General features: G+C 45.6%; 1 protein-coding gene across 1 annotated transcript; it reads right to left on the bottom strand.

Moving 5' to 3' along the window:
- Positions 1-2120: 2120 nt before the first annotated feature.
- Positions 2121-35294, bottom strand: Nr4a3 (nuclear receptor subfamily 4 group A member 3). The gene is made up of 7 exons (XM_059255752.1): positions 35273-35294; positions 33078-34048; positions 28905-29034; positions 28283-28455; positions 16814-17013; positions 13728-13906; positions 2121-2465 (listed from the first exon to the last, which is right to left on the bottom strand). Exons 2-7 carry the CDS (start codon positions 34044-34046, stop codon positions 2218-2220), a joined length of 1899 nt encoding a protein of 632 aa, XP_059111735.1. The 5' UTR covers positions 34047-34048; positions 35273-35294; the 3' UTR covers positions 2121-2217.
- Positions 35295-60948: the final 25654 nt, after the last annotated feature.

Here is a 60948-nt window from a genome sequence, read left to right as displayed (position 1 = left end):
TGTTTAAAAGTCTATTTTCCTAGAGATGCAGTGAGTTGTAGGGAAGGACTGAGCAAATGTGAATTAAGTCCTAGTCTCAATTCTGCTGTAGCAGTCTGCCCTGCAATGGGCCCCACTTTTCTCCGTTGTGAATTTCAGTAGATCTGACCAGATGATGAGCCAGGCCCCTTCCAAGTCTGAAGTTCAAAATCCTAACATTCCAGGCCCTGTCATCTTGAAAGAAAAGTAATATCTTTCATAAAATCTCACACAAACAAAATACACGGTCAAATATCCGAATGATTTGGAAAAAAAAAAGAGGAAAGGATATGATTTGTTATCTGGGTTATACTTTGCAGCAATTAGGCAATTCATTTGGTATTTGTTTGATTGTATAATTTAATGACGATATAAACAGCATAGTTTTGTTATTTTTTTTAAAAGACTAAAGCAAAAATGATTTAAAGCTAACAAAAGCTACTGTGACATCAGTTTGACATTCAAAGTTTGATTCTTAGCAAAACGGCCAAAGGTATCTTGACTTGATACAGAGTATATAATATAAAGACTTTTAGACCTAAAAATCTTCAAACATTATTTGAATTTAGCAAAACATAAGCAAAATTTTCATATCAAAGTGCTAAACAGTGCTGCCTTAAAGGTCACTGCAAATGAAGGGTAAAATAATGGCGTGGGAAGTGACATTTATTGTACAAATGGTTAATAAAAAGACACATTATAAATATATATGTAACCTGCTATGTTTATAGATATATATATGCTTATTTAATTTCTAATTGGTGTATCCAAGTCACCACAAACACCTCATTTGATTATTCTGTAACTCAGCCTCCAGGAGCTGGTGGTCTTGCAATAAATACAGGCAAAGCTATTACAATATAACGTGCATACAAATGTTCATACAAATAAGGACACTATGCAACAAATTATTTCGTAACAATATGGCATCAACAGTAGAAACATATAAAAGGGGCACAAACACGCAATGTTGAACCGCAACCCACTAATCTTTTCTAGTACTCACATTAATACTATGGTTGTTTTTTTTAAAAAAAAAAAAAAAAAGATGATTTTCTTGCTTTCCAAAATTGTCTCTTTAACCAATAACAAAAATTAAATTTTATATATATATATATATAAATCCTTTTCACCTCTGGTGCTTACCCTGTATGACCCAGTTCCTACTTATTTGCATGTTCTCCTTGAGGGGAAGCAAATACTTGACTGATTCTCCCAACACTTCTTGGGCTTCTGAATGGATGAACCAGACGTTGCTACGACCTTAGTGGGTTTAGAGAACTCTGTCCAGGTTGATAGGATACAATGAATGCAGTCGTATGCAATGCATTTTATAACCTGATCCCCTTCAGGACAGCTGGATAGTCATCAGGAGTCAGATTCCATCAAGAACGGCCTGAAAGTCTTAGATGGGCCACACCTCCGAAGGGTTCTACAGGGCAGGTGGATCAAGCCTCTGCTAGGAAAACGAGCGTGCCATTTGCTAACATGACTGCCTCCTTATTTTCCTATGAAATAAGGGAGTGTTCACAAACGAGACTTAGTAAGACAGCACTTTAAAAATTGCACTTGTATATGGAAGCAAACAGCCATTATCATTTTGCTAAGTCTGATTTGTAGATAATTTTCCATCTTTTGCCATTTGTTTTTGTTTTTGTTTTTGTGTTTTTTTTAAAGAATAAAGAAATGAAGGAAAGGGAATTTTCTGACTTGCTTGCATGACGTATGTACCCTTGATACAGGAAGTATATCGTAAAGGGATCAGTCTTAAGACACAGTCTACCCTGGTGAACAGCCCTTGGCTGTTCTTGTTTTTAAACACAAAGCAACCATAACTGTATTCCCCAGAAAGAGTTTTTAAACAGTTATATTATCCTTTCCCCCTCTGCTGGGATAGCATCATTCAAAAGTGCTTTGTCAGCAATTTCTTAGAAAAGCCTCATCAACTCTATCCCCCCTCCCACCCCACCCACCAAAGCCTAAATATAAAACACAACCCCAACACAATACTCTGCAAGGTTTCTGGCTTTTGATCGTAAGGAAAGGCGCCAGGAAAAAAAGAAAAGAAAAGAAAAGAAAAAGTCTTTGCGTTCTATGGGAGCTGCTTTTCCCCTGAAGGAAGGACGGAGGGGCGGGTGTTCAGAACCATCCTTTTGCTAGCTTAATGATCAGATGCCAGCAGAGCAAGGGGTTCCCTGCTCAGAAAGGCAGGGTGTCCAGGAAGAGCTTGTCGATGATAGAAGGTGGGGCCACCAAGTCCTCCAGCTTCAGGTAGAAGATGCGCTGCAGGCCCTGGGTGCAGATCTTCCTCAGTTCCACCAGTGCGCGAAGGACCTTGGGCTCGGTGGGCTCGAGGGCCTGCCCCTTCCTCTGGTGGTCCTTTAAGCTGCTTGTGATCTTGTTGCATAGCTCCTCCACTCTCTTTGGTTCTTTTAACCCATGTCGCTCTGCAGAAGGACAGAGGAGGGTAAGTTTGGGGGTGCAGGTCAAAAGGCACTAGAAGTCCTATTCAAGCTCTTTCTCCTTTCCTGCCAGATGGGTTGGGCATTTTACAACTAGAGTGCCCTTTGTGGACTGGGTGTTAGCTCAGCTAGTGGCTCTGTCAGGACCTGCTTTCGATTCCCTAGAACTGCCAGGTGTGGTGGCACACGCTTATCACCCCAGCACTGGGGAGGCAGAAATGGGCATATCCCTGAGGCTTGCTGGCCAGCCAGCCTAGCCTACTTGGCTTGGTTAGGCAGGTGCAAACCTCCCACTAAACACATAGCCCCTGTGCTTCAAGCTCAGAGGAAACACTGAAAGTGAGCTTTGAGGAGTCCTGCTTGCAGTGGGGTTGGGCAAAAAGGTTTAGTTGTTCTCCCCAAAGCATAGAACCAGGTGGCAAATTTGGCAGGAAGACTCAAGAGGTATAAAATGTTCCCAGCCTCTGACCAAGCTATCCTATTCTTGGGAATCTATCCAAAGAAGAAAGCCAACTGAAAACAACAACCTTGTATGTATGGAAGTATTTGGGGCAGCATTTATCTATTTTTCACTCCACACTCAAGAACCCAAACAAAGGAAACTCTGGGAGAGATACAGAGTTGGAGAAGAGGGGAACTGTTGAGTAAATAATGCCATGGCCATAAGATCCTAAAACGATCAGGGATAAGTCTGAAGATTATTAAACAAGATGGAAAAATATAAGTAACATTAAATGAAGAAGAGAATATGAAAGAGTACCTAGGCTGTGATTGCATTTATGTAAACATAATACTAAAAATCTGGGATTGAGGAGACTGGTTGAGCAGGCGAGGGCATTTGGTGCCAACCCTGATGATCTGAGGTTAGTCTAGGGTCTCCACACGGTAGGAGAGAAATGACTCCTCCATGTTGTCTTCTTGACCTCCACAAATGCACTGCGGAATGTACATGCATTCACACATACACACGAAATACATATGTGTAAAATTTTTTTCATCAAAGGATGAAAAGAAACAAAGTGTGAAAATAGTCATGAGAAAACTGGATGGTTCTTTTACCTTTCTTTTAAATTTCTAGGTTAGTGCTATTTGGAGAATACTGTTAAATAGAACAAGGTGGGAGATAGTCCTTCATGAAGCCCTGTCATATGTATAACATGGTCAAGCACTAACTTGCTGATATTAAATTCTATTAGCACTGAGACACATTAAATCTGATTTACAAGCCCAGGAGAGGAGGCATCTCTCACAATCAAATGCCGGTCCATTAACAGAGGCTTTCCTATCCTTCCAGGGCCTCCTGTCTCACAGAGCATCCAAGATCCCACACTCATTATCAGGATGAAGAAACTGAGCAATTTGTCGGGTGTGATGGGGGGGGCGATTGATTGTGGGACCGTAGAGCCAGACTTTCTCATGGCCAAACTCACAGACGGGAGCATGGAGTTTTCTCTGCTCTCCAGCCAGTCGCCTTGCTCAATAACTATGGCAACCATTATTTATTCAGCGAATTGAAGTGGAGATCGATACCTCCTGCCAGCTGGATCAACCAGGCCTGGAATTCCTTGAGGAATTCATAGACACTCCTGTTAGGAGCCAAAGGCACCTCACTCCTTCTTTGTTGCTGTGGCCACTCACAAGGTCTGTGGCTTCTTTAGTTTTCCGTAGGAGCGAAGATAAAAATTCAGTCTCTGTGTATACTCCTGCCAGCAAGCAGCCAGCAAGGTTTTCAGATCACCAGGGAGTCACCAAGTGTCTGGAACCTTCTCAGCAGTTTAAAATTTCTTAAAATTCTAATCACTGACATTTAGTTGAAGGGACACCCTCCCCCTCCTCCTTTGAAAATTGGCAAACAGCTACAGAGCTGAAATGCAGAGTTCATAAATACAGAGAGAGAGGGGGAGTCAGATATTTGGGTTTCTCCTTTCCTAGAGAATTATGTATAGAAGATTAAGCTTTTTCTGGGCAGAAGGGATGCAGCTCAGTGGTGGAGTACTCACCTAGGGTGTGTGATGCACTGGGTTGGATCCTCAGCAATGAACTCGCCCCCCCCCCCAGCCCCATGATTTGACCAACAAGCTTTTTGCATTGGATTTATACAATATTCATCCTGCCTTTCAGTATTTTAACTCAAGCATTATGTTTCCAAGACGTCAAAACAGAATTTATAGTCACAGTTAAGTATTAGACATGCGTCACAAACATTGTGTGTGTACGTTGGAAGGGATTCGATCCTCTTTGTTTAAATTCCCACCTAAGAGAAGACTGTCCACTCCAAGGTACTACAAAACCAGAGTCAGGTTCCAGCTAGATGGGCAGGTCAGTCATTTCAACCTGCTGATAAAACTCATCTAATAGCCCTTAGTTTATACTCTTTTACTTAGACTATTTTAGCTCAGAAAGAGACAAGATGATCCGTTATCTTTAATTAATATGTAAGAAGACTCAAAAAGTTAAGTGCATTGCCTAGGGTTGAAATTCCCAAGTGGCCAGCTTCTTTCAAACCAAATCTGGGAGAACTTCACTCATGGGCGGCTGTATCTGCCTTTCACTGCCTCTAACGGTCAGAAAGTTTCTCCTCATTCTCATATAAACCCGCCCTCCTTTAGTATCCTCTTACTTTCTGTGAATCTAATTAACTAGTGGCTAATTACTTCTTTCAATAGATGTTCATTAAGTACCGGGTCTGTGGCAAACAGAGCTATAGACAGTGGGGGAGAGCAGTGACGAAAACAGCCCACTCTACCCGTGGGGCAGTTCCCATCTAAAGACAAGTTTGGATTCCCGTGCCTGTTAGCTATCCCTGTCACAAACGGCTCTGCCGGGCAGGAGGCAGACAGGATGGAGTTGGAGGGAAAGAGGAGGTCGGAGGAGAGGAAGAAGGAAGAGAGGAGGTGAAGAGAAAAGGGGAGAGAGGGAGCGGGAGGGATTGATTGAGTGAAATAAGGAGACACTTAAGTCTATGCTCATGTTCTTCCCCTGTCAGCTAGTTAAGATCCACTCATCTCAGATCCAGTATTCCCTCAAGGAAGCTTCCTTCTTGGCTCCTAGTCTAGGTCAGATTCTCTTTATAATACAGGACATGCAAGTCTGAAATCCGATATTCATGTGACAGTCGCCTCCCTCCCTCCTTAGATTTAAGCTCCCTGGAGAAATGCCCTGTATTTGCTCACTGTGGTCCCCTCTCCTGCACCAATCCTAACACATCAGGGACACCTAATACGCGTCTGATAGATGAATCTGTAAGACGGAAGACCAAAGCTGTTTAAGAAATGATTAAATAGACATTAAATGTGGAAGTGTCTCAGATTGAAAGGATGAGTTGGGAGTTGTTAAGACACTCACAACAGTAAAGAACTTTATAAACGCTCACACTTCCCACACAGACACTCCCTCTCTGCACCTCTCAGCTCTGGCAGCTACTAGTTGGGTGACTTTGGGCCTGTTTCCACCAGCTCTGGCAGCCATTAGCTGAGAGCGACTGGGCCTGTTTCCGTCAGCTCTGTCAGCTATTATCTGGGTCTGTTTCCACGCTTCGGAAAGGGGGCTAAAGTGGTAGTTGCCTCTTGTCTTGCTGTGAGAATTAAATGATCTTTACATGCAGAGTACTTGGAATAATGCCAGGCATATAGTAGGCGCTTAATAAATACTTGCATTGTATTTAAAACTCAATTTGTTACCATCCATGTTGCCCATGGCTCTGAATTCATTTGTGTGTAAATCTCCCTCCAAACTCTTCTGGGGATCCCTTCTCGGGGAGTAGGGGGGAGCTATTAATTTAACCTATCCCAGTAACTTCAGTTACTCTCTGGGTGGTGTTCCTTACATCTGTGTTCTTCTCTCAATTCCCACTTCCTCTGGAGAAGATCTCTACTATCTGCTGCCTATGTTGTTTGAATTGCTTTTGACTGGCTTCCTTGTTGTGATCCATCCCAGGTACTTCCAAATTTATTAAACAACATCAGGACCACACATGTAAAATTCTTGGCACACTGGCTTAAACATATTAGCTATTATTAATATCAAAGAATCCCAATCACCAATAGGTTCCCTTGTTCCTTAAAGAATGGCTCCCATCCCAGCAGCATCAACATAACCTTGGAGCTTGGGAGAAATACAGAACCCTGGGCTCTGCCCGAGGCCCACACAGCCAAAACATACAACACTATGTCCAGTGCTCTGTATGCCGGGCAGAGAAGCACAACCCTAGTCAATCCTTGTCCCTCAGAGCTGCTGGGCAGCATCTCTACCCTGTGTTCACCTAGTCTCTATAAACTTCACTTCCCAAGGCAGCTTATTTTAATTTCACATGGTTCTGCCTATGAGAACTCTCTCCCAAGGGAGGTTATTCCAATTTCAAACAGTTTCGTCTCAGCTTCTTATATTGAGCTAACTTTTGCTGTTTTACAGTTCTCACTGTGGCCTCTTGGCTGATCAAAGGAGCACCAGGTTCTCTTCCTTGGAGCAGAGAGCAGTGGATGGAGAAAGAGACAGACAGTGTTTAGCAGTAGCCCATCCCCCCAGCCAGCTTTTTGAGCAGGTCTTGGGGCACTGGCCAACTTAGAGATAGCACAGTTCCAGCCAACGCGGAAGAGAAATGGGGCTGTTTGTGAAACAGCAAACGGGACTTCCTGCTCTAAACCTCACCTCTTTCTCTAGGAAGTCCTGCTGCTGCCGCAGCCAGCCTTTGGCTAGGTCACATGTCCTTGACTGACTGGTGGGCAGTCCCAGAACCCACACTGGTCAGGAAGCCACAAGTCAGCTTGAGGTGTACAAGCGCTTTCCTGTCTTTGAGTGGGTGTCTGTCTCTCCAAGACCACGGCTCTTTAAGGGTAAGGGACTATGCACCTGGCATGTGGCAGGTGTACCACAGACATCAACTGAATCCATCTAAATCGAAATTAGGCAGCTCTTGGGAAGTCAGACTATTTTCTAACAACAATGTAGGCTAAAAATAGTTTAGGTTTTCCTAATTTGAGAGATTTGCTGATATTTACAAGCCATTTGTTCAATTAATATTGGTCACGTACTAAGGTAATTTTAAAGATCAATGAAATCCTCTTTGCCCTAAGACTTTGGTTTGGGCACCAATGTATACCCCAAGTGCCTAGAATGAGCCTCAGTAGGAAGTTGTGAGTGTGTGTTCATATGTGCTTGTATATATGTGTGGGTGCATGTGTACACGTGTATGTGGAGGCTTTATCATTCTGCGTCTTAATTTTTGAGACAGAGTCTCAGTGAATCTAGAACTCTCTGAGTCAGGTAGCTGGCTGGACAGTGAGCTCCAGGGATCTCCTCTCTCTGTCCTCTCCACATTGCTGGGGTTACATGAGTGCTAGTGATTGAACCCGGGTCCTCATGCTTACACTGAGGTCATTTCCCACTGGGCTATCTCCCCAGGTTCAATAAATATTATCACACTGATGTGAACTGAATGATAAAACCCTTGCCACCACAGAAAATCATGACACTGAAAAATGTTCACAATCAGTACATGGAGTGGGAAGGGGGAATGTAATGGAACTTCTTTAGAGTCTTTCCAGCCATTGCCTGAGGGAAAGCACGCATGCAGCATTGCATATTCAAAGACTGGAGAACAATAAGCCAAGATATTGGCATCACTGCCCTGCTGTCATGAAGCCCATAAAAAGGCATAAAGAAAGAAAAGCCATGCATGTATCATATATATGCAATTGTATGGAAACTAAATACATTCATAGATTCTGAGAACAGTTAGCTCTTGATGGAAACCAACATTTAGGATAATAACAGTGAAGGTTTGGATGATTTCCCCCTCCTCTGTAGGGCTACACACTAGTTTATTCTTTATAAGAAACCTACAAATACGTGTTATTATCGGCTATGATCTTACTGTGCTCCCATTCGTGGGCTGAAGCCTAACTCTCAATGTGGTAGCATTGGGGAGGGTGCTTAGAAGGGGCCTCCAGGAGTGCTAGACAGGAATTTCTGTTGTTTATAAGTTACCCATGCTGTGGTATTTTGTTATAGCAACCTAAATGGTCTAAGACCTTATCTCTGTGAGAAAGAAAACAATAGTTTTCAGAAAAAATGAGGGATTGCCCAAAATCATGCTGCTAGGAAGTGGCCAGATAAAGACTTGAACTTAGATCTCTAATCTCCAAATCCTGAAACCGTTCCCTTTCTTTTCCAAACTATATTATTCTGCCAAATTTCACCCATACTTCCCTTTGCCATGTAGCTGATAGCTGCATTTGATGAAAATTCAGAATGGCCAGGTATTCAAAGTGAGCAGAGGAGCTTTAGAAAGACAGGGGGAGATCAGCCAACTATTGATCCCGCCGCATTCCCTAGATCTGCCTTTCTTCCTCCTCTGTCTTAGAGGTCACGTCCCAAGAAGACCAAGAAAAACAGCTAGAGGAGAAAGGGCTCATTATTTTGCCTGACAGAATACTTGAGTCTGGAAAGGAATGCCTTGGGGAATTTTCAAAAAACTCCATTTGGCCATCAAAATGTCCTCTACAATCTGACTCCAAAGGACCTGTTTGATCACATTTCCCTATTAATCACTAGATGGGAAATAAAAGCTTATAGTCCAAGGTTAATTCACAGTATGAGGCCACAAGGTAAAGGTCTCAACAGTCAGATGTTTCTCTGAAAATCCTTTACTCTTTCCCGGAGCTCAGAGACACTCAAGCTGGTGTCTCCAGAGGGAACTCCTGCCTCTGCCTGTGTGCTTGCTCCAGAACACACAGTCATTCAGAATCATAGCCTGGACTCTGTGAAATGTTCTCATCTTTCTGCTCAGGTCATGCAGAAGGAAAGTCATTGGCCGTCTACGATTTTCCCACAACCGTGCTGGGATGATTCATGGCCATACCCTGGACCTTTGGTTCCCCTGAGTTGGAACGACCTTTATGTCTACATGCTAAAGCTTTGGGAATTTATTCATGACCAGTACCTCCAGTGTTTGTAATTCCCTAAAACACAGCAATTACCCAGACTTCCTCTGCACTGGGATTAAAGGCGTGGTGTCAGGAGGTAGAGGCAGGCAGATGTCTGTGAGTTCGAGGCCAGCCTGGTCTACATAGTGAGTTCCAGGACACTTAGGGATACATAGTGAGACACTGTCGCAAAAAAACCAAAAACCCCAAACCAAACCAAACCAAACCAAATCCAAATAGAAGAGCCTAAACACTAATCACCATGCACAGAGCTCCTTGTCTTCTGTCTGAGACTACAAACTTCCTGATAGCAGGACGCATGCTCAGCTCTTCTCCTCTTTCCCACACACTGACAGCCTGGCATGGAGAGGCCGCAACACCCAATATTTATAAAATGATAAATCCACACTAACTTTCTGTTTGGAGGATTACAAGCAGATAGCAACACACTGTACCCCGTCAGTGGCAAAGAAGCAAAGTCTTCCCATTGCTCCAGTGATTTGACTTTGGCAAGAGGCAACGGTTAGGGTAGATGAATTGGGGACCCAGAAAACATGTGAAAACCACAACTATAGGGAACTTCCTGTTACTGTAGGAAGGGAGAGTGATCAGGAAGAAACTGTTTCCTGTCCCATCTCACCACTCAGTATTTTGTGAAAGGATTAGAGAGAAAGGGAGGAAGAAGAAACTAAATTAGGGGAGACATCCATGTTTGAGTAAACCGTTCAATTCCTGAAGCTGTCTTCTGGAATTGAGACTGGCTAATGGTGTAAAACCTTTTCCCTTTCACAAGTCCCTCTCTGGTTTCAGAACCAACAGTTCTGTGGATGCATTTTCTCATTCCTAGGGCTCATCTGATGCCCCACAACCACTCTTTCTGACTATAAGGCTTCCTGAGATGCCAGGGCTCTTGGGAATGCATACTCAAATGCTAGTGGATATTCACAGCAGTGGGCATTGCTTTCTAGGCTTCCCCCCCCCCCGTCTATTGTCTAATGCTTTCATGCAACCCAAACCTTCCCAGACACCAAGTCCCAAAAGTTCTGTGAGACTGGAGGGCTAATTCTGCTTGTGTAATGTGTGCAGCACCTCTGACAGCTTACTCTGTGAAGGCTGGCAGGAGTGAAGGCAGGAACTGGAGTTGCCCTGTAGGAAAGACCTACAGACAAATCACTCAGCCCATTGCCGGTCTAGCATAAGCGCTTTGTAATCACTGTCCTCCGTTGAGTCTCTCAAGTGTCTAAGGAAGTAATCACCCAACATATACTATGCTGCCTGCTTTGTTTCGTTTGAGACAGGCTGGTCTGGAACTCACCATGTAGGACAAACTAGTCTTGAGTTCATGATCCTCTTGTCCCCCGAGTGCTGGAATTATAGGTGTGAGTCATCATGCCCGACTCATACTGCCTTATAAAGCTACCAACTTTTCTTCATGACAAAGAGTTTCACTTTGCACTGGTCAAGGTTTCCAAAGAGAAGGACACGCATGAGCCCAGCTGGGGGCGGGAGGGGGGGGGCTGGGGGGGCTCTGTTATTGCCACGCCAAGGAGAAACATCAGTAGATCTAATGTCTGTCATGAATCCAGTTTGGCTACATCATCAATGTAGTTTTTTATAACCTACACTGCCACCCTATGGAACGGATGTTATTATTCCTAGTGTGTGGATGAAGAAACAGAAGCGCAGAGAAGAGAACTGTGTTACTCAATCGCCCTTGCTGATGAAACATCAGACTCCAGATTAATATAAGGGTTGCTAGAACTGGAAACCCATGCTTTTCCTGCCATGCCAAACTGCCTGGTCCTCCAGCAAATGTCTACCTGAGTGGACAGTGGGCTGGTCAGCTCTGATCACAGCACAGCACAGATGGGATGCGGAGGCCAGCACCATCTTGCTCTTAGTTCCTCCTCTGGGCTCTTTAGGTACCCGGTGTCCATTAGCTTCCACAGAGTGAGACAGAACAAGGACTGGGCCTCCTGGTCAGGCCCTCGCTGTGAGCTGCAGTCCCAACACTGCCAACTCTCTCCTGCTCTCCTCCCTCACTTGGTGCTCAAAGTCAGCTGCCACTGGAGATCATTCTAGAATGCAAGGCTGGCCATCCTGTTCCTCTCAGGACAGATCCCACCTGCCCGACTAGGTGTGGACGGCTGAGGAGAGACCCTGAGTCCTGCACCACTCTTCCTGTCAGCCAGTGGCTTCTCTTATCACCATTTCCTTTGTGAAACTTAGGTCCGTCATATTCACCGCAGCTTCAGGACATTTTTACTTACGCCTATAATCCCTCCACAGTAGCCTGGAGACACGCTCTGCTCCCTCACCTGTGATCTCTTGACACTTGGTCCCCATTCAACTCTCTGCATCCTAGGGATTAATTTACACATCCTGTCTCCTCCAGGGATGTGTCATCATCTTTGAAGACGCAGTGACATGCGAGACAGCCCCTAGGCCAGTGAGCATATATTCAGCTCCCATTTCCATAGTGACATGGCAATGAACTGGCTTTGGTCGCAGAAAGCTAATGCAGGCTCAAAAGATTTCATCTTTTGTAAATGAGGAAATTCTATACTTTGCAGTTTTGGAAGTCTAACTGTCCCGGAAATGCTGGATGGGTCCGAAATGGAGCTGAAGAGCTAGAGGACAAGGTGATCTTGGGGCTTAGTCTCATTAGTCTTGGGAGTGATGCTCTTGTGCTTGGCTCTTAAACACCGATTTTTTGGGCGCTCTGCTCTGACATCAGAAAGCCCTGTCAGTGGAATCCGTACTCTTTTGTTTTACAGTCTTGGAAGACTATGGTGGCCCTAATAAGAGCTGAGCTTCCTACCCTGGACCAAAGACCAGGAAGAATTAGTCAGGCACATGACTGGCCTGGCCTCTAGAGGCACACAAATACGTCTAACTTTGGTTCACAGAAGTTGACCTGAGCAGATGCATGTCAATAGTGCTTAGACTAGTGGTTCTCAACCTTCCTAATGCTGTAACCCCTTAATACAGTTCCTCAAGTTGTGGTGACCCCTAACCATAATATTATTTTTATTGCTACTTCATAACTGTAATTTTGCAACTGTTATGACTGGTACATATCTGATATGCAGACAGTCTTAGGCAACCCCTGTGAAAGGGTCATTTGGTACCTCCCCCCAAGGGGTCATGACTCACAGGTTGAGAACCACTGAATCAGGTAGAGCAAGGCTGCATCAGAAAGGAGAGGCCAGCTATGCTGAGGACACAATCAGTACTCCCTACCTATCTGGGAAATGTTTCCTCTAGTCAAAAGCATATCCAGTCTGAAGTGGACCCTCAGCCAATCAGCCTAGCTGGGCTTGGGTCTGACCCAGAAGATGGGGATGAGCTTCACATCCTGTCACTATCTCCCTAGGCTCTGGTATCACTGATTAAGATGCAACCTAATAAGACACTTCAGGGATGAGGGATGAAGGAGACCCAGAGCAGCAGCACCTCCAGAGCACAGGGTGATGGGACAAGTAGTGGGTGAGTAGAATAATACAGAAACTGAACATTGTGTGTGTGTGTGTGTGTGTGTGTAGGGGGGCAGAGGACATCATTGGATCCTTGGGTATCTTCCTTAGGAATACCACCTACCCTCCCTGAGATAAGAGTTTCTCATTGGCCTGGAGCTCATCCAATTAGGCAAGATTTGTTGGCCAGTGAGCCCTCAGGGATCCCCTGTCTCCACCTCCTCAGTGCTGGGGTCACAGGCAAATGCCACCACATCCAGCTTCTTTACATGGGTTCTGGGGATTGAACACAGGTCTTTGTGCTTGCCAGGCAAGTCCTTTACCACCCCAGCCATCTCCTCAGCCCCAGAAACCGAACCAGTTTTATACTTCTGTTTTTGAACGTTTTAAAAAGCCGTGGACTTGAGTTGTTTTCATTTTGACAGATAACACATTAATTCTCAACTCCCTCTCAATCAGGATTAGTAAGTGAAGCTGTCTTCCATACGCCTGTAGTTCTTTACTTTAGGTCTCTAGGCAAGAACTGGGAAGGGGCCTATAGGAATAGCAGGGTGATTAAGATTATCTTCCTGGAAACCTTTTGTAAAAACAGCCTTGAAGTAGCCAGGCCAAAAGCCAGCAGAGCTCCAGAGCAATCGGGTTTTGTTGATAACTCAATAGTTCCAACCCTCTCTCCTACAAGCTCCTAGGAGTTAAGTTGTGGACACATGCTTTCCTTATTTAAACTAGATCAAATTTGGTGGACTTCAGGAAAGGGGCAGTCATTTCCTAGTTAGCTGTGCAGAAGCCCAGAAGCCACCTGGACACAGGCAAGAGAAAAGGGGACATGGTCGGAAGCTGGCACTTACCTGTGATCATGCTCAGTGCTGACAGGCAGGCTAAGGCTTGGATATCAAGGTTCAGGCTCTGCAAATTTAAAGAAAAGTCTTTAATGGAGTCGAGCCACTCTCCAAATCCACGAAGGCACTGAAGTCGATGCAGGACAAGTCCATTGCAGAACACAAACTTATCTTCAGCAGTGTTTGACCTGGGGGTGGGCAGAGGAGGGGGAGACACATTAAATAGGTCCTCTTAGTCTGGCTAACATGGCAACATCATAATTCACAGGGGCCAACATCAGCATGGGGCAGCACTGGAAAGTGTGTGCAGTACTGCCATGAACAAAGGCGTGCTCCTGGGACCGAACAACCTGACCGTCTGTCCGTGTCTGTCTGTGATAATGTCCTTAGGGAACATGGACAGACATACCTGCTGTCTAGTGCTAGAATCAATCAGCTGCTGGCTTGTCTGGGATGGAATGTGGAGAAGCAAGCCCTCAGAGACTATCTAGGGGCAGTGGTTCCCAACCTGTCAGGTGCAACCCCCTTGGCAGGGTCGAATGACACCTTCACAGCGGTCACCTAAGACAATCTGCATATCAGACATTTGCATTACAACTCACAACAGTAGCAAAATTACAGTTATGAAGTAGCAATGCAAGTAATTGTATGTTGGGGGGTCCCAGGAGTCCCTCACAACATCAGGCCTATTAGGGTTCCCTCACAGGAGTGAGGAGAGGGTCATGAGACCCTCACCTGAGATCATAGCCACTGACTCCCTCCTGCTTCGTACACTTAGAAGCGCGTAATACTGCCGCACCCTGTTACATGCAGTCAAGGGAGGTGTTGAAGTTAATAGAAGGTAGAAAACTGACTGGAAGCGGGGGTCCATCTATGCAGCTTTGGCAAGGCCATTATCCATGCTAGGTGTGACTTTTCAGCGATACATCTTTGGGGGGGCACACACTCCTGAAACCAAACCCTCACGTATGCCCCTATTAACCCAGTAAATGTACGGGTTCCCCATCCTGAACTTGGACACAAGCCTTTCTTTGCCCTGTTGTTGGCCCTTCTCTGGGGTGAATAGACCTTTGTTATGAGGTTTCCTCAAGAAAAGTCATACAATGGCCTCTCTCTGCAGTGAACAGGAGACTTCCCTTTGGGGCTCCCGAGTCAAGGCTGCTCCCTTATTTTCTTCAATGCCAGAAGCTGATAAGGCCGGAGGCTAGACACTACAGTTCCATTATGCAAATTCAAAGCAACAAGTTTCTCCAAGTGCCGATCACAGAGTCCGAGGTGGCAGAGAACACTACCTCCTTGAACTAAAATAAGGGGGCCACAGGAGGGTGTTTCTAAACTTGCTAATGGTTTATACTGTGTCTGCAACCATCCCCTTTCTCCCTCATAAAAGGGGCCCTGAAATCTCGGCTTGGCCATGATGGCTTAGCAGGGTAACCTTGGGCCCTCCTTTCATCTCTCTGGACTTCCTTTCTCTTATCTATGGAACAGGAATTTAATCATAATTTCCTAAGGTTGCAGAGGGAATTAAAGAAAATGAAGATTTTTTTTGAAAGCCCACGCACAGTGCCTAGCACACAAGAGGATTCAGAGTATTAGGTGTAGCTACTTCTCAATTCTGTGGGATCCTTACTCTAATCTTGGCTTTTCCTTAACTTTGAAATATCGTGCTCCATATTTCTCTCTCTAGGTCAATCGCACACACAAGCCAGTGTCTTTCTAACCACGCTTCTGGATGAATAGCTTTATTCATTCCTTCACTCAGCCGGTATTTACTGAGCACCAAGGATGAGCTGTTCCTGGAGACAGGCACTACAGAGAGCTTGGTGAAGTGTGGCGTCCACCTGCATGGAGCTTATCTTCAGCCTAATCCTTTGCCATGTGCCTCAGATGACAGGCACGTCTCTCCCAGCTCTCATGCACTGGATTGGCTGCAAATTAAGCTAAACTTTGGCACTCTAGCTACAGCTCTATCCCATCTCTGCCTCAGATCCCGCCATACAGGGGGCAGATGGACAGAATGTTTCTACCTCAGAGTTTGAACGTGGACATTCAACCATTGGCTTCAGAATCAAGAGAGTATAGCTAAAATGCAGATTTCAGTATTATTCTGTAGCCACTAGTTCAAGGCACAGGAGCTACACTTTACGCAGGAGTTTCTGATGCTACAATATGAAATGGAAACAGGTGGTAGAGAAGAGAAAGAGGGGAATGATCATTTTTCTTATAATATCTGGTGAAATACAGGTACTATCTCTGAAATATGTATTGAAATGAAGCAAGGAAGATGGAATATGCCCTGGGTGGTGAACAAAAACATCCATACACACACACACACACACACACACACACACACACACACACACACACACACGACATGTGTGGAGAGGAGCGTAGGTCTGAAGTTGAAGTTATTTGAAAAGTCACTTCCTATTGGGCATGGCAGTGCACCCCTGAGTCCCCAGCACTCTGGAGGTTGGAACAGGGAAGATTCCAAGCTCAAGGTCAGCTGTGAGTCTAAGGTCAGGCTAAGCTACCTAGTGGACCTATTTATCTATGAATGAATGAATAAATGAATGAATGAAGAAAAAAAGAAAGAAATGATAGCTAGCTAGCTAGATGATAGACAGAATTCACATCCTCCTCATGTTTGCTGCCACTGAACACTAAAGAGTGGACCAAATCTTTTGACCCAAGAACTCAGCTGTCGAACTTTCAGAGGCCCTTCAAGAATGTTGCAACAATCACTTGTGAAATAGAAACTCATAAGGCAAACCCAGCATTTCCACAAACACCATCTGCACCCTGAGAACAGTCCTAGAGCCACAGACTTAAGGGACCATCACATCCATCCTCTATTTTGCGTAGAAAAGATCTGGATTCCTAGTGAGGCAACACTCTGCTCAGAGCCTTATACTGTGTCTACTCCTGGTGGACCTCAGACTGGAACCCAGGATCCTGGATCCCACTCCATCATTCTTTCTAGTCCCCACTGCTCAGTGTTTTAATGTTTGAATACATTTCATCTCTATTTCTTCAATAAACCCCCCACTGTTACAAATGAGAAGGCTGAGGGAAGATAAAATAATAGAACATACCTGATGGAAAGTCTGAGAACAAACAGCTCCAAAAAGGCTGATTCTATAAGTAACGTCTGATCTTCTTTGGGGAGATCAGTGAATCCTGGGATCTTTTCTGCCCAGCTTCTGGACACGTCAATGGAGGCCGTCAGGAGGTTGTAGAACTGCTGCACGTGCTCAGCATCTGTGCCGGCAGTGGCCTGGTCAGTGGGACAGTACTGGAAAATAATGCACAGACAGCATTAACCTGATTGCATGGGGATGGCGCCATCTTTTGAGACTGGCTCTGCCCAGATGTCAATGCCTAAATCTTAGCCCCCTTTATAAAACCTATTAACATTCACAGCCTCATCTGATCCTCCAATGGCCCTGGGACATAAAATAAAATGAATTTATTGTTATTATCCAATAGATAAAAGTCCCTTCAAGTCTCATCAGTGCAGGGGTTTGTCGATGTCATCTGGGGAGTTTTATAAAGCACTAGTGTCTCAGTTCTACCCCCAGAGAGGCCAATATAAGTGATCTGGAGTGAGGTCTGCCCGTTGGGAACTTTAAAAGCTCCACAGATGATACCACAGAGCATCCCATGGGAGAAACCATTGCCCACATGGAAGCCATTGCCCTAGGGTCTTGGGTCTGAGTAGGCCTTCTGGCTCCATGGGTTCTGCTGTAGCATTGTGGCATACCAAAAAGATGCCCTCAGTAAGGAGCCAGAGATTTTTAAAGTATAGTTTCTAGACCAGTAGTGTCAGCAACACTGGGTATTGTGCTAGAAATGGCAATCCCAGGACTGCTTCATCAGAAACTCTGGAGGTGGGTCCAACAGACTGCTTCTTATCAAAGCTGAGGGTTCTAATGTACATGGAAGTGTGAAAATCACATAGTTAACCAATAGGAGAAAAGATGATTAACTTTTGCTAGCTGCTGATGGATTGCTATGAGATAAATCTGGAAGTGTATGTGTTGGGTGGGGAGTTCCTCTGTTGCAGAGCCCAGACAGCTGTATGCCACCAGACTTGGGGATTGTGACTGCTTGTATTAATCAAAATCAGACAAAAACAAAAGTTTAGTTTCTTATCACACTAGCCATATTTCAGGTGCTTAACTGTCATGTGGGGTAGGGTACATGTTCCTCATCACAGAAAGACATACTAGATAGCACAGACCTAGGAACCTGGGGGTAGAAGGTAGGGAGAAGAGGAAGACAGAGGAGGAGGGAGGAGGAGGAGGAAGAGGAGGGGGAGGAGGTCTCTTCCAAGCTTTGGGCTACTCTGGTAAAGGTACAGCTTGCCTGACTCAATGGAGGCAAAACCGCTTCTGCATCAGGCAGGATGATCTACGTGGCACAATAAAGACCAAGGGAAGACGATAACACAGAGATGTGAGAGCTGCAGTGTGAACAGGTGCACCACTGCCTTCCCTGGTGTTCACCTGGAAGAGCAGCTCTGTAGCCCCGCCCCTTGACCCTCACCGGGCAGGGCTTTTCCTCCTTATTTTATAGGTGAGGAGACTGAGGCTCAGACGAGCTGTGAAACTTTCCTGGGTTACATAAGTGACAACGGTAAGCTAGGGCTTAAGGCCTGGGATTTTAAGTCCTATGCCTCTTGACTTCGGTTTTTATATTTTGAGACAGGGTCTTACTATGGGGCCACGGCTGGCCTAAAACTCACTACATAGACCACTACATAGGCTGACCTCAAACTTGCAGCAATCCTCCTGCCTCTGCCTCCTGTGTACTGGGACTACAAGCTGACTGTTAATATGTCTGATGTTGGCTGGGGACGCAGCTTACTACTTACACGGAATGATTAAGGCTCTGATGTTTAATCCTCAGCACCCCTCACATGTTCCGAAAAGGCTTGGATGCAAAGGATCAGACTCACACCTTGTACATGTTAGGTAGGTGCTCTATCACTGAACTACATCCCCACTGACTTTATTTCTTTTTAGTGCAAGAATAGTCAGGGTGGGTGCCTCAGTTTGCCACAAAGCCCAGACCTGATTGGAGGAGAAACAGCTGACGAGCAGCCAATGGACAGCAAGGCACTCCTGCCTCATGTGAAGAGCCACTAGAAGTAAATGGGTCTGTTTTTTCTGTTTACCCAGAAGCAGTAAGTCAGGAATGTATAGACATCAGATGTTGAGCCCACAGACCTTTACCCTATTTGGGCTCCTAGTTAGTAAAATACTGTAGTGGGGTCCAGTTTTCTTCTCTATGGAGTAGAGATAATGACATCTTTGAAGCTCTTTTGTGTTTCCTTGGGAAGGGCCTGAGATGTAGAGTGAGTTAAAAAGCAGATGACAGTGATGTTACTGATAAAGCGTTCCGACAGGGTCACCACCCCTCACCTTCCACATTTATTGAATGGAGACTGCACTGTATTAAGCAGAAGCTTTCTCATTTTCACCTTAACCTTCCAAGATCTTGTAACATCAGGTCTAGTTCAGAGCCTTGCTTCCTTTGTCCCCAACAATCCCACAGTTTGCCTGGGATTTTATGAGGTCTCAGATACTGGGTGATATCACGGAGCATGGGAACAAGTCCAGGAAACAGAGGCAGCTCCCTTCTGGAGGACATTTGGAAAGACTATGAGACCCTGAGTGAGTCCGCCATCTTTTTTTTTTTTTTTTTAAACATGTACTCTCTTAACTGGAGAAGAGTTGAGAAAAGAGATCAGCTGTGCATCTCTAGACAAATCACAGAGCAACTGCTCTGTGCCCATTGTAGTCTCTGGGTGCCCAGCAGATTAGCTAATTGCTATGATTCCCCTGCCTTGTGCATTCAAAAGTTGTAAATACTGCTAAGTCACACCACGCATGATGTTATGGCCTAGACTTGGATGCTGGTCCTGCATGAGTTTGTTTTTCAATAGTGGGTTGAGTGGAGGGAGAAAAACCTAAAGGACTTGCAAACTCCCCACTGGGAATAGGAACTGCAATTTACCACATCCTGCATTGGCTTCCCCAAAACCAGGGCTCAGGAATCAACAACAGTTCTGTTTCCAGGATTTGCTCAGAACCCACCAGAGCAAGCAGTTTTCACCAGGGTTCTCTGCAGGCCCAAGCCCTGCTGGGCTTACAGTTCATGCCTCCTGCAATGGTAAGAGCAGTCCCTGCCTGCTTGGGGCATGAACTTTACTTTGACAGAACTCAACAAGGAAAAAACAAAACAAAACGAAACAAAACAAAACACAGAACAAAAACCCGCAGGCCCAGCTTGCCTGACTGTAAACCCTTTGGGATTCACCTGCAGTCATTCTTGTCCAAGTCCCAGAATTCTGGAACCAAAATCAGACGCAACCTGAGCTACCAGCAGCAGTTGGGGAGAGAAGGATCATATGTATGTGCCTCTGAACATAGAATTTCAAGAGACAGGCCAAAGCTTCCAGATACTCTGCCTGGCCGAGCCACTTAACTCTGGAAGTGGAAGAGCTGGACCCTGATCTGTGCCTGCATACAGTCCCTACAACTCTGGGCAAGATACCCTAAGGTTCATTGATTATTCCACTGAAACATAGGTCAAATAGAGAAAGATTTTTTAAACGAACGTTTCTCTCTGTCTCTGCTAGTGTTTAATGCCAGCCTATCAGGACACTTGACCCATCAGAGTATGGCTTTAGCTCTAGTCGAGATATAGCAGCACCTTCACTGACAGCCACAGCAGATGGAGACTTCTACAAAGGCCCTAGAAGGAGAATTGTTTGCTGTACACAACAGCAAATGGATACGGGTTTTAACCCAAACAGCCTGCACAATGCATTCAGCAGCAACTGTGGGGGTCAGGTTTCAGCAGTGGCCCAGGCCTATAAGTTATTCAGCTAGAGAAAAGCACTCTGAAAAATTAGTCATGTGATGCTTTAATAGCAGAATGGAGCTGAATATGTATCACACTTTCAGCCCTTGATAAATATGCGAAATATACGAAGGAAATGGATTCCCTCCCCACACCCCTCAGTATGTGACTTTTCTCTCAGCCTTCATATCTCATAGATGATAGATGTGATCATTATATGAGTCAAACTGTGTATACATAGTCTTGGGTTTTTGTACTTTAAAGAGTGCCATTTTGGGGCTGGAGAAATGGCTGAGTGCATAAAACACTTGCTATGCAATCATGAAGAACTTCTATAAAACTCAGGTAGACATGATGGTCCACCCATAATCCTAACCTGCTAAAGGTGTAGGAGACAAGGGGTCCCTGAAGCAAGCTGGCTAGCTAGATTAGCTAGCTCCAGGTTCACGAGAGACCCTGCCTCAAAACATATGGTGGAGAGTAATGGAGGAAGACACCAGATATCAGCCTTTGGACTCCACAAGCCATGTGCATGTTCACCCCACACATGCACCCACGAACATTGGAACACATGCATATACTACACATATGCTGATAAATAAAATAAAATTAAAGTGACATTTTAAAAATTGGTAGTGAAAAAGATTGGTGATGAATATATTTTTTCCCAACTTTCTTCTTTTTTTGATCTGTCTGTATCCCTCTATTAGAAAAACTAAAAGCAAAGCAAAACAAAACAAAATAAAAAATCAGAACCCAAAAAGTGTCCCTCCTGCCTCTAATGGTATTACTGCAGGTGATGTTTTCAGTACCTGTTTTCTCTTTCAATGGCAGGTAAGCTCCAAGAGGGCAGAGCCTTGTCAGATCCACCATCCATGTGCCCCCTGCCCTATATATTTGTTAAGTGAATTTAGCGCTTCCTGGAAATTTTATAGTTCATTCTTTCTCGTCCCTAAGAAAAACTGGGGCATTCAAAGTAAAGTTGAATTGTCATTATTAAACTACATTGGTGACTCCCAAACCTTACAAAGCCAAAGAATCATCTGAGGATCCTCAAGATAAAGATTATTTCTGGCCTCCTGCTTTCAAGTGTGACCGGGGGGGGGGGGGGGAGACCTGCATGTTAAAGCAAACACTGCTGTTCTTTGTGGTTGAGGCACTCTGGGTACCACATCCAAGGAGATGCTGGCCTGGAGGTAGTCTGGGTACCACACCCAGGGAGATGCTGGCCTGGAGGTAGTCTGGGTACCACACCCAGGGAGATGCTGGCCTGGAGGCAGTCTGGGTACCACACTCAGGGAGATGCTGGCCTGGAGGTAGTCTGGGTACCACACCCAGGGAGATCCTGGCCTGGAGGTAGTCTGGGTACCACACCCAGGGAGATGCTGGCCTGGAGGCAGTCTGGGTACCATACCCAGGGAAACTCTGGTCCATACTCATAGTGGAACTCTAGGTAGCAGCTGCAGTGATGGGAGGGTTAGGGAATAAGAGGACTAGGAGGGATCACAGCAGTGCACTTGGTCTAACCTCTCCACCATTCAAACTGCAGGTCTTCGTGGTGGGAGCTGGCCGATGTCACTCAGTGAATTGCCTGGGAAACGTCTTCCCCAAAGCGTCTTGAAACCAGTATTTTGCAGCCTTCATGCTGTGGTCTCTGTAAGTCTAACATGTGGTAGGCATGTTGGGTCTTAAGGCTATCTCATTAGCATTTAAGTGACATTTGCTGGTGTCTGGTTTGATGTGAACAATGGTTCTCGTAGCTGCAGTCTGTTACTGCACTAAGTGGCACGGATTACCAGAAAACATCCTAGCGTGCTGAAAAATACTTGGAATGACCAGCTAATGAGGACATTAAGTATATTTCCTCATTAGTAATTATGCGGGCGCTGAAGCCAAGCCCGGTATCTATATATACTCGTATTGCTAAATTAAAAGCAACTGTGGGGCAGGGAATAGCAGCATCGCGGGGAGAAACAAATCAAATGTGACATGTTTTGACTGCGCTGATGTACAATGATCTGAGCTCATTTTTGAGGGAGAGAAGTTTGGCCCACAGGAGAAGTGAAGGCTCCAGAGCCAGGAATGCGTCACAGAGCTCAGGAGTGCTCATCCTGGCCTCTTAAAACATTCACTCCCTCTGTGACTTGGAACACAATCCTTCCTTTTTCCACATTCAGGGAGAAAAGGGTTCACTCAGTTTCTACCTTTAAGGCACATATCCTGCTACATGGAAATTAAAAGGCACTGGCTGGCAGATGCTTTCTTCTCTCTCTGTTTACCTAATCACTTGGGGGGGGGGTGCAGCTAGTACTGTTAGTAGATTGTATTGGCCACATCAACTGTCAGGCTCAACTTGACAGGACAACTTCTTGTCTAACATACAATAAGCTATGAATACATACTAAGATGTTAATATCAGTAGTGGGGAGAGGGTTAGGGTAACTGCCAATGTACAGAAAACAATGTGTTTCTTTGTGTTTACTTCTGAATGAATTGATTTAAAAAAAAAGATAAAGGGCTGGAGAAATAGCTCAGAGGTTTAGAGCACTTGCTGCTTTCTCAGAGGACCTAAGTTCAACTCCCAGCACCCACATGAGGGCTCACAACCATCTAACTCCAGTTCCAAGGGATCAGATGCCCTCTTCTGACCTCTGCGGGCACCAGGTACCCATGCGGTACACAGACATACACACCAAGGAAAACACTCAAATACATTTAAAAAACATCTAATAAAAATGATGTAATACTACCATATAATATTATACCATAAACATGATGGTATAATATAAATACATATTACTATAATTGTAGTTTTTTTAAAAAAATCAAATGAAATTTCTACTTAAAAAAAAATACCTAGCCAGGCGGTGGTGGCGCACGCCTTTAATCCCAGCACTCGGGAGGCAGAGCCAGGCGGATCTCTGTGAGTTCGAGGCCAGCCTGGGCTACCAAGTGAGTTTCAGGAAAGGCGCAAAGCTACACAGAGAAACCCTGTCTCGAAAAACCAAAAAAAAAAAAAAAAAAAAAAAACCTAGTAAGTTGTCATTAACTAGCAGGGATAGTATGACACAGAAGCATCCCCTTGAGTGACTGTGTCTCATCTCAGACCTGCCACCAGTCTCAGGCCACAGAATTACCCCTGCTGAGCCTTCATTTATTTCTCTGAAAACACAGCAAGGGGGGGGGGGGTTGTCTTAGATGATCTCAAGGTCATTCAGTGCTGTGATTCCATAATTACAAATCTTTAAGGGGACGGTATTATACAAGCTTAATTTCAGGCAACGACAATCTTTAAATAAAGTACTGACGTTATAATTTTGGTGGCAGAATTGCGGGCTTATGTGAAAATATTTACGATGGTGTCTGACTCAAAGTCACATTTAGAGAAGTTCTTTACTTTTTCTTATTTATTTGTGTGTATGTGTGTGGGCACTCCAGTGCCATGGTGGGGGGTTTGTTTGTCTCCATTTATCATGCAGGTTCTGGGGATTGAACTCAGGCCATCAGGGGTGGCAGCAAAAGCCTTTACATTGAGCCATCTTGCCTGTTTTATTAACTTTTTGTTCTAAGTGTGTGTCTGTGTATCTGTATGTAAGGGTATAAGCATATGTGTGTATGCCTGTGTGTGTGTGTGAAGACCAGAGGCCAATGTTCTGTGAGTTCCTTGACAATTCTCCACCTTTAAAATTTTCTAATCATTTGAAAAATATTAATTCTTTGAAAATGTCATAGATGCATTGTCTTAGCCACTTTCTGTTATTTTGGAGACCCCATAACCAAGGCAACTCATAAAAGAAAGCATGTAACTGGGGGTTTGCACATGGCAGGGAGCACTGTGGCACACATGGTACTGGAGCACTAGTTCTGAGCTACATCCTAATCTGCAGGCTGAGAGAAAGAATCCGGGCCTGGTTCTTTAAAGCCTCAAAGCCCAGTGACACGCTTCCTCCAACAAGGCCACACTTACTCCAACAAGTCCATACCTCCTAATCCTTCTCAAATAGTGTCACTCCTTGGTAACTAAGCATTCAAATAATATGATTCTATGGGGGATGTTCTTACTCAAACCACCACATGCATACAATATACTCATCATATTCATCCCCAATTCCTCTTCCTAATCCATTTTATGTTTGGGAAAGAGTCTCCCATGTAACCTGGAGCTCACCACTGGCTAGACTGGATGGCCAGCAAATCCCAGCAATCCTGGGAACTGCCACCTCACCAACTCTAGAATTTCAAGTGTACGCTACTGGGGATTTGAACTCAGGTATTCACGCTGGGGTGGTATGCACTTTACCAACTTAGACATCTCCTTAGCCCCAATTCTAGTATTTTGATAGATAACAAAGTCATGGTACATAATCATGTAAGTTATATATATATATATATACATACATACACACACAAATATACACATTCTTGTATATTTCTGCAAGTAAGTGCTTATATTAAGGAACCAAAAAGTAAACCTCAGAATCATAAAGTCTTAAGAGTTGGAAAGGACTTAATGTCATGCAGACAACCTTTCCCTTTGTGGAGAAACCTGTCATGTGCTGTCCTTGATTACGCCTTGGTTTGCTGGCCTCACTCTGACAATAGTTGGTCTGGATCAGAGAACTTGCCCTCAGAGCAGCTTTGAAGGCATGCCCTTCCACCCCCGCCACCATCTTCTTTTTCTAGATTTGCCTGAGGGAACAGAAGTATTCTTTTTCTTTTTGATACAGGGAAAAGAGAGTGAGAGTGACCTAATTCCTACAAGGCTCCCTTCCCTCCCTTCCTGTCTATATATCTTCCTTTTTTCTCCAACCATCTCTTACAAGTCTCCAGAAACAGTGTAGCTACATTTCCCCTTAAATCTGGTCTTGGATTGGACTCAATCCTTGACGTGTGATCTGAAAGGACAGAGTCCATGGGACCATATGGAATTGAATTCTGGTCCCATACTTCTACTACCACAGCAGGTAATTTAGCCTCCCCCTCTGCTTCCACATACACACACTTGGTTGGATCATACTGAGTGTCTGTGGAATAAACTCCTGAATGAACCACTGACAAGCCAAGGCTCTCCCCTTTAACAAAATCTAAATGTTGAGCTTCACATTTATTTTTGTTAACTTTCTTCGTGATGGTTTCAGCCCTTCCTGTTCCAACCTGTCGAGATCGTTCTGAATGTTGATACTGACATCCATCATATTAGCAGATTCCTCCCAGCTTTCTGTCATCTGCAAATGTGATCAGCATGCTCCTGTGTCTTCTTCCAAGTTTTTGATGAAAGCTCACTGTATTTTTTAAAAAGTCTTTTAATTTAGTTGATTTGGGTCCAATTTTTGATAATTTTGTAGAGCTAGCTAAATGCAGGAGAACCCAAGCGATGAAGTTCAACCTGATTCCAAAACAATGCAATTAAAATAAATATGCTTTGTAAAATTGAGCTAGGCCTTGTAGGTAGCATCAGCATGACCCAGACTTTGGCATTGGCAATCTGTATTTGGGGCAAAGCTAACAATTAAATTGGATAAATGTTTGTTGATGAAGATGATGACTCCAGACTAACAGACTGAACAGTGCAGAGACAAGCAAACACACTGGATTGATTTTTTTCACTGTAGAGACAGTTCCCAGCTGGGACAACTCAACGTACTGGGGAGATGTTGCCACTGCATGAGAAATTAGGCCATGGAGACTGATAATTAGATAGTTTGGGGATACAACATCATTCTGAGGGAGGCAACTTTTCTGGACTGACCATCAGTAGCAATGGCAAATGCCCTGGGACGATGCCAGATTGCATGCCACAGTTTTAGCTAAAGCAGCACCTATAAGCTTCATTGATGCAGATGAATTGCAGAGGGAGAGAGAGGCAGAGGTGCTTTGGGGAGGAGAGTCTTCATGTCGAAATAGTAGTTTCCACCCTCATTGCAACCAGAGGCTGTGAAGTGTGACTCCTAATTTGATAGATGTGTTTTGCTTAGTGACCTTGGGCCAGTCAACTCTTTCACTTCTCTTTGTTTTGATTCCCTTATTGGACAATGGGGATAATACTACTTATCTTAACGGTGTTGGCCCATGACACTGGACTGTGTAGTGCCTATACTTACTAGCACATTTGATAAATGTCCAAAGAGTTTGATGAAAGTAATGACATACAAGGTACCATGCTGAAGTTTTGACAAATGTCATCATATTTAATCTTCACAAACAATCTTGGGAAGCAGATAATATTACCAAGTAACAAAGATGAGGAAACTGAGGCATTCAAAGATCAGTTTCTCAAGGTCACCCAGCTAGTAAATGTGGGCAATGGGATTTTCATCTAGACTTGCCTGCTTTCAAAGTCTCAGCCCTTAGTCAATGCATTATTCTGTTATACTATTATACTGTTTGAGACTTGACTTTCATCAAGAGATGCTACTTACAATCAGAATAAGAGTCCTCAACCTTTGGTGCTAAGGATCTACCATGCTACTTACAGGGAGGCTTGTGATCAGGTGTAGAGAAGGCTTTGCTGCCTAGGATGAGGGTAGGGAGGGGGCAAGAGGCTCTCAGAATGTATGCCATCATCTCTGTCAACACTACAACCTAAAAGGAGGTCACATAGCAAAGGCTTACTCCTGTTCCTTGCCAAGCATTCACCCAGACGCTGGAAATGCTGAATTAGCCATGGGGAAGGCAATCAGATCAACCAATGGGAGATCCCCACACTGGCCTTTCTTCATTTGTGTTTCTAAGCTTGTCTTCAAGTGGAGGTAATACCCCTTACAGCTCATAGCTCTTTCAAGGGTGCAATTAGACAGTGTGATACAGTGTCTAACATGAAGACTTATTCAGTAACTAGGACTATTTTTTTCCTCTTCCATCTGTACTGACTGTATTTTACTAGAACTCTGCTTTTCAAAGTCCTATAAAAATGGCCTTATCATGCTGCAATTTTTCTCAAAAGTCTTTTATGGCCCTTCTTAGGGAAATTTGCAGGCTTCATACTGGTGAGATTTTTTTTTATGATGTCCTATGTTAAATTAAAATGTTGATATGTTTTGGTTGACTGAAATAACAACACTGGTAATCATTTATGTTTTTCAAAATGGTTTTTCATCCTTGTGTGACTGATGCTCAGAACCCTCCTCTGGTGTTAAATACGGTAATCATTTCCACTGCGGGGAGGAGAAAGTCAAGAACAGGAGCCAGGTGACACAGGCAGGAAACAGAAAAGGCAGCATTCCATCCCAGACCTCCTGATGCCCCTGATGCCAAGGCCAGGGCTTGCTTCTCCCAGGGTCTAATCCCCCCAGTCAAGCAGCAAATTAATCAATGAGGATGCAATTGGGTAGCCTGCTTAAGGATAACCTGGGGTTCACCCAGAGGGTTTGTTCACAATAGTCACAATTTCTAAAGCATCAAAAAACTACAAATTGTAGTTCACCTGTGCAGCTTTTCATTGGCACCACCAGGGATCCTGCAACCACACGTGTGGCAGGTGTAGCCCTGTCAGGGTCATTGTTAAGGCATTTAGAGAGTCAATCAGGCCAAAATTATTTGGGATAGTGAATGCACTAGTTGCTAAACGAAATGAAAACTATAGAAAAGGTAGGCTACCGACCAGCACAGTCCCAGGCACAGTCATTCAATCAACTCTGGTTACTATTGTCATGAATGGAGTAGCATAATCATTCAAGAGCATTTAGTGAACTTACTCTGGAATAATCAAGATCTCTGGGTGTTGCATCTGTTAAAGCTCGGACAAGGGCATTCATCATGCAGATCGGAGGGGGTGGCGGGGAAGGCTGCGAGGGCTCCTGCTGTAGCGGGCTCTTTGGTTTGGAAGGCAGCCGGCCTCTCCTCCCTTTCAGACTATCTGTACGCACGACTGATGAGACACACAGAGAGAAGAAACCAGTGTTTAAAGATCACATTCAGAAAAGGCATAAATCACGAAAAGGAATCCAAACACATTAGAGTTTGGCAATGATGAATGAGATCCACCATTTCAAAGCAGTGTTAAGTTTGGAATAATGCTCAACAGTGATTGAGTGAGAGTTGAAATAATGAGGGGGAAAAAAAAGATATCCCATACTTACATGTTAGCTCTGAAAATCTCCTTCTCAAATAGAACAATGGCTTTTAAAAAATTGATTTTTGAGAAATTAGAATAAGCAGTCCTCAATGTTACTTTAGTGTAAATATAAATACCATTAAAAAGAAAATGTTTGAAAGAAAGAGACACTAGGAAAACTTACTGTCTCAATGTAAATATTAGCAGATTTAGCTGTTTGAGGATATGCATAAGCAAACTGGATGAAAAACATATGTCCTTACCTTCTTTCACCATCCCGACACTGAGACACTTTTGAAATCGGCAGTACTGACATCGATTTCGACGTCTCTTGTCTACTGGGCAGTTTTTATTTGCCAGGCAAACATATTTTGCATTTTTCTGCACCGTTCTCTGAGAAAATATAATACAGAGATAGTCAACTAATAGTTTCTGGAAAGAGGTAAGACCTGACAAGATGTATTTTAATTACAATGTGAAAAGCAACAGTGCAATTTGTATAATTAGATAAATTTAATTTCCTAACACGCTAGCCTGCAGGAAAAACAATTTTATTAGTGTTCCTGGCTGACAGTGAAAATCATCTTGGGTTGTTCTGAAGCGAGTCTCAGGAGGCACCCAACTCTGAATGATAAAATCATATCTGAAATTACCAGGTCAACATATCGTACCTCAGAGGATTAGATTATCTCCACTTTTAATATCCCCTTGGGAACAATTTTCTACTTGTTCGACTCCCCTGATTATCGCTGACCTTATTAAAATAAAATCAGAATTATCTGGGCTGTCCTATGGATGGAATCACTATTGTAAGCCAGCTATCACAATAACTGATTTTGTTACTCAATAGAGATGAAATCGTACAGAACAAAATCAGGATCTGTCTCGCTAAAATATATAGGAAATAATGTTTTCATTTTAAAACAAATAGGAAATCATGTTTTAATTAAAAAGGAAATCCACATGATCGCACTACTTAACTCACTTTATCTTTTAAAGGATACACATAATAAACTGGTTGTTTCTGACTTCCAATTCTTAAAGTTGGATAGAAAAATCACTATCATCTCCAAGAAAGAAAACCCAAAGCCGGATAAGAACAAGAAAAAAAATATGAAAGTCATATACATCCCAGTATTTCACAAATGACTGTTATTACAGACACCAAAAAGAACCACATTGTCAAAGGCACATCATAAAACTTGATATTGGAGATAAAAATAACATCACAGTTTTCTGAATCACATAGACTTTTGAAATAACACACGGAACAATAATTAAATGTAATCTTATGCTCCAAATGTAAAATGATGCTTTAAGAAAACAAACAAACAAACAAACAAAAATCCATGAAAATCTTTGTGCAAATGGTTGCATGTTTACCACTGAGGATGGATTGTTCTGAAAGGACACGGACCTACACAACTCTGCTCAGAGCAGAACACTGAATTTATTTGGGAAATCTGGGCTATGTTTTAAAAGAAGTTTAGGTAAGCTGTGCTTAGTGATGTGTTTTGGGTTCAGAATTCTAGTTTTACTTTTATCCTTTCTTTTCCACTCTTCTTATTTCCCAAGTTTCAGTTTTACCCTGTCACCTTTTCATTTCATGTAAGGGAATGATTATACACATGCAATCCCAACCTATGCCAAGTCTAAGACATGGCTGCTGGGTTTAAATGCAAAACTCTGAAAGACTTCTGGGTTTTTAGCACCTCACTCTCTGTATTGATATGTCTGTATTGATAGGAGCCTTTGAATGGCGCGCTCTTTCACAGAACATGCCATTCTTCCTAGCACTCTTTCTCCACACTGTCCTCAAGGCAGCGTGCTGATTTAAGCACTTGTGGCATTTTGCTTCAGGTATACATTTTCCCAATAACCCAAAGCCTTCCCCACGTGTGTGTGTGTGTGTGTGTGTGTGTGTGTGTGTGTGTGTGCACAGTGTAAGGACAGAGAGATCGTTACAGTTCAATCACCGAATTCCCATCATTAACTGCACTTCATGTCACATTTTTAAAGAATTCAATTTAATGGTAGAAAGCCACTGGGTAAATCCGGTTCCAGTTCCCTTAATTAACAGATCTGTGTGGTGGTCCTACCCCGGCCTGCCCCCATCCTTTCAAGTATAGATCTGTTTTCAAGGGAATGCTAAAGAAGAAGGAAGCTGTTGGAGAAGGGTTAGTGCAGGATTTTAGACTTGGGATGTTAGACTCCCGTGCTGTGATGAGTTCTCATTGATTTAGGGATGGCTCTACAGTAGAGTCTTCATTCAACGCTTACTGGAGCATCTTCCTTTTCTCCCTTCCTGCTGGCTGTTCATTGCCCTTCAGCATTTTCACTGAAATGCTATAAAAAAAAAAATCAAACCCACTAAAGGAATGTAGTTATGTGGAAGTAGCTTTGGGACATCTTGAGTAGGTAACTGGGGGTGGGAGAATAAGAGAGAGAAAGGGAGGAGGCTAACCTGGGATTGGGTTCTAGCTCAGTGGTAGAGTACCTGCCTAGCAAGCACAAAGCAGCCCCACGTTCAGTCCCTAATACTGAGGGAAAAAGACAGAGGCTAACCTGAATGGCTTATTAAAAGGAAGTTCTGCCCTTAAATTGCCATAAGCTTGTGTATCTGTGGGGCATTAGTCATGGCAGCATCTTTATCCAAGCATCCTTTCAGTTACCTAGAGAATTCAATGAGTGACATGATACTCATTGTCACACCAGAAATAACCCCCTGTTGGTTTATATGTCCAACTACAAACATGTGCATTGTCATAAATACTTCCGAGTTTTCATTCATTAATAACTATTGTTTTATGGCTCTTTAAAGACTAGGAAGTGAGTGCTTTTATATGTTGATATCTTATTTAATATCGCCTTTCTCTGAGTTTGATCCACTGGTTGGGAAATTAAGATCTAGGAAGAAGACTTATGTCCAATGTTATAAACTGGTAGGTGGTGACAAGTTAGGACTCCTATTTGAATCTTCCAGCCCCAGTTTTAGCACGCTCCTAAATATACTCTATTTGCCTCCCAAATCCTAGTCACTCAATCAGCATTCCACTTCGCCTATGAAGTTTGTGTGGGTCTGCGCATGCCTGAAGTATCAGTAGGTCAGGGTGTGAGGAGACTAAGACAGAAGTTTCTAGAACTGTCTGAGACTAAAAGACAAAAGGAAGACAAGAGAATAAGTAAGCTGGCCCACCCCCCCTACAAACACACACACACACACACACACACACACACAGAGACACACACACACACACACACACACCATGGATGGAAAGACTACTGAACTCCGGGGCCAAGAGAAGCCAGCTGTCCTATGCCACTCACTCCCTGCACAAGCCTGCCTGCCCAAGGGATGCTTCTCTAGGGTTCAATGTTTTTGCTGATAAATATGGGAAGGCTGATGACACTCCCATTGTAAAATTCTCCACTGTGTCTATGAGAGAATGATCCACGTGGGTACTGTGTGTGTGCACAGATGCAGGGAGGCAAGTGCTCCTAGAGGACCGGGTAGATAGGCAAGGCTTGAGTTCTGCCTGCTACCCTTCTATGAAGGAAGCTGTCCCAAATGCCCCTAGTCAGTTTGTCCCCGCCCCAGTTCTGCCACTGCAGAGCTAGGAAAAGGAGGCATGTTGGGAGCACACAGATATGAATTGACCTCCTGTATCCACCTCACTCTCTGAGTATGAGTTCTATGGCAGTTGAATGACCTCTCTGAACCTCCATTTTTTTCTTCAAGGAACAAGCATAATTATCCTCTATCTTCAAAGCACACTGAATAAAAACAGCTAGCGAGTGACCAAAATTCAATCTTTCTTGGTTTTTTGGTTTTTTGTTTGTTTGTTTGTTTGTTTGTTTGTTTTCCCCAAGACAAGGTTTCTCTGTGTAGCTTTACTCCTTTCCTGGATCTCACTCTGTAGCCCAGGATGGCCTTGAACTCACAGAGATCTGCCTGCCTCTGCCTCCCAAGTGCTGGGATTAAAGGCGTGGGCCACCACCGCCCATCCAAAATTCAATCTTAAATCTGACTAATTCTAGACTAGCAGTTCTTCCTGTGAAGATGGAGACACAAATGCCCTGGCCTGACATACTATTCTCTCAGGCGCTCTGGGTGTACAGGGAAGGGATGATGACGTTTGGGCGTTGTTGAAGTTTGGATCCTTTAGAGAATTTGCAGAAATCCCTGTTCAGAAAAAAAAAAGCACTCAGGAGGCAATGTCAGGTCAAGAGGTTGGGGCCTACCCATCAAGTGCATGGACTTTGAGTTTAAAAGCCCCGAGAAAGAAAGGTCTGAAGTTCTAGCCTAGGAATCGGAATGCACAGTGAGTGAGCTTTCATACTGGCTGGGGCAAGAAGGTTGCTACTCCTACTTAGATGCCCCTGCAAGGGGCCTGACTGCAGAGCGGAGGAAGCACCTGGAGGAGGCATGCTCTCACCTTGAAGAAGCCCTTGCAGCCCTCGCAGGTGCGGACCCCGTAGTGCTGGCAGGCGGCATTGTCCCCGCACACCGCACACGTGCCCTCGCCGGATGATGAGCTCCTGTTGGGTGGCGATGGCAGGCTGGGGCTCTCTCCCAGCAGGCTGGACGCAGTAGGGGAGGCTGTGAGGCCCAGCGGTGGGAAGGTCAGCGCGGCCGTCCTCTTGGCCAGCGGGAGCCCGTACGGGTGGCCCTCGAGCGCAGCAGCTTGGCTGCTCGCGGCAGCAGCCGCGGCTCCCAGGGGCAGGCTGAGCGCAGCGGCGGCTGTGGGGTCGTAGCCGAGGTGGTGGCCGCCCGCTGGGCTGGGCGCGGGAGGGTGCGGCGGCGAGGGCTTGAAGTGGAAGAGCGGGAAGCGCGCTGCAGCCATTGGGGGCACCGCCTTCATCTGCGGGTCGAGCAGCTGGCCCGGTGCGATGCAGCCAGGCGCAGAGGGCAGCTCGTCGTCCCACAGCGCCCCCGCCTGCGGGGGGAAGCCTGGCGTGGTCGGCGTGGACGGCGGAGACTGTTTGAAGTACATGGAAGTGCTGGGCACTACGTCGTCCTCGGGGCCAGAGGAAGGAGGAATGGACGGCTGCTGCTGCTGCTGCTGCTGGTGATGGTGGTGGTGATGGTGATGGTGGTGGTGGTGGTGGTGGTAGCCGTGCTCACGGCCCTCTTCCATCTTGATCAAAGGTCGCGGCCCGGAAGGCGGCATTTGGTACAGGCAGGAGGGTTTGAGTTCGCAGCTGCTGGGGTAGCCCTCCATGAAGGTACTGAAGCTGGGCAGGGACGTCGTGGCGGTGGCCATGATCCCTGTGCTACCGAGGTCCATGGTCAGCTTGGCGTAGTCGGGGTTCATGATTTCTGTGGTGTATTCCGAGCCATACGTCTGCGTGGCGTAAGTGGACCCCGGAGGCGAAGGGCTATATTGGGCTTGCACGCAGGGCATATCTGCAGGGACAGAGAAAAGGGCTCAGAAGCCAGTCGACACTCCTTTGCCAGCTGGATTCACTGCTCTTGAATCAGGAAACAGAGGAAGTGGCATCGTCTCCCACCTGCTGGCAAAGACTGAGTGCCCCAAGCTTACTTTCTTCCTTGGTGGGAAGACAGCTGAGTCCCTGACTGACAAAGGGGCCACAGACTATAGAACCTGACCTCCTGGGGCTGACTTAGATCTCCCTTGCTCTGCTCACCAGATCTGGATACAAATGTTTTTTTCTCATAAGCCCAGAGAATTAAAAAAAAAAAAAAAGTTGGAAGTCCTAAAAACCAACTGGAATGGTCTCCCTAGCCATAGGGAGAGGAAGGGAATGCCTTGTTAGTTCATTTGGGTTAGAAGGAGGCCATTGCCCCCCCCCCCCCAAGACTTACACACATTAATTTGTAAACCCATGAGCTGGTGAAAAAGATGTTCCGTGTGGGACAAGGGAGGCAGTGACATGCTAACATTTTATGAGTGCCAACTAAGGCTGCCCACACAAGTTGTGGTCGCTGCTTCCCACCCACTCCTCCAAACAGGATTAGCAGCCTGCACAAACTGGACCCCTACTGATGACTTCAGCCAGCTTAAGTGGTGAGGTGGGCATGTAGGCCCAGGAAATGGACTCGGGGGAGTTGATGCCATCTGCAAAGAAAAAGATCAGCTGCAACACAGCACACCCACCAAACCTGCTTGCTCTCTACGATACTGTGTGCGCGGATGCATGTATGTAGACACCTCCCAGTTCTGACTAAGACGATATTCTGATCTAGGAAGATGAGAGCCGTTTTATGACAACAGTTAACAGCTCTTCTAACAGGCAAGTTAGTCTAGGTATTTTCTCATGATGGGAGGAAAGGAAAAGAGCAATTTCAAAGCAGGTGCAATGTCTCTGCCAGTTTGCCTCGGCTGGGGCCTCAAAGCAGCTGGTATCTGAGGTGCTTGCTGTTATAGTCACAGAGGTTGAGGTGGCTGAGAAGGCCCTGATAGTGACTGGCTCTAGTGGATGATTTTTCTAATAATTTTCCTTTTTTATGGCTAAATCAAAGTGGTAACACGGGGAGTTTCTGGTGGTTGGTTTTTCCGAGGCAAAGGAAACCCAGGTGCTTAACTTCTTGGAGGGTGCGGTGTGTGAAGGTGTGACTAACAGAGAAGCCAGTCACTGCTTCACATTTCCTTTGACATCTTTCTCTTACCCACATTTCCAAATCTGATTGAGTCATGCGTGTATGGGATGAAATCTTGACTTGAAAAAGGGTGATGAGGGCCTGTTGGAAGAAGCAGCGGTGAGGAGGAGCCAGTTCAAGCCTGCCTTCTTTTCAAGTGAGGCCTTAGGAGCTAGCTTGAAGCTAAGGGATTACTTATCTTGGAGTCTAGTTCTTAGACTGAAATGAAAACTGATCATTTAAAAGAAAGAACACAGCCTAGTCTTTCCATCTTGGCCCTCCCTTTGCATCCCCAGGACTTGTCCCTTAGAGTCATCTGTCATTTGTCCATCCCCTATTGCTCTTTGTCTTTCTGAAGTCTCCAGCAGGAGGGGGAGTGTATCCCTGTCTCTTCGGTGCCTACACAGGCCTGATTCTTCCCATCCCTTTAACAAATTTGTACAAACCAAATCTGAGGCCTTTACAGTTACATCTCTGCCTTTAGTTCACATGGGTTTCTCCTTGTCTCTGAGCCTCAGTCATCCAAACTCCTGCACCACAAATGATTTGGGTTTTAGACCAATAAAAATGTCCCCGATCTCTCCAAGTGATTCCTTAAATAAATACGTTGGATTATAAAAGGACAAAAATAAAGCCATTAAAAAACAAAATATCCTAATCTCTTTGGAGTATTTGCTTTTCTTCTTAGGAAACATAATTTTGACAAATGGTTCATGTAATCTCACTGCTCCGCTTGGTAGCAACAGGGTGTGGTATACAGCGGAGCTTCGTGCCAGGAGGCCACCTGTGCTGTGAAATCCGGGGCCAGCAGCCTTGTGTTGGTACTGGGCAAGTGGACCAGACTGCCTGCTGGGTGCTGGTTTCCCCCACCATTTCCCAAGTTCAGGAGGAATAAGGGCTTCAGACCTACCTGGAGGGTATCTTGCGCGCTGAATGGTGGGGCTGGGGGTCTCTCCAGCGGAGGCTGAGAGTGTAGGAGGCGGGGACGTCGGGCTAGGCGAAGCAGCTGCTGTGCTGCCGGGCTCCGCTGAGGATCCAGGCTCAGCGCCGGGGCTCGTCGGTCTGCGCTCTCCCGCAGTGGGCTCTGGAGGCACCGAGAGAGGGGACAGAGATTGTGGTAAGACTAGGCTGGGTCATCTGTTCCAGGCAGAGTTGGGTGAATAGGGTGGGGGTGGGGGAACCTATAGAAAATGCTAGTTAATAACAAAGAAGTATCATAAGGTTAAGTGAAAGTGCTTAGGGCTCACGGAATCCCTGGGCAAGGAGCATCACATTGTCGTGGGGGAGCTAAGGGAAGGTTGCCGGCACCCAGTGAGCTCACAGCCCTTTTGTAGTGCGCGGTCTGATGCTAAAACCCCCCACAGCCTGTCATCGCCCAGAAATTGATCTTTTCTGCACTCACTGTTCCCTGCTTGTGAAGTCAGGGAGATCGAAGAAAGAACACTCGAGGAACGAATATGGCCCGAATTTGGGGGGTGGTGGTGTCAGTGAGTATTCAGGAAAAGAAAATAGCCATTTTTCAACTCCGACGGACCCCACTCCTCAAACACAAATCCTACACGCCGCGTAGGAAACACACAAGGTCCGGAACGAATGCATGAATGCCCGGAGGAATTAAGAAAGTCTGCGCTTTTCATTCTAAATGCTAATGGAGCTTCCTTTCTATTAGTCGCGAGTTTCGGGGGCCAGGGGTCAAGCAAACAAAAGGGCACGGAGGGAACAAGGCCAGTTCTGGGAGCCGCGCGCTCGGGCAGACAGCTTCAGCGGCTGCTGCTGCGGACCGAGGGAGGTCCCGGGCACTCAGCGGGCGGTATCCCCGAGGGTGGGCGGCTTTAAGGCTCCAGGCCACCCGGTGGCTCAGAGGGGGTACATTCCGGAGGGCGCCCAGAGCGGCTCCCAGGCGAAGGTCTCGATGGACAGCCTAGTGAAACTTTGTAGCTGGAAGCGCAGCTTGCCTGGCAGGGAAGAGGGCTCCAGCTGCCCCAAACTCCGGCTTATAGCGCCCCCTTTGTCCGGGGTGGGCACAGCTCACAGGTTAGGAACGTGACCCCCCCGGGTTGGGGAACCCAACCCTCAAACTAACCAAAAGACTTGTGGCGAGCGCTGGACACAAGGGTAGGGTAAGTCTCATCTCCTGCCGCTCCCGCACCCCGAGTTTGCTTGTAGAGAGGAAGGGGCTCGGACTCCCCAGGTCTAGGAAACTCTCGATGGCCAGGAAATGGGGGATTCCCTTGCCATCCCCAGCCCGAGGTTCTCCGACGGAAATCTTGCGCTTGCTGAAGCGCTGGCACGAGTGGATCTTTCCACAGCTGTAGCATGTGCTTCTCGCCCTCCCCCTCTCGCATCTTCAAAAGAGGGGGGTTCCAGCAACCCCCTCCCTCCACTGGGTGCGGGTATTCCCACCCTCCCCCGGAGCCTTTCAAGAGTAGTCTTTCTCTAAGGGGCGGCCTCTGAACTGGGGTGGGCGGGAGTCGCGTCTCCCCAGGGAAGGGGTTCCTCTCAGAGGCCAGCACACCGCCCATCCTACAGCCCAGCCCAGCACCCCATCGCTCTCTCCGCCCCCCTTCGGCCGGTTACCTAGGCAAAGCCTCTGCGCCTGGAAACACGTTTCGTCGCTCCGGCTCGTGGCCGCTGGGGCCGGGAGCACAGAGCCTCGGGGTTGTAAATTAGGAAGAAATAACTACCTCTGTCAAAGCCCCTTTCTTTCTCGGGGGCAGACGAAGGGAACACCCCCGTGTTCCCCTCCCCGTGGTGAAGTGTGTGGAGGAAACCGTGAAACACACCATTGTGACCCGGGCTCCTCCGCGGAGTTTCCAACTCGGGGGACGGGGGCGGAGGTTGGGCGGGGGCAAGAGAGGTGGAGGAGAGACAGGCAGAAAGGGAAAGACTGAGATTCTCAGAAAGACCGAGGGAGCCAAGACAAACCCCGGGGGAGAATTTCTGTGAGCGAGTGCTGGGTCCCAGAGGAGGAGGGGGGGTGTTCTGTACAGGGAGGGAGCTACGGCTCTGGGAGTCTTTGGCTTTCAGGTTATGCTTATTCGGTTAAAACAACTCCAATAAAGTAATTTCATTCATTGTGTTCAGTATGCGCGTTGAGCAGCTTTTCTTTCCCCAACTCGGTTCTATAGAAACATTTCCCGGTTATTGGAAGAGGATCACTAGAATTGGAACAGCGAGGGAATGACTGAACCGAACCCAGTGACCTCTCTCCCAGCACCCAAGGCCCCAGCATAAGCAGCTCCAGAGTACTGATGACCACACTCCTCGCGGCTCTTCCCTCGGGAGAACCCGGGCACATAAACAAAAGGCCACCTCCAAGAACGTTCTTGGAAATCAAGGGACCAATGATCATGAGTTCCCTCATGACTGCCGGAAGCCTCCAACAGGTTCGAGATGTGCCTTTGAAAGCCAGTCTCCGCAGGCTGCGCTCGGCTGCTCAGCTCTCCCTCTCACCACCGAGAACTTTCCTTTCTACCAAAAGTAAAACATTCGGAGCAACTTCTCCGAAAGCGCATTGAAAAGTAACACAAGCCTTTTCCACACCAGCCAAGGCCTGGAGAAGAGGGACGCCGTCCCCACGCGTGTCGGGGCGCGAGAGTCGGCAATTACACCCGATTACCTCCGTGGGGAAAAGTGTAAACCAGCAAGTCCGCGACGCCAGGCAGACGTGCCTAGTGGAGCCCCAGGCTCATTTCAATACAATAAGCCGCATTCCTACAATTACACCCTCTTTGCTGAGCTCCTTCAGCGCCTTTGCAAACTCCGGCCGCTGCTGCCCAGGCACCGTCCTTCCTAAGCTTTCTCCCAGACAACCAGCTCCGTTTCACCATTAGGCACATTAACTTGGACCCACCAGACTCCCTATTTTCAACCCCACTTAAAAGGCAGGAAAATTACTGCCGTTCATCACCGGGGCTCCAACTCTCTGCCACCGCCGCCGCCGCCGCCGCCGCCGAGAGCATCATTACCATGACAACTAGAGCCGAAATACCCTGAATTACAACGCTGGAGCTGCTACAGCACAAATCCAGGTCCTCCTCTTTGTTAGAGGCTTTTCGCCTCTTTGGGTGGGGAGAGGAATCTCACCCGCTCCAGAGTCCCCAAGGGCTAGCTACAGGGGAAAAGTTTCAGATTGGAACCCACCCGCCGCTTGGCGAGCAAAGCCGGAGTGGGGAGGCGAGTGTGTGTGGGGGCACCCCACACTCAAAGTTGTCAATTTAAGGAGCGACGCTTCCCAGCGCGCCAACTTTTAAGCAAGTCCCCATATTAACTGGGCAAACCATACGTACTTGGGTGCTGTGGCGGTTCCGTCTTTAGAGCGAGTTTCTAGAGAGCGGTCCCGAAATCTGGACTGGGGGAGAGTCACAGCTGTTGTCCCGGAAGGGCTGCGGTGCACAAGCCCAGCGGCTCCCAGGGGCGGTGAGCGGCTGGCGGGGGATGCTGCGATCCCAACTCATGGGAGAGCGCCGCCGAGAGGTTCCGCCGGCGTCCAGTCTCCTGCCGCGACCCGGGGGTAGGATGTCGCTGCGGTTCCCACCTCCACGGCCACTGCCCGCTCTGTCAGCGTTGCAAAGTGAGCCCAGGAGGGGCGTCCGGCTGCGGCGCCGCGCGGCACCGGCGAGGGCGCCGGGCGAGAGGGGTGTGAGCGCGCGGGAGAGAGTGGAGTGTGTGCGAGGAGCGTGTGAGCGCGCGTGTGTCTGTGTGTGCGAGTGAAGGAGCGGGTGTGAGCGTGTCTGTGTATGGGGAACGGAGGAGGAGCAGGCGCTGGAGGGGTGGGGGGCGGGAGGCAGGAGACTCGGCTCTCCCGGCTGCGCGTTCGCTCGCTCTCTCGGCACGTCATTTATGCCACAGGAGCCCTAGCGGCCTCTCCATAGAGTGCCTGGAATGCGAGACGTCAATGTGACGCCATGGGACGCTACGTCACCCTCCTCCTCCCTCCCCTGGCCCAGCCGGTTCCGCGTGTGCGAGGGTGTGTGTGTGTGTGTGTGTGTGTGTGTGTGTGTGTGTGTGTGCGCGCGCGCGCGTTCCCCGGCCATTCGCACGGCCGCACAATGGAAACGGTGGGGAGCTGCGGACCCCAGCCCCGAGCCTTCTCCGACCCGCGCCCCGGAGCCGCTCGCCAGGGCGCATGTCTACCGGAGGGTGCCGCAGCCAGCCTGCGGGTCAGGCGGACCGCCCAGCTGTCAGGCTCCGGGTGGAGTAGAGTTGGAGGAGTGCTGCTGGCTGGCCTCCGAGGCTGCCCCGAGGCACCGAGCCAGGTCGAGGGGGTAAGAGAGAGGACAGCTCTTCCGAAAGGGAAGGCTCCGCCAGCCAGCTTCTCCGAGTGACCTGACAGTCGCTGCTGAAGGAGTCTGGCACCAGCCCGAAGACTCCCCGAGGTGCAGCTGTGCTTTCCTCATGCAATGGTTCGGAGGCTGTTTACGTCTCTCTGGCCCTCTGCGCCTAGGCTAATTTGCCGCCGCCGCCGCCTCCTCCTCCTGTCTGTGGCTGGTGTTTCGCACTGGGATGCAGACGGCTCCAGGGACAAGATTTTTTTTATTTCTTTACACTTATGGTGTGGGGTTCTTTACTGGACACTTTATAACCCAAAGAAGTGCACATCCAGCCACGCGCGCGCTGCACGAGAAACTATATATAAAACAAACACACCACACGTGTTGAACAGCTGAGCGAGTATGACTGTTACACAGAGCGTCTCTCTTCCCCAGCACCGGGGCAGACATGGAACTCCTCTCGCACTTTCACTTTTTTGAGGGTTGTAGACGCCTCCCCTCCCATCTCTCAAATGAAATATTTCAAAATCAATCAACAGGATTCATTAATCTATCTCTAGGGGATTTCCTATGGTCTCCTGGGACACATTTGTCTTCCTAGTTGTGCAGAAAGCCTGGGCAATTACATGAGGGACAGCAATTTCTTCTTGGAAATGAACTTAGGGTGTCACTTTCTCGCTGAAAACAAAAGAAAACAAAACAACAAAAACGTATCCAAGTTAAGAACTCTTAGTTCCAAAGGTTGCTTCTTAATGAAAGCAACCTCTCTCAGAAAATAATTTTTACGAAGGTAATGTTTGAATGAAACAATGCAGACAGCTGCGGTCTCTAGTGGCCTGCTAGAATCTCAGGTGGCATTATCTTTCGACCTGTTCCCAACATTTGAGCGTGTGGGTGTCCAAGCTGGGGGGAAGAGGATCCCCTTGTCGTAGCACATGCTTCAGAATCGAAGAAGGTTCGAGGTAGGACCAGAAACTCGAAAAAAAACAAAACAAAACCAAAACACCCTGTGCATCATGTGAAAGTCTACGCCTCCACTTTCATTTCAGCAGGCTAGTGTGCCTAAGACCAGGAGAGGACGCTCCAAAAGTTGCCCTAGCCGGGAGGCACCGAGCCCCCAGCCTGCGGGTGCGTTCCCATCCCCGCCCAGAAGGAAGGAGGGCGCTCCTACATTGTATCCATTCAAAGGCTGGGGGTTGGGAGAGCAGGACCTGGAGCCGCGCGGCGCTGACGCACGCGAGGCGCGTGATTGACGCAGGCGATGTTACTAAATTGGGCGGTTGGCCGGGCCCTGGCGGCGGCGCGCGCGGCAGATAGCGGAGTAGGTTCCCCTCGGTCACCCCCGCCCGTCTCCATTCAGCGCGGCGCGGCGCGGCGCGGGGCGGGGCGAGGCGGGGCGGGGCGGGACGCGCGCGGCCGCCTCGAATCCGGCGAACCAAATATAGATGGGTCCCGGCTATTTTTAGTGGGGCCGCGGGAGCGCGCTCGCGTCGCGAGAAGGGGCAGCCGGACTCGGCCCGGCGCGCGGACGGCCGAGTCGCCATCTTGTACTCGGCTGGACCCTGTCGGGTGCCGGGCGACGTGGGGGCGGAGGGCCGGGGGTGCTGCAGGGAGGCGCGGGCGCGGGCGCGAGCGGGGCGCGCTGCTGGTGGCGCGCGCGCGCGCTCTCTCTCTAGGCCGAGCGCGGTGATTGCCCCTCCGCCCGCCCCGGCTCCGCCAGCCCCTGGGCCAGGAGGTCTCGCCACCCGGCCTGCCGGGCGGGCCCCGACTCGCCAAGGGGGCGGAGCTGCCCGCGGCCACCACTTCCTGAGAGCCGGGGATACCCATTCCGGACGTCACGGAGGAGCCGAGGCGGCGGTGGCATCATGGGTGCAGCAGCAGCTGCCCTGCTCCTTTGTGCCTTTCCCCCCCATCTATTGAGTAACTGCTTTGTTAACTGAAAATACCATGACGGACCAGTGTGATCACCAGTTCCAGACCTCAAAGAAAGTGAAGCTGTCAGGCAAGAAGAGGGAGACTCCCCCAGCCGGCTGCGATGGTATCTGGTGGGTGGGTGTGTAGAGAAGCACTTGACAGTTTTCCACGTATTACTTCTTGCCTAACTCTTCACCCTTAAGAAGGTTTAAAAATACTTTTATTTCCATGCGGTAAAAGTTTCGTCTGTGTTCTGCACCCCACCCATTCCCCTTCACTTTAAAAAATCTCATACAGAGCTGGAATCACCTTAACCAGGAACCCTAAAATCAGGTACAATTTTTAGGAGACATGACATCTTTCCATGGATTTATAGAATCCGTTACATTTGCTAACTTAATATGTGAAAAGTCCTTGCTCACTCAGGTTGTTATGAAGTCACTGTGTTCACATGAATCGGAGGCTTTTGAGATTGGAGTTCACTTTGTTGCTCTAGCAGAGAAGCTAACCATTGTCATAGTTTACCACATATATGATAATACCACTTGCGTGTGTGTTGGTAATAAAACCAACATCGTAGATGCCCCTGGATTGAAGAAATATCCTCTCCCACTCTTAGTACTGAAGTGCTTAGGGTTTTATAAATAAAAACAGTGATTTTTTTTTTCTTCTTCTGAGCGGTAGTAGTGGAGGGGAAACCATCATCCTTGTTTACCTTAAAAAGGTGAATTTCATTCTTAGCTATCCCAGACTCTCTAGGTATAGGTTCTGTCTTTGAGTGAGTGCCTTTGGGACCTATCCTGGCTAATTTTGTGTTTTCTTTTATCTTTTCCTTCCTGGGGATTAGTCAGATCACCAGGGGGCAGTTCCCTGATGCTCAGTTGGGATGAGCAAGTCTGCTGTTCCTGGCTGGGGCTCCTCAGAGTGGGAAGCTGGACTCACTAATGGAGAGTTTCCAGTGGTCACTGATAACTGACAAGTCTTTGAAACTCAAATGGAAAGTCATGGAAGTGGAGATAGGGCCCTCTTAGAGACTAGGACCCCCTCCTCTGCTTAATCAAAGGTCCCCAAGTGAATGCAGTTTTTTCCATGACCCAAACAGAATTTTCCTTTTTAAAAAGAAATATGTTCATAATCCATTCTTTCCTGCGTCTTAAAGGTCTGATTTATTACAAATAGGAAATAATATTCTATGAGGCCCATGCAATAATTTTTTTTTAGAAATATAAATTCCTTTTTTATTGCTAAGTGAAATTCAGTGCTAGATACAGCTAAATTTCCAATTCTGAAAAACTAAATATGATAAGTATCTTAATCTGTGACATAATGAAAACATTCCAGGTTTGGTTCTTTTTCTAGGAAAAAGGACATTCATGCATGTTCTAGTTTGTACACATAAAGAAAGCAATTTCTACTTTTAGAACAGACAGTCTGTTAAAAACTTTCTATACAGTATAGATTTGTAAGATAACCATTTCATTTATTTCATTTTGCTGTGGATTTGTAGCTCTAAAGTGCCTGCAAGAAAGAAAGATACATTTCTCTTGCAAAATAAAATGATGGATTTGAGGAAATTTTGCGTGTGTGTGATATAAACCAATTGTTTTAGCAAAGTAGGACTTAAAAAACCGCTCTAAGAAGAATGACATGTACTCTTGTTGATTTTGCAAATGTGTAAAGAATGATTACTGTTATAAATATGGAAAGATGAAAAAGAAATATAATCCAGAAGCTGGGGAGATGGCTTAATGGGTAAGAGCACTTGCTATGCAAGCATGAAGACCAGGGTTTGAATTCCCAGCACCTGTGTTAAAAGTCATGCATGGCTTTGTGCCTGTAACTCAGCTTTTGGGGACACGAGACCTGCAGATCCTGGGAGCTTATTGACTAGCCAGTCTAGCCAATCCAGCTCGAAACTCTGCTCCTCTGAGAGACTCCACGTGAATGTGCACCTATACATGTTCATGCAGCATACATGCACCTGTGTGCATTGTACACACACAGACACACAGACACACAGACACACACACACACACACACACTGAAATTGCAAGCCAGAACTTGTCACCTAAGAAAAATAAGTTTTGAATTTTATGTCCAAGTTTTCTAAAACCAATGCAGAGGTCCTATACTAAACACACACATGTACACACCAACAGGTATTTATAAAAAGTCCAGCTGACACACGACATTCTGTCTGTCTGTCTGTCTGTCTCTGTCTCTCTCCCTCTTCAGCTGTACCAGGACCACTGTAAACTTTTAAATCAATTCTATCAGTGTCAGATAAGTCTTCCTAAAATACATCTTTTGTATAGTTACCCATGGCCTTAAAAGTCTTCAGCAGCTGGAGTTTGTCTCCTCAAAGCCCAAAGGCCTATTATTTCTAGACGACTCCTGTCATAGCCAACCTGCTATCCTGTCTGTTCTTCACAGCCTTCAACACATTTGTTCATTCTCTCTCTCTCTCTCTCTCTCTCTCTCTCTCTCTCTCTCTCTCTCTCTCTCTCTCTTTAATGGACACCCTTCTCCTTCTTCACTTACTGAAATCTTACACAGCCTCTAAAATGAGCTTATGAAGAACCAGACTGTGCTGGAGTCTTTCATAACATCCTTATTTTCCTGCTTTTTAATTCTCTTTTGCCCATGACTTACAACCCTGTCATATCGCAAGCTTCAAAAACCTGCCTCACGCTTCTCCAAAATTTCTGTGGGACCCAAGAATGTTCACAGATAATAACTAGCCGTAAAACATGCCATAGCTAACTTGAATGCAGAGACCGCTGCCACAGTAAGTTACATGGCAGATATGTGGAGAGGGCATTTTTGGCGCGGATGGGTATATTTGAGGTCACTGGTGCTGTTTGCTTTACCTGAACTTTTCTTGTTTCCTGACTGAGCACAGCTTGTCAAGGTGCCCGCCAGGAGCAGAGACAGCTGCATGGTGATACAAGGAAGTGGCAGTTTGGCTGGTTGCGTAGGAAGAAGCTTTGCTATGATCTTTTCTTTTCTTTCCTGGCAGACTTTTGGTTTGACTCTTACTGTGCTCTAAGTTCTTTCCTCTCTATGTGTCTTTCTCGGATGCTGCGTTCAACAGTGAACTGCAGGTGCTAGAGGCCTGCAGTCGCTACTGCCCTTCTGGGGGGGGGGGGTGCTTTAATACCTGGAAAACTGGGAACGGCGACATCTATGTTCAGTCAGTCAAATGCAAAACTTCTTGAATTTCTACCCTTTTCAAATGCTGAAGTAGACTTGTATGCCACTCTGTTATGTGGGGAGATGAAGAGGGCAAAGATTTGGGGATTACAATTCGTTAGAAGCTCCTGTGACTTAGAATCTTGGTTTTCTTTGTTAAAGTAAATCCTCCTTTAACACAGAAAAGGCAAGACAACAAATCAGGAAAGCCTTCTGATTTTATAGAAAAATTTCTAACATGTACAAACCCGAGATGGAGAGATTACTTTATAGTATAAGGGCTGATAATATTTTACAGTCTCATTAATGGTTTCCCATCCACCTGTAATGCTAATGGCTAGGATGGCCTTGTAATCTGGTTTAAATGATAATTTGATTTCTCAATCATGTTCTCCCTAGTCGATGGTAGCTGGAAGACTGCAGTCATTTCGAAGGGAAAGGTTATTGCTCATGTATAATAAGGCAGCTGAGGTTTTAGCTACCTGCTCAGTTCTTGTCCATTATCCCAGCTGTGAAAGCAATACTGCCTCATAGGTACAAGTTCAGTTCCTTCCATTTCTTCAAAAGTGAGAGGCTATGTGGTACAGAGCTATTGGCTGTTTCTCAGAGGCTAGGGCTGGCCTTGGCTACTGTGAAGCCGCCCAATCTTGGTAAATTAATCTTTTAGGAGCCTGGCAGGATCTGTAAATGACAGTGTTGAGTTTCCTTTATGATCTTGTAGGTCCTAAAGTTGAATGCTCATTTGAACTAGTTAAATTCTGTGAATCATGAGTCTTCTTGCCCCAGTCCTTAAGTAACTACGGACTGTTGTGGTCAGGAGGCTCACTAACTCTCCTTTGTAACACATGTGCTTTTAGTAGTGTTGTTCCATTGGTAGTAGTACTTTGTTAAGCTGCTTTGGCTCCAATGGTAATGAACTCCAGCCATCAAATGAGTGGGATCTCAGTGGTTTGAGAGTCAGTGTACTGGCAGCACCACAGCCCTTTCCCTGTCCGTAAGCGAGAAATGAGCAGAAGCCTGGATAGTCCAAAAGTCATTTTATATTTAGTCTTGGAATTTGTCTTTGAACATTCATCTGAATATGGATGAGTCACAAATCGACTTCATACAAATTAGCAAACTTTCTCGGAGCTGATTCTGTTGTTTGCTGCTCTCCATGCCTTCCTGATCCTTCCAGCATGCTAGGCATAAGCCATTTCTCAAGAGTGGAGCCAGGCCCGAGCTGCCCTCTGGCTTTTTTCTAGAGAAGGAGAAGAAGGACCAGTGATGCTGAGATGCTGAGACAGATGTAGGTCTTTCTGTGTCCCGTTGAGTGTGAGTAGAGAAAGGAGACTGTAAAAGCAAGTCACTGGGAAGTCCCAGGAGCATATCAAGTAGAAGAAACGCTGGCAGTGATGAGGAGCAGCACAGTGGATTGTGCTTGGGAACTGGCTTGCTCTGTGGTTGGATTCATCTTTTGAATGAATAGCCCAGCTTTGTAGGCATAGGAAAGTTCTGAATTTTAGCAGATTGCAGGTTTCTATATTGTCTAAGTCAGGTTTGGATAGTAAAGACACAGTTCGTCCATTAGGGTTATTTTTAAAAAGCCTGTTCCACATATTTAGGTATCTGGTTTCCTACTTAGATCATGTAATTAGTAACTGAGTCTGATTTTTTTTTTACCATAGTACATTTTCCAGTATTTATTCTGCATGTTTATAGTTCAGTACTGGAAAAATTCTTTCCTGACATCTGTTCTAGATTAGTTCTCTATCCAGTTATGTTTTCCTGTTTTATCAACTGCGGTGAGGAGAATAGAAAGTCAAAAAGATTCCTGCTATTTAACTGGAGTAAAATTGAATAAACCATCTTGTTTTTCTAATTTCTGAAAATCTTTGTTTTAAATTCACTTGTTAAATCACCATCTTAAAAAAATAACAATAGAGCCGGGCGGCAGTGGCACATGCCTTTAATCCCAGCACTCGGGAGGCAGAGCCAGGAGGATCTCTGTGAGTTCGAGACCAGCCTGGTCTACAGATCGAGATCCAGGACAGGCACCAAAACTACATGGAGAAACCCTGTCTCAGAAAAAACAAAAAACAACAAACAAACAAACAAACAAAACCTGAATAAAAATTTGCAGTGTATTTACCATAGTACAATACCTTTTTGTAGTCGTGAAATTGATTTTTAAAAAAAATTTCAAACATTTTTTTTCTTTTTGAGACAGGATTTCTCTGTGCAGCCCTGACTGTCCTGGATCTCGCTCTGTAGACCAGGCTGGCCTTGAACTCACAGAGATTCCCCCTAGCTCTGCCTCCCGAGTGCTGGGATTAAAGGCGTGCACAACCACGCCCGGTGTCTCAAATTCTTTTAAAATGACTTTTTGTTCCAGGTGTCTTGGGTCACTGTGTTTTTTGGAGTGACTGTTTCTTTAATGAATTTACTCAAAAGTAGTTCTTTATCAGAGTAAGTGCTCTGTGACCATTTGGTGACCGTGTGATACTCGATGGCAAGACGCTTATTAAAAGTATTATCCTCTTTTCTTCATCCTTACCGGCCTGTGGCCTTAGCAGCTTTCCGAGGTCGTTTGACTCATAATGCAGGCGTAAGAGGTGTAGTCAGTGCGCCTAGCCTGCAGAGACTGGGGGATATCCCTGAGTAATGCATACTGACATCTGTCTTTGAATGTAGAACCAATTTAGCTTTTCAAAGGACTTGTTGCACTATTTTGTGTGTGCACACAGGTATTTGTGCATTATATGTCTATGTTTGGTTGTGAGAATGTGTGTTCACGTCTGGGGTGGTGGCCAGAGGTCTGTCCCTCTTTCCTTTTTTTTTTTTTTTTGAGGCAGGATCTCTTACTGAACCTGGAGTTGATAGACTGGGCTGGGCTAGCTGGCCAGTGAGCTTTGGGAATCTCGGGGTTTCTGCTCAAGTTCCCCAGCCCAGGGGTTATGGATGTGCACAACCACAGGTAGTGTGCTTTTCTACGTGGAGGTGGGGATCTGAATTAAAGTCCTCCTGCTCACATGGCATGTATTTTATAGACTGAGCCATCTCCACAGCCCTGAACTGCTTTGAGACTCCCACCCCGCAACCCCAGGAATTCACCTCTGGCTTGTCTCTTTATTTAATGAGCCACTTGTGATGCCTTTGCAAGATTTCATTCTCCCTTCTCTTCTTCACTGCCCCGATCCTTAGTGTGTGTTGGCAACAGTGACTTTCTCACAGGTAGCAGTCAGACTTCCACCGGTAACTCTTGACTGTGCTTTCCAGCCCTTTTCCTTCTCTTCAAGGCCTTCAAGTCACTGTGTGTACCACCCATAGGCTGAGGGGCCATAGGCTTGGGAACATTGGCCAGGCTCTTGAATTATAGCTACATCACATATTTAGACATTTTAAGACTAAAGTTTTGAAAGGTGTGATATAGTCACATGGTGCAAATAATTAAACATTGGGGAGTGAAAAGTTTCCTTTTCTCCACCCCCACCTGCTGAGTTACCTACCCCTCTTCCAAAGATTCTTTTCCCTTGAGCCAAGGCCTCACATGAGCCCAGGCCGGTTTCCCATTGTGGCAATCCTGCTTCAGCTTCCCAAGATCGTGGCCGGCACCATCATGCCCAGCTTTCCTACACGTTTTAGCTACATCTCAAAGCCGTTACAGGTATGAAGTCCTTTGTTACACACACAGGGCATTTCCACATTGTTCTGCCTTTTTCACTGAACAGCATATCTTGGGGTTAGTTCCACAACAGTGGAAGAGCCCTAGACATCCTCCACTTAATAATGTGTCTTAGAGATTGCCCCATATGCTGGCACTGTATCGTCATGTATTTAGCTGGTCCGATACTGATAGACATTTGGGAAGTTTCAAATCTGTAGTTAGAATTGTTGCCACAATCCAGGGATGGTGGCGCACACCTTTAATCCCAGTACTTGGGAGGCAGAGGCAGGCGAATCTCTGAGTTCAAGATCAGCCTCGTCTGTTATATAGTGAGTTCCAGGACAGCCAGAGCCACATAGTGAGACCCTGTCTTGAGAAAAACAAACAAACAAAAAAACCCCACCACCACAACAAAAAATAAACAACAACAACAGCAACAGCAAAAACGGGGCCAGACAGTTTTAGCCCAGTGTGGTGGCACATGACTTTAGTCTCAGCACTTGGGAGGCAGAGGCAGGTGGATCTTTCTGAGTTGAGGCCAGTCCGGTTTACAAAGTGAGTTCCAGGATAGCCAGGACTGTTACACAGAGAAACCCTGTCTTGAAAAACAAAAACAAGTTGTCACAATAAATACTTATGCTATGGAGATAATTTCAAACTTGTGCAAGTATATTTGTAAAATTCCTAGAAGTGGGTTGCTGGACCAAAGAGTAAACATCGTAGTAGCTTGATAAATAATGCCAAATTGCCTTCCACAGAAGTTATAAAATTTAAATTTCTCTTTACATAAAGGCAAATGCCTGATTTATGCATATTCTTGCCAGCAAAGTACATTTTTTAACCTTGGGTTTTTTTCTTCTTTTTTTTCAGTCTGGTAAGTGAAAACTGTTGGTGTGGTTTTACTTTCTGTTTCTCTTATGAGTAAGTGTCAACACCTTTTCCTAGACTTAAGAGCCATTTTTCTTTCCTCTTTTGTAAAGTGCCTCTTAGACCCTTCGCATGCTTTGGGGGGTGGATGGAATTAAACATTCCCGGGCAGTCTCTGTTACAATGTGGATCTCTGCCTGTGTAATCTGAGTTCACCACGTTTTCCTCTGGTTTTTCCTTTGTCCTTGAACTTTACTTATGGTCTTGTTGTTATGTAGATTGAAAACTATGTGGTTGGATTGGTCAGTATCCACTTCAATGGCTTCTGGAATTTGTCCGTTAGAAAAACCCACTTCACTCCAAGTTTATGAACGAACTCATGTTGATTTGTATCCTTGTCTCGTCTCTATTTTAGATGTCAGTATTTGATTCATTTGTCTTGGTGTATGTTATGGAGCAGGTCCAACTCTGTTCTTCCCAGTGGCTACCCAGTAGCCTCGGCACCGTTTGTCAGCGGTCTGCGTCTCTCCCGTTTGCTGCTCATTGAAGCAGGACTGATTCCTCCCGTTGCTGTCCTCACACCTTCTTTGCTGTGACTGAGCATGACTACAATCCCGCTTTCCCTCCCATAGAGCATCTCTGCGGTGGTGCCCGTGTCTGTCACCATGCTGCCTCTGCCATTCTCAGCAGCTCCAGCAGCCTGGCAGTCGTTGGATGAGTGGATACAGGCTGCCCAGACGGCTTGCCAGTTCTCATGGTGCAGTCACTGGCTCAAAAGGAATCCTAAGTATACTAAGGTTCATTCATAAGACTCTTCAAACCCGAGGTAGCCCCTGGCTGTGGACGGTCACTGCTAATCAGCTCTAGAAGCTGAGCTGCACTGTCTGGGTCCTCTACTCCTGAGGTCTGGCTCGCTTCTCTTCCTGCAGAATCCTCTCATCGGCCACCTCTGTTTTGTCTGTCCAGTAGGATTCTACTTCCTATACTTTTCAGGAAACCCAGGTGGCCAGAAGGCAGTGCTGGTGTCTCTATTCTGCCCTGGCCAGCTCATTTTCTTCCTGCACTGGGATTGTAGCTGTGGATGGAAGAGGTGAAACCTCTCACTTGAAGGAGAGGCACATTGTTTTCACACCAGCTTTGTCCCACCAGGAGAGAGTGGCCAGGCCACTAGAGCTGGACCACTTTGTCCCTTGCTCCTTTGGGTGTTCTTGACTGAAATACTTCCTCCCACTTTGAACCACTGCCCCAGGCATCTTTCTCTGACAACCCTGCCCAGGCCACCTTGCCTGTTCTTTATTGTTGAGCCTTACTTTTTGATTTCCTGATTGTTATCTCAGGCTTCAGACCTCCCTCTGAGGGCGGGCAGCGGGACATTCTGCTCAGTACCACTCTGACTTAGAAGCCATTTTGGTCAAATATGCTTTAGTTGAATGCAAACTGATGAACTAGAAAAGTTGGTTAAAACAACAATTTGGTAAAAAATGTATCTTAAGTTCTTAGGTTTTGAGTAGTATTATTAGTGCATTATGGGAGTGATCAAACACTTGTGGTTCATTCTCTAGGCGTCTTCTAATCTTCTAACTTTTAGTTACAGCAGCATGTTGTTGCTTGTGACATCAAAACGTTAAAGCAAGCTAGTTTAGCTGCCCAGCAGTTGGAGAGAGTGGACAGATGTGATCTTGACTAAGAGGTAGTAGAGACTGGTTGGAACGAATCAAAACATCTAAAAACAAGATAAAAACATGTTGGCTTGATTGTTTTCTTTTCCCTTCATTAAAAAGGTCGTGCTTGTACAGTACAGGACACTCAGAAAAAGACAGATAAGGAATAGAAGGACATAGAGAGAGAGGACTGCGAATGAGTTTACAAGTGGCTTCTGCTGTCCTCTCTGATTTGAAGGCATTGTATACACTAACTCTGCTTACTGTCATTATTTGCCACAATCGACCCAAGCATTCTTCAAATATTAAGTTATCTGTCATCTTTTGCCCAGGTTAGGTTTCTGCCCCTTTTTGCTTTTTGTTGTACACCTGTGGGCCAGTCCACTTTCAGTAAATTAAAATTAGATTCAATAAGTAGGTTGCCATCTCTTCCCTTCTGTCCATTCTGCCTGAGCTTGTATCCAGCCTGGGCCCTCAAGACACTCCTGCTTGCTGTAAGTAGGACAGTGTGTAAATGAAGTCATTCTACCAAATTTTTCTCTCCAGTTCTCAAAGGGAACCAGTTGAGAATTCTGTGGAACTTACCCATCCTCCTTGCCTCCCTTCCTGCCTCCTTTCTTCCGTCCCTCCTTCCATCCCTCCCACCTCTCTGTATAGTATATTTTTGAAATTCATGCTTGGTGAATGTTATGCATATAAATTAAATAGTTGAAGTAGATACAAAGGGATAAATTGCCTTACAGTGAATGCAGCTTGCTGTAGAGAAATCCATCTCAATGGAGGGAGTTACAGCTCTTAGAGACTTGATCTTGTTGCTTAGTCTAGGCTGGTCTTCAGCTGGAGATTCTCCTGTTCTAGCCTCTTGAGTGCAGGAATAACAGGTCTGTAGCACTGCACTTAGCGTGGAGGAAATTTACTAGAGAGATTTTCTCTAAAACAAAGTTGTCAAATATATGCTATGTACTGTACCTTAACCTGAGTCCATAGTACATAAACCTATCAGTTACCATTTCTCTCCAGATCGAATCTAATATTGGAATAAATAATTTTCAAAACGAAGCCCTAGAAAGTTGTCCCCTTTGTAGTTGCTTTGGTAGTTACTTACTATTCTTGCTTTATTACATTAAAAAAATATTTATTTTATGTGTGTGTGTGTATTTGCATGCAACTGAGTGTATATGTGTGTGCTACATATGTGCAGATGCCCACAGAGGTTGGAAGAGGCATTGAGCCTCTGTAACTGGAGTTACAAATGGGCATTGGACCCTGTAACTGGAGTTACAAATGGTTGTGAGCCACCATGTGGGTGATGGGATCTGAACCCAGGTCCTCTGCAGGAGCAGTAAGTGCTCTCAACTACTGAGCCATTATCTCTCCAGCCCTTGTTACATTTTTTTTTTCCCCAAAGTAGATTGATCAAAAAAGTTACTATGTCTTATAGTTGCCAAGTAAGTTCATGTTGGGATGTGGGCAAACAGTAATCTGAGTTTCAAGCAAAGTTCAACCATCTTAGTTGTGATCATGGCAGCAGCACAGCTATACACTTGGTGTGGATGAAAGTGATGTCACAGGAATACTCCTTATCGATAAGGAGTTACCCAGTTTTGCATTAGTGATAGGTACCCCAATGTTCATTCTACTTCAGATGATTATTCTGAACCAGCATGGGTAATCCCATTTCTTCTGTCCATGAAGGGTCAGGTGACCTGTAAGTTATTCTGGCCAATAAGATGTGGGAAACAATGTGGAGGCAGAGGTGGACAAAAAGTTTTAGGAAACAATTCCTTGGCATTACAGGAGGGGAGAGGCAGCAGCAGCAGCCCCTCATTACTTTGATGTACGTGAGTATACTGATGGGAACTGCTCTAGCCACCTGGCCTACTGAGAAAGCTTCCTTGAAATGGAGTCCGCCTCAAGGATGTCAGAACAGAGGGTGGCAGAAACCTGAGGTTGACCTTGTGGAGTTGCTGACCAAGTTGTGCCTTTCCTCTGAACTTCCAGTTCTGTGAGATAACACAGTTCCTTGTGTAAGTTAGCAAGATCTGGGACCTTGCCGCTTGCAGTCAAAGGATCCCGAGGACCGAGCAGGTCCAAGTCCTGAGGATTTGATCTTATTCTGATAGCTTTCCACTATCACAGTTGTGTCCTCTGCCTTCTGACGTCATCACCTGGATGCAGATTCTGACGGCCATTTCTTGCTGCTGTCTTCCTCAGTGACCATGTTATAGCTCAGGGTTCTTCACAAAAACAGTAGAGAATGAGCAATACCGTCTCCATGGCAGCCTTTTGACTTTGATTATCTTATGGTGGGTTCATCCCATTGGCCATTCTTTTTTTTTTTTTTTTTTTTTTTTTGGTTTTTCGAGACAGAGTTTCTCCGTGTAGTTTTGGTGCCTGTCCTGGATCTCACTCTGTAGACCAGGCTGGCCTCGAACTCACAGAGCTCTGCCTGGCTCTGCCTCCCAAGTGCTGGGATCATAGGCATGTGCCACGCCACCCGGCTTGCCATTCATTCTTCATTCTATTCTGATTGCTGGCTTAGGTCTTGGATCCCTGTGCGTGGGCCGGGGTGACTCCATGTGATAGCTTTGTTTCCTTCTCTTTCTTCTCCTCTCCTCTTCCTCTTGTCTCCTTCATTCACTTTCTCCTCACTTAGTGACTGGATGCCGTGGTGGGGCCAGTGGCAAGTAACCACCCAGCTATTTGTGCTAGGCCAGTGGTTCTCAACCTGTGGGCCATGACCCCTTTGAGCTCGAATGTCCCGTTCGCAGGGGTTGCATATCAGATGTCCTGCACATCAGATATTTACATTATGATTCATAACAGTAGCAACATTACAGTTACGAAGTAGCAATGACATAATTTTATGGCCGGGGGTAGCAGCATTAGGAGGGTTGAGAACCACTGTTCTAGACCCTTCTGGTCAGGAAGAGGGAGGTCAGTGTTTGGTCTGTTTCTCACCCAGCCCATTTTACACAAGCCAAAGAATAAGCAGCCTCAGAAATGGCCTTCCATGTGGCCTGACCGTTTACTACCGGAAACCTTGCAGATCCCGTAAGACATTGAGTTTCTTATTTAAAATCTGTTACAGTCTATTTTTTTCCTATTTTTTGTAGTTATTATGACTTAAATGAGAGACAATGAGCCTGGTAAATTTTAAAAAAAGTAAAGAAAAAAATCTGTGTAAGCTTAGTTGGTTTTTTTTTTCCTTATTTTTTTTTTCCCAGTGAATTAATGGTAGGTTTTTATAGTGAGCTCTGTATATAATGTAGTCTGTTTGGAGAAAGACAATGAGGTATGATGTGAGGAATAAGAGAGGTAGGAACTGAAATTTGTATTATTGACCACTTAAAGCCTGAAGAAGAAAAGACAGGGCCACACATTACAAGGGAAGGTAAAGGTCAGCATGCCAGTCTCCAGGCTTATTTTCTTGTTGGACCAGAATTTCTGGTCGGCCAAATTAGGAGACAGTGAAATACCCCCTCTAGTGGCGAGGGGCCAGATTCTACACTTGGTTGCTGAGTGCTGGAGTGGATAGTTTCTGAGATGTCTGTTTGCTAAAAGGAATTCTGAGCATCTGGAGGTATGATCTTCAGGGCAGATTTCCTTACTGGGAGAGCCAACACGTTTATCAGGATAAGAACCCATTGGAAAGTGTAGAGGCTGCAGTAGTGGGGAGATAGTTAGCATTCACTTTTAAGAAGGCCGTGGAACGATCATGAGATAGACCAGTTTTGCTAAACTTATTCTTAGAAAGAAGTGGTACAGGAGGAGAGAGATGGCTCAGTGGTTAAGAGCACTGACTGATGTTCCAGAGGACCCGGGTTCAATTCCCAGGCCATCCTGTGTCCAATACGCCAGGATAAAAAAAAGGGGGGGGGGAGAAAAAAGAAGTGATACAGTAGGTGTCTTTCTAATTCTACCCAGAGGGGGAGAAATCCTATTAAAAGTTGAAGGTTGGGTCTTCTGAGGTGGTTAAGAGGGTAATGGCATTCTCTGCCAAACCAGATGACCCAAGTTCAATCCCTGGTATGACATAGTAGAAAGAAAACCAATTCAGGCAAGTGTCCTTTGGTGTCCACAGTTGTCACACATGCATGCACACACACATGCTAAATATAAATAAAATGGAAAACATAGGTAATGCCATGCAGTGATGTTCATCTACATTCATGTAGCATGGTGGCTGTAGATTTCTGAAGTGTGATTTGATTGGAAATTTTTAGTGGTGATTCTGAAAAACAGATGTTTAATTTTCATGTTAGAAATGATTTGATTTCTTCCTATGGAAAGGCAGCGAAACTGAGTATACTAAATAGCATATTTCCCATGATTCAGTGTACTTGAAAGATGTCTCATGTTATGGATGTAATAATAGAGATTGTGATCATTTATAAATCTCAAAGTCCAGTTACGTCTTTTTTTAGATCGGTTCTCTTTTTTATTGCATGATTTGTTCCAGGTGCGTCTGAGTGGTGTTCACACCACAGCATACATGTTGAGGTCAGAGGACAGCTTGGGGGGTTGGTTCTCCCCTTCCAGTGTGTGGATCCCAGGCATAAAAGCCAGGTTGGCAGGCTCGAGAGCAAGCTCTCTGCCTGCTGAGCCATCTCACTGGCCCCGGTTATCGTGTTATTGCTTTAATTTCTGCTTGGGGAGAATTATTTTAGGCTGATTTAAAGATTTCTGAAGAAGTAAAATTTCAGAGAATAAGATTTCATGGACACTCTGTTATATCTAAGAAGATTTTAATACCACTTGTCTCCACTACAGAAAAGAGTGGCTAAGGTACAAGAATGTATTTATCAGTATGCCATTTATTTACTTGAGACAGGTTCTCACTACGTAGCTTTGGCTGGTCTGGAACTCACTGTGTAGACCAGTCTGGCCTTGAGCTAAAAAAGATCAACCTGCCTGTGCATCTGGAGTGCTGAGATTAAAGGCATATGCCTCCATGCCCAGCCTCATTTATTTATTTTTTAATGTTAAGCATTCTTATCCTGAAGAAATTTGAGGCTTGTAGAAGAGCAGCCTTTCTATAATTTTTAGTATGTATAGTGGCAATTCTTATGCCACAGTAATGATAATAATTACCCAGAAAATAAAAATGTACACTTCATGTGAACATGGACAAAGTGAGATTGTGGCATGATGAAGGTGATTTTTGTGGAGCTGATTGCTCAGTTTATGCCTGTACCCCATGAAGGTACTTGATCTCTCAAGCAAGAGGAACTAGGGTTGGTGGGAGATCAGGGTCACCTGTTGGGGAAAACCAGGAACAGGAGGAAGAGGTCAGTGAGGAACTTGGTAGAGTACCTTAGGCCAGTGAGACAGAGACTTAGGATTATGGTAAGTGAGCTCACAGATAACGTGGGAAGCAATTTGACTCAAAATGGTTTGTTAGTATCTATGGGAGTAGAAAGCTGGTCAGATGATCTCTACTGAATTAGTGTGACTAGATCCCAGTAGCAAAGAAAGAGCGTGTACATCACTGACAGCTTATTTCTATAAATAAAAGTTGATATTAAGAATTGATATGATGATGGTGTTGCCAAAATTAGGCATGAATTGATTTGTGCAGTAAATGGCTTGAGTAGAGAGCCAGGCTCTAAACCCCATTTAAAATTTCATGTAAGTATCAAGTATAAATCATAGTTTATTTTCACACAGATACAGTATTCTGAGCATTTTTACTTATGTATTCTCATTCTTACTAAGATCTCTGAGAGAAAGTGGTGCATCTGGAGGCTCAGAAGGGATAATGGGGTAAGAAATTAGAGCAAATAGGGCTAAAATGATAGGAGGGGGACACAGACCCAGGGCCCCCCCAAGATGCCTTTGTTCACTGTGCTGGTCTCCTGTGGTTGCCATAGCAAAGTACTGTAAACAGAGTGGCTTAAAGAAACAAAACCATATGGCACTGTTCTGGAAGGCAGCCCTTGGCAGGGCCACACTCCCTGGACGCTCCAGGGAGCATCTCTTCTTTGCTTTTCCGAGCTCCTGTTGCTGTTGGTGTTCCTTGGCCTGTGGTGGTCTCACTCTACTCTCTGCCTCTGTGGCTGTGTCGTTGTCTTCTTTTCTGACCTGTGTTTTCTCTTTGGTCTTCTTAGGTCCATTGCTGCCTTTCCACTTGTCAGCAGATTTGGGGTCCTGTTTGTAGGTGAGGGAGAATGGCCAAGTGGGCTAGGGACTGTTCAGCTGGAAGGCAGAGGAACATTACAGTATTTCTGGCTGGGGCTAAGTGCGAGTTAAACTTTCAGAGGTCAGATATCATCAACATAAACTGCAGACAGAGTAAGTTGTTTGGTATAAAGTGAAATGTGTTATTCTTTCCACAAGGCCATCACTAAGAAAACCCCCACATTGAACTGAAGGAATTCATGCAGAAGTTCCACCAAATTGTTGTTGTGCCAGCATTTATGTTTACAAAATTATAGATTATTAAAGTAAGTTAAAGTATTGTGCAGTTTTGCATGATTGGCAAGGTTAAAAGTTGACTTTTATTTCTTGTGTAATGAGACTAAAAGGTGGAGTGGGGAAGGGGAGCCTTTTATAACTGGTTTTAGCCAATATGATCAGGTTTTTCCATTAGATTACCTTAGAATGTCTCATTTGGGTTCTGTAAGTCAAGATAATCCATGTATGTAAATTCTTTGGGGATAGGGACTTGGTGACACTCGTATGCAGTTAACTTCCAGGGTAGATGCACTCAGATGACACTTATGTAAATGACATCACTCTGGTGACACCCAGGTCATCTAGTCCCAAGTCCCATACTGTTTCCTTTCTGGAGAATCTTGGATGTGAGTAGAATCTGTTTGTTACTGGACCGTTTCCTGCTCCTTTTCTTTGTATGTAAGTTGTTCTTTATGAAAGCTTAGGCTTTTCCCAGAACACATCAAGGTGCATGCCTGTCTTACTAACCATGAGCAGTGAGCCTCCCTGGTGGCTGTGTCTTCCCGAGGATGTGTTCCTGTGTGCTGGTCACCTTCTCTCTTCCCCGCTTTGGCACATACTTGTTTTCTCCAGCCCTGGAAGCCCTGTGCTCTAGTTCTCTTCTTTTTACTGTTTTTACTTTTAGTTTGGATAGTGTGATCCTCATTCACTGGTTTGTTTGTTTGTTTGTTTGTTTTTTTGGTTTTTCGAGACAGGGTTTCTCTATGTAGCTTTGGTGCCTATCCTGGATCTCGCAGAGATCCTGCCTGGCTCTGCCTCCTGAGTGCTGGGATTAAAGGTGTGCGCCACCACCGCCCGGAAATCATTCACTGTTTTGCAAATAACAAATTTGTCCTTTGGAGGATCTGTATCTGTTACATATTTTATTTTCTCCTTGGGAATTTAAAATTTTTACCATGCCTAAAGAATTCACCAATCTATTATTTTGTTGTTAATTCTAGAATTCAATAACACAAAAGAGTAAAGCATAAAGCAAACACAGTTTACATTAGAAATGTGAGGCTGTTTATTCTTTGGGAAATATTAGAGTAATATACAGCTTTAAGAGATTGAAGCCCCATCCCCATCCCCCAAAAAACCTGGGTGTGATGGCACACACCTTTAATCCCAGCACTTGAGAGGCAGGGCCAGGTGGATCTGTGAGTTCAAGGCCAGCCTGGTCTACAAAGCCAGTTCCAGGACAGCCAGGGCTACAGAGAGAAACCCTGTCTTGAAAACCAAACCAGACCAAACAAATAAACAGTGAGGGCAAAGGGAAAGATCTTAATCTTTCCACAAGATCTTATAACAAGTACCACCATGTCAGCAGCTTAACACAACAGGAACTTATTCTTCCCTCAGCGATAATTCTCTGTGTGGTGGTTGAGGCACACAGGCTCCTTTCAACACCGGACTCCACCATTTCCCATGGCCTTGAGTTCTTCTGCTTCCAGATGATGACGTTGCAGACTGGGGTGGAGGATGTTCAGTTTCCTTTCAGGTCACCTTGGCCTGTATGGGACACACATGATTTCTGTTCATTGTTCCACATTCCACTGCCCAGGTCTAGACATGTGATCTCACCTGTGTGCAAGGGGTGTGGTTTGGGGAGCGGGGTGGAAATGGGAAGTAGTATCTGGCTGGGCAGCCTTGGGTAAGGAAATAAACAATCTTATCTGTAGTTGGCAGGTGTGGAATTCAGGAACACTTTGACAGAGGGCACAGTAGCAATTTATATTGAACTTGAGAATAAACATGTTCTTTGGTCTCAAAATTCTCCCTGAATCATTTTTTCCCCCTAAAGGTTCCTTGCAAATGTGTTCATACTACATTTTAAGATACATCTAGCAATTCTGAAGTAATAAAACATTGGGTATTCTGAGTGTCCATTAAAAAGGGACTGGATGAGTACAATATTATGTATCCATGGGGGGGGTACTCTGTAGCCACTAAGATGAAATAGTTTTTTTAAAATTACAAAAGTAAGTGAAACTTTAAAAGGAGTCTTTTGGTCCTGCTATATGGCCTCCGTCGGTTTCTCCTAGTGAGATTAGTGAATGCCTCCTTTTTTTGGTCCATGCCTTACTTCCTATACATCAACCATGCTCATTGACATGTGCATACCTAGAGCACATGCCCTGTGTGTTCCTGGAGTTCCTGGAGTTCCATTCATCTCGGTATTCCTCTTTAAGAACAATGTATTTCCTATAAGAGATGTGCAGAAAATACTGAGTTGGCACTTAGGGCAGGGAGCACAATGGGCAAATGGCTGTGCCTTTTTACTCCTGTGTAATGTCACCAAGTTCAATACCAAACTTCAGAGATTGACTTGTTAGTAACGCCTGTGGTTTTTAAGATGCAGTTCAAAGAACACATGCCAACATTTCCTGTCTAAAATGATCCCAGTGGTCTCTGGGACCTCTGTCTCTGCATCTTAAGTTGGTCACGTGGTACAGTCACAGAAGCATATATTCTAAGCAGGACCATGTTAAAAAAATATAGAAATAGTCAAGCTGCTAGTGACATGGTCCCCTCTGATACTGTGAATATAGTCCATTTCTTGATATAACGAAGTGCTAGTTCTTCCTGTTTTTCTCCATTTTAATTCATTTCTTGTACACTTAAATGTATTTTTCATGTAGGATTTTAGGAGTCCCTTATAAGTGAATGAGAAAGAACACAAGAGTCAGGGAGCTGGCAACAGTATTTGCAAATACA

Source organism: Peromyscus eremicus, chromosome 2 (assembly GCF_949786415.1).
Source record: "Peromyscus eremicus chromosome 2, PerEre_H2_v1, whole genome shotgun sequence".
Taxonomy (NCBI): Eukaryota; Metazoa; Chordata; class Mammalia; order Rodentia; family Cricetidae; genus Peromyscus; species Peromyscus eremicus.
This window is presented reverse-complemented; position numbering and strand designations above follow the sequence as displayed.

Excerpts from the sequence above, each read along its gene's own strand:
- Nr4a3 (XM_059255752.1), bottom strand. The coding sequence starts at position 34,046 with ATGCCCTGCGTGCAAGCCCAATATAGCCCTTCGCCTCCGGGGTCCACT. Across the intron at positions 17,014-28,282 it reads GAGATCTTGATTATTCCAGA|TACTGTCCCACTGACCAGGC; the intron begins GTAAGTTCACTA and ends ATTATTTTCCAG. Across the intron at positions 2,466-13,727 it reads AGCACTGAGCATGATCACAG|AGCGACATGGGTTAAAAGAA; the intron begins GTAAGTGCCAGC and ends GTCCTTCTGCAG.